The sequence below is a fragment of the Callorhinus ursinus genome, unplaced genomic scaffold, assembly GCF_003265705.2.
Source record: "Callorhinus ursinus isolate GAN/ISIS: 27379988/994484 unplaced genomic scaffold, GSC_fseal_2.0 scaffold20, whole genome shotgun sequence".
In the NCBI taxonomy this organism is placed as follows: Eukaryota; Metazoa; Chordata; class Mammalia; order Carnivora; family Otariidae; genus Callorhinus; species Callorhinus ursinus.
The window spans coordinates 2,906,985-2,972,652 of record NW_027397082.1 but is presented as its reverse complement, the minus strand read 5'-3'; the positions used below and the strand labels follow the sequence as shown (position 1 = coordinate 2,972,652).

The following is a 65,668-nucleotide window of genomic DNA, read 5'->3' as shown; positions in this document are numbered from 1 at the left end:
AAAAAAAAAAAAAAGAATCTCAACGTCATATGCTAAAGAAGACCATGTGAGGGACGCCTGGGTGGCTCAGTTGTTGAGCGTCTGCCTTCGGCTTGGGTCGTGATCCTAGGGTCCTGGGGTCGAGCCCCGCATTGGGCTCCCTGCTCTGCGGGAAGCCTGCTTCTCCCTCTCCCACTCCCCCTGCTTGTGTCCCTTCTCTCGCTGTGTCTCTCTCTGTCAAATAAATAAATAAAATCTTTAAAAAAAATAAAGAAAGAAAGAAGACCATGTGAGATGAACTGCATTCCACAGAGCCATGTCTGGAAAATAGAATCTGCCACAGTCCCCTCGAGAAAGAACTCTGCTACCCTGAAACAGCCTTCCACCAGGTTATCAGGTTTTACTTTGGAGAAGAGGAAATAACTAGACTCTTAGAGATTACTGGACACTGGCTCTGAACAGACACCCAAGTGGCCGTGGTGCTTTGATGAATGGAGAACATGCACGAGCCCAACAACACCCACCTCTACTCCTTAAGGTTCACCTGGTGGCAATGTCTCCATTCCCCAAGGGGACCAGCTAGTGATCTGGTGGCAAGCTGATGACATTGGATCAGTTCCATCATGGAAAGAGTAGCAATGTTTTCTCATTGGAACGGAGTATTTAAATACAGATTTGCCTTTCCTGCTGCCCATGCCTTTGCTAAAACCACCATCCATGGACTTACTGAATACCCAAGTCACAATCGTGGTATTTATGGGAGAGCCAGTGTAAGGAGGAGATGGTGCTGTCCACAAATGAAAATAAAATATGGACAAATTGTAGAATTAATATTTAATCTTCATCTATTTCAGACTTATCAAGGGTCCTTTCTGGTAATTTGAGACCAGCAGATGTTATGTTCCAGGGAAGAATTAGTTAAAAGAATCCTGCCCCACCACATCACAGTTGAAGTTATGATGAAAGATTAGCTGAAGGAAAATAAAACACCTTCTAATTTATTATAGGAAAACATTCTTCAACTGTCCACTGAGCTTTCTACAAGTTGCAGACCTGGAAACATGTTGATCACTTGATTCCATTTTTTTAAAAATCCATCATAACTTTTATTCTCGCAGTCACACTGAAAACAGTACCTATGTCCCAGGGTTGCATCACACGAAATAAATCTGAACTCTACCCCAGGAGCTGAATCCGTGCATGGCTAAGTTTCCTGGCAGAAAGTCCGCTTTCTGTCCATCCATTTCAAATGGACTCCTGTCTGGATCCTGGCCCCAGTACCACCAGGGGACCTGCCTCTGACCTCCTGGCCAGCTCCGGGCTGCCCTCCGATGTCAGCTCTGTCCCTGAGAGGTGCCAGTGCTATGGCTTCGGGCTCTCTTGTTCCTCCTGTTCTCTCAGCCACTGGCAGGTCAGAACTGGATCATCAAGGCACTGCCCAAGCCCAGCCTCATTCCTGAAGTAGGAATGTTGGCTGGTGGGGCTAGGTCTGTTTGTTTTCTTAAAGTCTCCTTGAGAGGTAAGTTCAGACCCAGCTTGTCCTTGAAGAGAAGTGTCAGCAGCTGCAGAAAGGGCCTCAAGATGAGTGCCATATGCACTCATCCCTTCCCTGATTCGCTCAATCGCCCTTCACTAATTTTAATGATACATGGTCTCAGAGCTGTGGGCTGAAAAAGGAGCAGGGAGGTCCTACCAAGGAGGAGGACTCTTGCCAATGGCAATAGTGCAGCACAGAAGTATGGATTCCAACTCCAAGGAGGTACATGGTAGGGGGGTCCTGCGGGTGTCAGGGAAGTTGAACTGGTCATTTGTCCTTCAGATTCAAGGAGGAGGACACCATTTCAAACCAGCTCAAACAAAAAGGAGATGTACTGGCTCACCTAATGGGGAAGTCAGGAGTATCTAGATGGTTCAGGTATAGCTGGATCCAGAGGCTGAAGCAATGATGTCATTCGGGCTCTGTCTGTGTATGGTTTTCTTCTGCACAGGAGTGCTCTTTTTATGCAGGCAAAATGGCCACCAGCAGCTGCCGACTCAGGGCATCATGGGTAAGCAGGGACAGCAAAAAGAATACTTCTCTTGCAATATTCTCCTACCAATCTCAGGGAGGAATCTGATTGGTCCTGTTTGAGTCCCATGCCCATCACTGATCCAGTCTCTGTGGCCAAGGGGGGTCGGATCCCCTGATTGATCAGCTTGTGTCATATGCGCACCCCCCACCCCACCCCCGGCAGGGGCAGTGCTGTGATTGACAGCCCTACCACACCACAAAGCATGAGGGAGTAGAAGGAGCCTGGGAAAGCGTGCTAGGCAGATGAAACTCACTTTCCCAGTCAAGTGCTGAAGGTCTCACTGAGGAGGTGGCATGTGAGCTGGCCTTGATGGCTGGGCAGGATGTCCTGGGGGAGACGGAGGCGAGCAGAGGGAAGAGGTGTGGGACAGGAGTGACCCCAGAGAGTGGCTGAGAAGGACAGGGCCAGAGACTGAGTGTTTGTATTCTCCCTAAATTCCTAACTTGAAACCGAATCCCCAGTGTGATGGTATTAGGAGGTGGGGCCTTTGGGGGTGATTAGGTCATGAGGGTGGGGCCCTCATGAATGGGATTAGTGCCCTGACAAAAGAGACCATGTGAGGACACAGAGAGAAAATGGCCATCTATAAACCAGGAAACAGGCCCCCCCACAAGACGCCAAATCTGTTAGTGCCTTCATCTTGGACTTTCAGCCTCCAGAACATGAAATACATTTCTGTTGTTTGTAAGCCCCCCGATCTATGATGTCGTGCTATCAGAGCAGCCCGAGCTAAAACAAAGAGGACAGCAGAGGAGACATCACTCAGTGCCGTTTGCCTGCCCCACTCTACCCCAGCTCATCTCTTCAGGGCCATCACGAGGCTTGAATCTGGGGCTGGGGGCCGTGGGTGCAGTGGTGAGAGGTGAAGAAACATACAGGACCCAGACTTCCACTTGCGCTGTTTTGAAAAGGGAATCAGGCACCACAAAATCCCAGCTGAAAGCACACTCATGCGCAGCATGAGGGACCCAGTGGGAAGAAGCTGCAGAATGAGCAGGTGCAGCTCCCAAGACCTTTCTGGCAGGTATGCGTGGTCCCTGCAGTGAGCTGGCCGCAGGCTCCGGGGACAGGAAGGGACAGTCACTGTTGGGCTTTAATAGCAGAGGCAGCAGTAGACGAACCCGGAGCACAGGGTTTGGAATCTAGCGTCCTGGATTTGGATTTTGTGTCTTTTCCAAAGTAAGTAAATATATAACTATACAAAAAAAAAAAATCACTCATAATTCCACCACCTGGAGATGACCACTGTATACCAATTTTATGTATCTCCTTCTATACTACATATATTTTCTTACAAATATATATATATATTTTTTTTTTTTTAAATAAGTTCTATGCCCAATATGGGGCTTCAACTCACAAACCCAAGATCAAGAGTCATATGCTCTACTGACTGAGCCAACCAGGTGCTCCTACAAATTTCTGTATTTTTCACACAACATACATAGAGATAAATACACATACCTATTGTCTCATAGGACAAAAAAGGGGTGCGGTCCTACTGTTTCATGATCTTGTTGGACAGTGCCGTGTATTAACATTTTTCCATGCCATTGCCTGTCCTTCCATGTAGCAATGAGGCGTCTGAGCTCCCGCGGAGGAAACTGGCTGTTGTCACAGAGGCGGGTCGGCAAGCCCCCGGCGCCGGCCCACTCAGGCCCTGTCCAGTCCGCGCTGCAGCTACTGCTGTGCGGCAAGCTCCCTTCTGAACGGGACAGCCCCGTTCAGCACGCCCCGGCCTCCCCCAGCGGATTCCAGGGCGCCCGCACCCTCAAGCTCGCAGTGGCCTGCGCGGCGATCACACGACCTCCTTGTCCCGACCCTGGGCCTTGCCTCCCCAGAGCCTCCAGCTCCCGCCCTCCAGCTGGACCCAGTCCCTAGGCAGACAGATGGCCCTCGACTTTACCTCTGGCCTAGAGACAAGGTGTGGTTGGTTCAACCAAATGCCATGGGTACACCCTGAGCATGTCCAGACAGTCAGGATTCATCTTTGGGCTGTCAGGGGACACGTGGTGGTTTTTTCCTGTGACTGGACAATGAATACTCTTTGGCTCCAGGAAGGGAGCTATTCATCAGCAAAATGTCACCTCGGGGGACATCAAGGGCTCTGACACGTATCCAGCCTCCTGGGAGGCAACTCCGTCACGCTGAACCTTTCCCCGAGCGAGGGCAGGTATAGAGATTAAAGAATAGCAGGGGACACACCCAACAGGACTGCAGGCCACTGGGAGGAAGACCACCCTGGCTTCAGAGCCTATCAACCTGGGATCAAAGTGCCTTCCATCCCTTGCTGGCTGTGTGACCTTGGAATGTGTTCATCCCCTCTCTGAGCCTCACCCTCCACATCTATAAAATGGGATTTTCCATAATAACTATCTCCCAGGGGTGTTGGAGGTTAAATTAAGTAACGGCATAGAGCTCTTAGCACACTGCTGGACACATGACCAACAATCACTTGTTATTTACCTGGTGGTTTTAAGAAAGGAAAGATACCACATAAGTGAGTACAGGGGCATGATAGACATACCACACATCAGTCTATGTGTTAATCATTTTCCAAACTGTACTCTACATAGCCTGCCTTCATAAACAGATAATTCAGAATTAACAGCACCAAATAATTATATCCTGCCCCCATATGGTAATATCTATAGAGGCAACTGGATGCAAGTTATTTGTTCAAATGCTAAATGGCCCAACCCAAGGTGGATCCGTTCGAACAGTGCCCATATGAGTTTTTTACGGTTTGCTGGTCTCCTCCCTCAGTGTCAGGTTCTCAGCTTTAACATCACTCCCTCCTCCGTCACCACCAGCGTATGGTCTGAGCTGAGAAACCAGATAAAAGGGCCTGTTACAAATGTATGTAAAGTACGAGTTAATAGGTTCTCAGAGAGGACCCGACTCCTCTGCACAGAAAAATACTTCCGTAGAACTCTGAGATAGTTACTTACCCGAGGCCTCTTACTCAATTCCTACTCCTCAGCCTCATCCTGGATGGCTGAGGTTTTGGGGGTCAGACCCCTGGAAAAGTGACCATTATTATGCTCATCTGACGTGACTGCTCACATGGAGAGTGCTTCAAGATGTTTTACATAATATGTATTATTATCATCGCTGAAATGATTGCCTCTTTCCTTTAGTATTTTTCTAGAACTTAGAGATTTCATCTGAGTTGGACTAAAGCCTCTGATGCGCTGGGTTTCTTGTTCCAGCCCGTAAGGACACTCTGAAGACAATGAGGAAGTTATCCCGAGGACAGCCAACCGGTGGCCTCTTCAAGATGGCCTGTGTTTCCAAGTCACGTGATCGCTCAGCTCAGTCTCCTCAAGCCACACTCACTCTGTTCCCGGGCGTGTTCCTCGGTGCCTTTATCCCGCTCTCATGGAGCTTCCCTCAGCCAGCAGACATTTGCAAAGTTCTACACCGTGCCAGGTCCTAGGATGGGGCACCAAGGTCCTTGCCTCCAGAAGCCCCCATCTGGGGAGGGGAGCAGACTGGTAGCAGAAGTCAGTAGGACTTGTGACTAAGACGTAGCAGGTACAAAGTCTCTGGGCTCTCAGAAGTGACCAACTCTTCCCCTGTAGGAAAAGGGGAAGCCTGACTGAAGAGGGGACATTTGAGCTGAGCTCTGGATGCCAAAAAGGAGGGAGGAAAGTCCAGGCAGAGCAAAGAGCTTGAGCAAAAGGCACAGCGATGTGAACATTCACAGCTCGTCTGGAGCTGAGGGAGACTGGGCAGAGGCTGAGGCCAGAGTGTAAAGGTCCCATCAGCGTCCAACAACCATCATAGACACAGTCCAAGCTGGACCAGGAAAGGACCCAGGAATTCCCTGGGGTCCCTTAGTTATTGGCTGGAGCCGATCCCAGGAAGTCCTCAGTCCTGCTTTAAGATTCAGGAACTCAAGGTTCCACATCAGTCAGGTCCACCCTGGACCCAGGCAGATCTTCCAGAGTCTGTGACCACCTGCTTGAGGCAGCACGTGCAGACAGGCTCCAGCCCTGAGTTCACGTTTCCACAGAGCAGCTGATCCTCTGGCCAAATAGGTTAAAAATAATCTCGGGTAGATTTCCAGACCAGACTCTGACGCATTCAAACCAAAAAGACTCAAAGACTTTGCACAGTTGATGAAAACTAAAATATCAACAGGCTGCTCCAGCTCCCGGAGCACTTTGCCCAATCGGTGATTCAGCAAGAGATATTTGTTCACTGAGCACCTGCCAGACACAGGAGGAGAGCAGGGAGTTTGACACCATCCCTTAAATAAACCAGGGTTCATCTGTTCAGCAGCTAAAAAGAGTGAGGTGGCTCTATATATACTGACCTGGAAAGCTCCTGAGACACATTAAATGTGAAAAAGGCAAATTGCCAAACAATACATAGGATCTCAGATATACTAAATTTAAAAGAGTGTGCGTGTGTGTCCATATAAATGCACGGACTACCTCCCAACAACCCCGTGCCGTAGTATTATTAACCCCATTCTGCAGATGAAATTATTAAGGTGCTGTGAGCTTAGGTAATTTGACCATATGGCTAGTAAACTGTGGAACTGGACTATAATAACACCACCACCAAGATTTATAAGCAAATTTTCTACAAGAACTGGAATAATACACATAAACTCATTCCTTCATTCAACATACATGAACTGATTGTCCACTGTGTGCCTGACACTATTTTAACCTCTGGAGAAAAAATGTTGAATACTGGAGCACCTGGCTGGCTCAGGCGGTATGGCATGCAACTCTTTTTTTTTTTTTTTTTTTTTTTTAAGATTTTATTTCTTTATCTGAGAGAGAGACAGAGCATGAGCGGGAGGAGGGGCAGAGGGAGAAGCAGATTCCCTGCTCCCAGGACCCCGGGATCACGACCTGAGCCTAAGGCAGACGCCTAGCTGACTAGGCCACCCAGGTGCCCCGAGCATGCAACTCTTGATCTCAGGGTCCTGAGTTCGAGCCGACCTTCGCATGGAGCCTACTTTAAAAAACAACGATGAAACATACAAATGAAGTCCCTACTCTCATGACACTTCTATTCAGGGGTTGCCTCTGGGACGAAAGTGATAGAGGGCAGGAGTTGGGGAGATGAAGGAAAGTATTAGCCTTGTCGGTACTATTTGAGTTTTTCAAAATGGGAATTAACTCTCTATTTGAATAACTAGACTGTAAGATTTTCACTGCAAAGGTCCTTTTGCCTTTGGATATATTTATTCTTTAGGTCTACTGTCCAGCTGCTAAGTGCCTATTTCTGATAAATTTTGCTTATTTATTTTTTGTAAATTTAAATTCAATTTAGTTTACATACAGTGTATTATTAGCTTCATGGGTAGAATTTAATGATTCATTAGTTGCATATAACACCCAGTGCTCATTACATCAAGTGCCTTCCTTAATGCCCATCACCTTGATAAATTTTGTTTAAATTACTACAACAGTATTGTGCATTCAGAAAAGTAAACTACAGGGACGCCTGGGTGGCTCAGTCAGCTAAACGTCTGCCTTCGGCTCAGGTCATGATCCCAGCGTCCTGCGGTCAAATCCCATATCGGGCTTCTTCCTCGGAGGGGAGCCTGCTTCTCCCTCTGCCTGCCGCTCCCCCTGAGTCTCTCTCCCTGACAAATAAATAAATAAAATCTTTTTTTTTGTTTTTTTTTAAGTAAACTACAGATCTAGGGGCACCTGACTGACTCGGTCGGTAGGACCTGCAACTCTTGATCTCGAGGTTTTAAATTTGAGCCCCACGTTGGGTGTAGAGATTAAATAAAATCTTTAAAAAGAAAAAGAAAAAAAGAGAAAAGTAAACTACAGATCTATACCACCTGGGGAGACCTTTAGGCACCTACCATTCGGCTAAATCTTTTACACACACCATCTAGTCTGACACTCACAGCTACACTAGAAGGTAAGAATAGCCATTGTATAGGGCACCTGGGTGGCTCAGTCGGTTAAGCGACTGCCTTCGGCTCAGGTCATGATCCCGGAGTCCCGGGATCGAGTCCCGCATTGGGCTCCCTGCTCAGCAGGGAGTCTGCTTCTCCCTCTGACCCTCCCCCCTCTCATGCTCTATCTCATTCTCTCTCTCAAATAAATAAATAAATAAAAATCTTAAAAAAAAGAATAGCCATTGTATAGACCATTTCTCAATGAGGAGCAATTTTGCCCACAAGGGACATATGGCAAAGTTTGGAGACATATTTGGTTGTCACATCGTGGGGAGGGGGACAGTTGCTATGGCATCTAATGGATAGAGGCCAGGGATGTTGCTAAACATCCTATCATGTGCAGGGTAGCCCTTACAATGAAGAATTATCCGTCCCAATAGGTCAATAGCACTGAGGTTAAGAAACCCCACTGGAGATGAAGAAACTGAGGGTCAAGAGAATAACTTGCTCAGGGTCACAGCTGGTATGGCATGCAGAATAATGGCCACCCGGACCTGTGACTATGTTACCCTTCATGGCAGAGGCTAATGAAAGCTGTTGTTATTAAGGTTGTCAAGGTTGTTAATGGAATCAAGGCTGTCAATCAGCTGATCTTAATCTAAAGAGATTAGCCTAGATTATCCCGGTGGGCCCAATGTAATCCCAAGAGTCCTTATGCACGAACGGTGGAGGAGGGAACATCATCAGTATCAGAGATACTTGAATTAAGAGACTCAGTTGGCCATTGCCGGCTTTGAAGGTGGAAGGTCTGTACGACTCCAAAGCCTAGCTCTTAACACGACCCCATATATATGGACACTAAAAATCGTGACCCTGTGTTTTCACGTGACAAATATATTCTGAAAAATATTTGCCATACACTTTTGTTTGGGGGAAATATTTGCCGTGAATGGTTGTTTGTTGTTGCCATTTAGCATTTGTTATTGTTACTTTTTTATGCATTTTCATGTTGTCTGGTTTGGTGCTTTTTCCTTTTCCTTTTGGGATTGCACCCATCATCTAGATGCTAAGAAAGACCCTTCCAGTTCAGAGATGGGGGAAATGTTTACATGCATTTCATTCTAAGTTGTCTGTGTGTGTCATTTCATTTCTTAAATTTAACTCTTTGATTTATAACTTCATTATGATCAAGAGCTGCTGACCATGAGGGCAAAGTTCCCTGCAACTTTTTAAAGCTGTAAACAGAGCCAAATAACTACCCAGGAGACATTAAAGTTTGGCTAAAAGCGATCCCAAATGCGGCACACCTAAATTATAAGCATTCTTGCTGTGTCCAGCAGGGTTCCTCACACAAGCAGACCCAGGTCCAAATTTCCTTGTCTTCCAGTTCTTTTTTTTTTTTTTTTCTCAGTTCAAGTTTAATAGAAACAAAAGACAAAACGTGATGCCCTGCTACTGTACATACAGTTGGCCTGCCCCATAACAGCTCAGGCCCTTCTCTCCAGAAAAGAAAGGCTGGCCTCCCCAACCCCTGCAGAAAAGGCCTGTCCTGTCCCCATATCACATCTGCACAGTCTAAAGTCTTATGTTCTAAGCGTGACAATAATACAAGAGAGATTTTGTTTTCATGGCCACCCACTGCAGCCCAGCCCTAAAACGACCTGGCGCTCACTTCTGCTTAGAGAAATATTCTTTGCTCTTCTGGACATCAGGCTTGATGGTATCACTGCCAGGCTTCCAGCCAGCTGGGCACACTTCCCCATGCTTGTCAGTAAACTGGAAGGCCTGAACCAGTCGCAGAGTCTCATCCACAGAGCGGCCTACAGGAAGGTCATTTACCGTGATCTGCCTAAGGATACCTTTATCGTCAATGATAAAGAGGCCCCTGAAGGAGATGCCTTCATCAGCCTTTAAGACTCCATAGTCCTGAGCAATGGTACGCTTGGGGTCTGATACCAAGGGAATGTTCAGGGGTCCCAGTCCTCCTTGGTTCTTGGGTGTGTTGATCCATGCCAGGTGACAGAAGTGAGAATCCATGGAAGCACCAATCACTTGACAGTTGAGTTTCTTAAATTCTTCTGCCCTGTCACTGAAAGCAATGATCTCCGTGGGGCACACAAAGGTGAAGTCAAGAGGGTAAAAGAAGAACACAATGTATTTTCCTTTGTAGTCAGATAGGCTGAGGTCTTTGAACTGGCCATCTGGCATAACAGCCGTGGCTATGAAGTTGGGGGCAGGATGCCCAATTTTGGCATTTCCCGAAGACATCTTGCTATCAGCGGCTCTGAGAGCAAAAAGGCCGAAAACAAGGCAGGAAGAAGACGCCCCTTGTCTTCCAGTTCTTATCATCAGAGTAGATGCTGGTGGTTTTCCTGGACCTCCTCATCCCTGCACACCATCTTCAACCTCACTAAGAAGCAAGGGTCCAATCCTGGGACTGCCTGTGCTCCCTTTCCCTAGCCACAATCTGCCACCACCAGAAGGAAGGATGGAAGCTCCTCGAAGCCACAGTAACTGCTGACTCGTGTCTGCCTTGGGGAAGAAGACCAATCATCAAAGAGGTGATGCGTGTATACACCACCAGATTGGCAGAATCAAATATTCTGTTAATGTTAAATGTTGACAAGAATGTGGTGGAACGGAAACTCTTGGGGCGCCTGGCTGGCTCAGTCAGTAGAGCATGCCACTCTTGATCTCGGGGTTGTAGGTTCGAGCCCCACACTGGATATAGAGATTACTTCAAAATAAAATCTTTTTTTTAAGATTTTATTTATTTATTTGACACAGAGAGACACACAGGGAGAGAGGAACACAAACAGGGGGAATGGGAGAGGGAGAAGCAGGCTTCCCGCTGAGTAGGGAGCCTGATGCGGGGCTCGATGCCAGGACCCTGGGATCATGACCTGAGCTGAAGGCAGATGCTTAACAACTGACCCACCCAGGCGCCCTCAAAATAAAACCTTTTTTTAAAAGAATGTGAACTGGAACTCTTGTACACTGCTAGAGGGGGTGAAATTGGTACTATCTATTTGGAAAATAATTTGGCAATATCTAGTAAAGTTGAAGCCATACAAAACCTATGATTGAGCAATGTACGTTTCCCACATTATAATCTCATTTATTCTCTTGTTTATTGGCCAGTTTTCCTCTGCTATCAGTAACTTTTCACCAGTTTTTCTTTTGGATTGTATGAATCATACCAACTTTTTAGGTGTTCTTTTACATATTCTGGGTGCGAAGGCCCTTCCTTATCGACCACATGTATTGCAAATAGCTCCTCTCAGTTTGTGGCTTGTCTTTTTACTTACTATATGGTGTCTTCTGAGGAACAGGAGTGCTTAATTTTAATTAACATATATTAATGGTAGTTAGTGGGGTTTGTGTGCATCTTGTTTAAGAAATCCTTTCCTTGGCGCCTGCGTGGCTTAGTCACTAAGCGTCCGCCTTCGGCTCAGGACATGGTCTCAGGGAGCTGGGGTCCAGCCCTGAGTCTGAGTCTGGCTCCCTGCCCAGTAGGGAGTCTGCTTCTCCCTCTCCCTTTGCCCCTCCCCCCTGTTCATGCTCTCACTTGCTGGTATTTTGTTTCAGATTTTTATATGTTCACAACTGAGCATGGCTTGTCATTTTCCCTTCTTTGACTTGTTGTTTTATATCAGGTTGCACTAGCCTTGTAAAATGAATTAGAAAACGATTCTTTTTTTCTAAACTCTAAAATGGCTTGTGCAGAATTGAAATTATTTACTCCTTGAAAAATAGAACTTATCTTTAAAGTCAACAGGAGAAAAAATAAAGTCAACTGGATCTGGTGTTTTGTGAGATTTTTAAACTCTGATTCAATTTACATAAATGTTGCAGAACATCAAGGTTTTTAAATTCTTCTTGGGGCACTTGGGTGGCTCAGTTAAACATCCGACTCTTGATTATGGCTCAGGTCATGGTCCTAGGGTCCTGGGATCCAGCCCCAAGGTGGGCTCCGTGCTCAGCGGGGAGTCTGGCTTCAGATTCTTTCTCTCCCTCTGCCCTTCCCCCCTCAAATACATACATACATACATACATACAGTCTTGAGAGAGTTCTTGTTTTCCAGCAATTTTTCCATTTCATATACATTTTCAGATTTATGAAGCATCAAGTCACAGAACTGCTCAATTGCATCGTGTCTTTTATTCTCTTTTTTTTAAGATTTTATTTATTTATTTGACAGAGAGAGACACAGCGAGAGAGGGAACACAAGCAGGGGGAGTGGGAGAGGGAGAAGCAGGCTTCCCACCGAGCAGGGAGCCCGATGCAGGGCTCGATCCCAGGACCCTGGGATCATGACCTGAGCCGAAGGCAGACGCTTAACGACTGAGCCACCCAGGCACCCCTTGTGTCTTTTATTCTTGATAAACCCTGCGAAATTAATTGTATTCATCTTTTATAAGAATCCACTGTTTAGCTCTGTCAGCCATCTATCATGTCTCCGTTCCCCATTTCATCAATTCCTTCACTTATCTGTATTATGTTCTCTTCTAGTTATCATCTGCTGTTGATTTCTAACGAAATGGAACTGTGGCCAGAAAATCCAATGTGACACCAATCCTATCAAATTTGTTAATACTTGGTTGATGGCACAGAATCCGGTCAACTTTTATAAATGCGCTATGAGTGCTGGAAAAGAATGTAAATTCTGCGATTTTTTTTTAAGACTTTATTTATTATTTGAAGGAGAGAGAGAGCATGAGTGGGCAGAGGGAGAAGCAGGCTCTGCAATGAGCAGGGAGCCCGGTGCGGAACTTGATCCTGGGACCTGGGATCACGACCTGAGCCGAAGACAGACACTTAACCGACTGAACTGCCCAGGCGCCCCAAATTCTGCAATTATTGAAAGCAGTGTTTACATACAATTTTATATAATGACATGTATATATGTATATAGGTACATGTAAATATATAAAGTCAAGCTTGTTAACTGTCACTCAAATCTCCTATATCCCTACTGATATTTCGTCAGGTTTTCATTCATATGTTTTGAAGCTAAATTATTACGTATATGCTAGTTTAGAATTGTGATATCTTCCTGGTAAATCGAGCCTTTTACATGACGTAGCCACCCTTCTATCCCTAGTAAAGCTTTTGCCATAAAGCCTATTTGCCTCCTGTCAGCACAGGTATGTCAGCTTCCTTTTCAGCATCTACTGGCACGTCTTCTCTCAACATTTTATCTTTAACCTTTCTGCGTCCTTACATTTTATATATGTTTCTGACAGGATATACAGCTGTTTCTTAAGTAGGTGTGGAGCCTAATGTGGGGCTTGAACTCACGACCCTGAGATCAAGACCTGAGCTGAGATCAAGAGTCAGACGCTTCACCGACCGAGCCACCCAGGGCCCTTATATATAGCTGGGTTTTAAATCCAGTCTGAAATTTTGTATTTTAACAGAACCCTTTTGTCCATTTACATTTATTATAAGGAATTTATGTTTGGATTTATTTCAACCATCTTATTGTATACTTCCAATTTGTTCTACCATTTCCATGATGATTTTCTTTCTGTCACACTTTCTTTTTTTTTTTTTTTTAAGATTTATTTATCTGACAGAGAGAGACACACAGCGAGAGAGGGAACACAAGCAGGGGGAGCGGGAGAGGGAGAAGCAGGCTTCCCGCGGAGCAGGGAGCCCGATGCGGGGCTCGATCCCAGGACCCTGGGATCACGACCTGAGCCAAAGGCAGACGCTTAACGACTGAGCCACCCAGGCGCCCCTGGATATGCTAAGGTCTTGGGACTCCATTGCTAAGGGGTCCCCCAATCCTCTGGGAGGCAGAATAATGGCCCCAAAAGATGTCCCCATCCTAATTCCCAGTCCCTGAGAATAGGTTACCTTAGACGGCCAGGGGAAATTAAGGTTCCGGGTAGAATTAAGGTTGCTAATTAGATGGCATTAACATGGGGAGATTAGCCCGGATTATCGGGGTTAGGTCCACCGTAATCACACGGCGCAAGAGGGAAGCAGAAGAAAAAATAGAAGCGGCCGGTCCAGAGGGACTTAACCTGCTGTTGCTGGCTTTGAAAAAGGAAGGGGGCCATGAGCCCAAGGAACGCAGGCAGCCTCTAGAAATGGCAAAGAAACAGACTGTCCCCGAGAGCCCGAGCCCTGAAGACACCTTGACTGTAGCCCACCGAGACCCCTGTCGGACTTCTGACCTCCAGAGCGGTAGGAAAGGAAGGATTTGCTGTTTCAAGCCGCTAGGCTGGTGGTGATAGAGCAGCAAAAGGAAGCTAATATGCCTCCCACCGAGCATCACCACCCATTCACACCATGGGGTCACAAGGATGTCTCATCCACCTGTCAGTCCCAGGCCTCAATGGTGAACACATAAACTTTAGAGCTAGAGAGGGCCAAGAAACCACTCAGGCCAGCCAATTATTGTAAGTGAGCGAAAACTGAAGTCCAGAGAAAGGAAATGACTTGCTCGAGGCTCCTCAATTTACACCATCCTAGGCCATCACCCTTCTTTCTGCTTCTGGAGCCAGAGACACCCCAGGAACAGATACCACTGCCAACTCATCATCATGACCAGGCACCGGCAGGGCACAAGAAATCTGTAAGGGACTGGGGAAAATAGAAGTGTAAGCCAGGTAGGTCCAAGAGATGTCTAAAATGACAGAGACAGTGATTCGCCCGGAGCTACAAGAGCAGACCTGGGCCAGACTCCCACCTGGGCAGCTCAGTTAGGGAGACGCTTCCACCTGAAGCTTTAAAAAGGCCCCTTGGGCACCTAGCGAATGGCACACTTGAGGCCTGCTTTCAAGAAGCTTAGCGTTTCATGCCTCTGCCTAGAGCCAAAGTTTTGGGCTTTGGGCAAATTAGGAAAAGGTACTTCATCATCCACAAGACATCTTTATCCATCTGTCAGAAAAAAATTGTCATAATATACCGATTCCTTTAGAAAAAGATACTTTACTCCACATCTGCCAGATTCACTCACACATATAACCACATCTATGAAGTAAAAAGCACCCCCTTGGATGGAAAGCCCTTGTGCAGTGCACAACCTGCAGAAGCATACACAGCAGCCCTGCTTGGCAGTCTGGTCCCATCCCCTTCACTGACCTTTCCTTCCCCCCTCCCCCGCCACCCCCACTCTAGCCCTCAGGCTCACTAGAGAACAACCTTGACCTTATAATGCACCATTTTATGCATCACTGGAGAACCATCTTGACCTTATAGTTTATCATTTTATGTATGACTCCTCCCCTTCTGCAGCCAGCAGGCGTTGAAGATGAGCAAGAAAAGGCCAATGGTCCCATTCAGGGAAACACGAGGCAGGATTTGTGAATTCTAACTGAACAAATGTCCAAGGGCCAGGAGACAGTCCAGGCCCACAGCACAGGCCACGGAGAAATCCCACCCACTAACTAGCTGGGAGAAGCTGAGTAGTACACTCTTTTAGCTTCCCCAAACCTCATTTTCCTTTCTGTGAAATGGGTATCACCTCAGGACTGCTGGGAAGATCTAAGAAAGGACAGTTCACGCTTAGTGCCTTGAAAAGGCTCCCCACCTGTGAGCTATTGTTATTACTATTATTCCAGGCATTGTTGACCCCAGGATATCTGCCCTCCAGGCTGTCAGCCTTCCTGGCAGTATGCAGCTTTAAACAAAACTGGGACAATCCGTATGTACTGCATGGAGCACTGGGTGTTACACGAAAACAATGAAGCGTGGACCACTAAATCAAAAACTAATAATGTATGGTGACTAACATAATAAAATAAAATTAAAAAAAAAAAAACTGGGACAATCCGGGTTTCTAAAAGGAGACCACGTGGCTGGGGTGAGTGTTTAAGAGAAAGTATTACTCACTGGACCAAAGAGCTCACTCCTGGATAAACAAAAATTTAACCTCTTTCAACCGGAATTGGTTTTGTTGGGGGACAATCTCTGACACACCGGTGGAATGAGCCCAGTTTTGCCTCCCGGTGGCTCCTTGTACCATCTCCTCCTGGAGGGCCTCCTCCACCCCTTCGGCCCCAGAAGTCCTGTGGCCAGAGTATGACCAGGTACTTCCAAGTAGGGACAAGTGCAGCTTTGGGATGAGAGCGACACAGGTTCTAACCTGAGCCCTGCTGGTTCTGAGCCATGCACCCCTCCATCTGCACCAGGAGGGCAATCACAGAACCTGCCTCACGGGGCAGCTGTGTAGCAGGTGGGGGGTCCATGAGGCCATGCTGGAAAGCACCTGGCCTGAAGGGGGTATCTTATTACTCTCAGCTGGGAGACTCTGGTGCAAGACAGGGCGGGTGACAGAGGAGACACTACGAAGCCCCTGCTCCCACTTCCCTTTGTTTCTTCCCACCCCTGTCCATATGCCCACAATTCTGACATGGCTGTCCCCTCCATCTGGCCAGAGTACTGAATCCTACCTTTCCGACAGAATTACCAAATGCATTTTTTTTTCATATTACTATGAGTTTCAGTTAGAATGAATGAATTCAGCTGTAAGTAAAATTCCTGCCCGGCAGTGGCTGAATCAATAAAGTTGGTTAATTGTCTTGTGTAACAAGTCACCAAGTCATCCACAAAAATGTCCCCAAGGTTTTTCTTTTTTTAATAACTTTTTCGGGGCCGCCTGGGTGGCTCAGTCGGTTAAGTGTCCGACTCTTGATCTTGGCTTAGGCCTTGATCTCACAGTCGTGAGTTCCAGCCCCACGTCGGGGCTACACGTGCAGCCTACTTAAAAAAATAAACAAAATAATTTTTCCGGTCAGCCGTCCCCAGTATGCCAGCTTCTGGTCCTCAAGACTTATCACCTCAGGGCTGGCTCAGCTCTGAAACCTGCCAGTGGCTGGAAGAGAGGGAAGCTCCTAGTCTTTGTTTCATTTTTTTATTTTTTAAAAGATTTTATTTATTTATTTGACAGAGACACAGCAAGAGAGGGAAACACAAGCAGGGGGAGTGGGAGAGGGAGAAGCGGGCCTCCCGTGGAGCAGGGAGCCCAATGTGGGGCTCGATCCCAGCACCCTGGGATCATGACCTGAGCCAAAGGTAGATGCTTAACTACTGAGCCATCCAGGCGCCCCGTTTAAACAAGGGAACAAATGCCCTCCCACAGTCCTCCTAACAGACCTCCCCTTACATTTCAGGGACCAGAACTGGGTCACCAGCCCCCTCCTAAACCAATCACGCCCAGGGGAAATGAGATCTGTCTGGCTGGATTACACCTGTCACAGCTCAACCCCAGAGGCCAAGGGAGAGACTCGTCTGGAACTGGAATAAGTCAGCAAGAAGGGTAAAGGGCCTGCCACTTGACATGATGAGCCCCTTGAGGATCAGAGGAAGGAGCTAGAGCCCAGAGTGGTTAAGTCCCTCATCCAAGGCCACATGTGACTTTGCAGAAGGGCCAGGGTGAAAACACGGCCACCGGCTCAAGGAGCATTACCCGCTTCACCACGGTGCTTCTCAACTAACTCTAGCTCACTCTAAGCCCCCAGAGGGCAGACACCCCATTCCCGGGACTCCCTGAGCTGGGCCAAAGGCATGATATGGACAGATTCAACACTGTTACAGAAGAGAGCCCCCAATGTACCCAAATGTGCCTGACGCACCTAGAAAGAGCTTGGCAGGCAAGTCAGCAGGAACGCAGAGCCTGACAAACAGCATCTCTAAAGCTGCCTGGACAGCCGCCAAGCCGCCTCACTCCCCAGGGCTGACCTCATACTTCTGAAGATCCTCAAGATGCCTGAGGTCTGTGCGTTGCCTCCCAAGCTGCAGGCTGGGAGCCATGCAGAGAGGTGGGAATGCAGAATCCAAGCAGCCCACCCCACCACCCACCCCTCCTGCCAGAGCCTCCTGCCTGTGCCGTGCAGGCCCCATTCCAGAAGAAACTGAGCAACACCCTCCATCCTCCCAGATGAGGCCTGTCCCAACCGGTCTTCCTGCCTCCACCAATCGGAGGGGATGCCTTGAAGAAATTCTCACACTCTGGCTATTCCTGTCTGTTTTTGCTCCAGACTTCTGGAAGGGGAACGAAAAGCGGGCAGACCTCATCAAGGTGCTAAGAATATCTCTGAAGTCAGTTCCACCACCTCAAAGAGAGTTGGAGAGCTCAGGGCCCGGCTGAGGCCTGCGCTTAGTGGTAACAGGAATTGTTTACTAAACCCAGAACTGGATCAGGCCTTTCCGTGGTAACTAACAGCAAGGGCTCCCAGGCCACTGAGGCCACACGTGCCGGGTGTCGGGGTGGGGGGTTAAGCCCCTTCATGCCCTCTGCCTCCACTTCCAGACATTCTTCCCAGATCAAACAACCTACTGTGCGCAAGGCCCATATCAGGTAAGGTGAGCAGCCTGGGGAAAGGGCAGGTAGCCAGCCCTCCGGGACACATGAGCTCCCTTCCGAAACCTCCTTACAACCCACCCGCTCAGCCTGCAGCTACAGAGCAAGGCATTTGTCCTTACCCACGTTCACTGAAAAGTTTTAATTCCCCTTGTAAACAAAACAAAACAAAACAAAAAAACCCCACAAGGGCTAAAAATCGTGTGATGTGGGAGAGGAAAGGTGTCACTTACTTGCCACGCTCTCTTTGGCCTGACCCAGGGGAAGCCGGCCCAGCGGCTCGCAGTTTTAAACTTTCCTTTCCTTCCACAAGTTTTTCTCAGAACAGTGGCTCCCACTCCTCAGAGCTGAAAAGTCTGCATACCTTGAAAGTATGCGAGCTGCAGGGCCATGCAAACAGACTGGAATTTTCCATTTATAGAATAATAATCTTCATACCACTCTAGGGGCCGGTGCTCTTGTGGTCAGAGCTCAGAGCTCAGTGTCAGCAAACCTGCTACGCTTCTGTGGGCTCTTTTATTTATTTTTGGTGGGAGAGGGGGAGAAAAAAAAAAAAAGGAATGACTTTTTAACTTGAGTGCCAACACAAACTTGAAAAAGGAACTGCGTTGGCAAGTGCAGAATATGACGGCCTGGTTTCACGACTTAAATCAACCGTTAGGGAGCAGGAGGTGAAGAAGAGGCTGAGAAACAGATCTTCAACCCTTCATGCAGACAGGTGGCTAGAAAAGGCATCATGTTACTGCCCCAAGTCCTTCCCTGTGCCCGCCACCTGGCTTCTGGACTGCTCCCCGAGGGTAGGTTCCAAGCAAAGGGCACAAGGCCCCATCTCATATCTCTTCTTCATGTCCCCTGTGTTCCACACTCGATTTCTGCTGATGCACACACAGACTTATAGTCTGAAATACCTTCGGGGTCCATGTGTAACGGAAAGGCCACCAAGCCATTTGTGAAGGGGCCTGAGTTCCAGTTCTGGCTGTGACATATTCACCGTGTGACCTTGAAGAAATCCTTCTCTTCTCTGCGTCTCCTTTTCTTCATCTGTAAAGTAAGGTTGGATTGAATGATCCCAAAGGTCCCTTCCACCGCTGGCAGTCTGACTCCCTCGTTCATTCTAAAGTAAACCGGTGCCAGCATGAGGTTCTGGGCAGCCCCTACTGGGCCATTCTAAATCTGCCGGACACAGCCAGACCCAGAAGCATAGCCTCCTGCCTAATGAGGGCTGTCAGCACCAGCTGCCCCCGACCCCTGTTTCCGTAGCCAGAGCACACAGCCAGAGTGGGGAAGCAAAGTCCTGACCTGCCCACCTTGCCTGCCAGCCCAGCCACTAGAGGAGGCATTTTCCCAGTCCCATAGAACCCTAAAGAATCCTTCACAGTACCTAAAACCTTTCCTACTTTCCATTTTTTTAAAAGGTGTCCCTTCTCCCAGGAAGGGCGCGACCACCTCCCACCCTCCTAATCAAAAATCTTCCATTTTCCATTGTTTTTACAAAAATATTTGACTCATTTTAAAGTACTAAATAGTAACGCTGAATGTGCTTTATTTTTTTCAAGCTGCACATACAGCCCATTTTTTATACAGTCCCCCCCGCCGGGGGAGGGGGTGAGAGCTTCACACACACACCAATCACTGTCCGAGGGTGGAAGATTTTCTGGCCCAGCCCACATCCCTACCTAAGTCACCCGCTAATGGCCACCCAGTCTCTGAACACCTGTTGGGAGTCTGCAGCGTGCTGTAGGAAAGTCCTGATGCTTCCACTACTTACTACAAGAACCATAACCTCTCTACAACCTCAGAGATTCGTGCGAAGATTTCAGCCAGCTGAAAGCTCTCCAAAGCACCGTGCAAACGGAAGTTACTCGATTGTTGGGGCAGCTCTGTCTTGACGACTGCAATCTCAGAGCGCGCCAAATCCTGCCTCCCCACAGCTTGTCCTGCTGATGCTGGTGAGCGGGGAGAGGGGGCTTCTCGGAAGGCTGACCTGGGGCATTCAAGGCTGGGAGGAGGGTGCGCGAACCTTGGGGCGTTCCCCCATCCCCACGCCTACCCGTGCTCTCCGTGAGTCTCGCCACCCGACCGAGGGAGACCCAGGCCTGGTCACCTGCTCCAAACTCAAAGCACAGCGCTCAGGCGAAGGCCGTCCCCAGCAGCAGCCCCTCCCCTCCCTTCCCCTCGTCTCCCCCTACTTCGCCCTCCCCTCCCAGCAGCGCAGGCAGGGCACGCCCCCTCCCCCAGATTTACCAATCGGCGTCCCGAGCGGCGCCCGTGGCTCAGGGGGCTCTGGTCAGCAGCCAATTAGCGCCCGGGCCCAAGGCGGTGCTTCCCCCGCCCCCTTGCAGAATGAAAGCCGCCCGCAGCTGGCGAGGCTGGCGCAGCGCGTGGGGCGCGGGAGCCGCGCGGGCCGAAGCGGAGCGCGCGCACTGCCCGCCCGCCCCCGGCGCGCCCGCCTCTGCTCCGCCTCCGTCCGAGGCGCGGGCAAGGAGGCTGGGGCGGGGTAGCGCAGGGGGCAGGGCCGCGGCGGCGAGGCCGAGCTTGGGGGGGTGGGGGGGTGGACGGGGAGGAGCGGGACCCGATAAAAGGCTGCGAGGCGGCCCCACCCCGCGGCAGGCCGGCGGGCAGGCTCGGCGCTTCCCTTCCGTCCGGCCCGCGCCGGCGGCGGGGAGGCGGCGCGCGCGGCCCGCAGCCCGCCCATGGAGGCTTTCCCCTGGGCGCCACGCTCGCCCAGCCGCGGCCGCGCTCCCCCGCCCATGGCGCTCGTGCCCAGCGCCCGCTACGTGAGCGCCCAGGGCCCGGCGCACCCTCAGCCCTTCAGCTCGTGGAACGACTACCTGGGGCTCGCCACGCTCATCACCAAGGCAGTGGACGGGGAGCCGCGCTTTGGCTGCGCCCGCGGCGGCGGCGGCACCTCCCCGCCCTCCTCTTCCTCCTCGTCCTGCTGCTCCCCCCACGCAGGGACCGGGCCCGGGGCGCTGGGGCCGGCGCTGGGGCCGGCCGACTACGACGACGACGACGACGACAGCGACGAGCCAGGGTCCCGGGGCCGCTACCTGGGCGGCGCGCTGGAGCTGCGCGCGCTGGAGCTGTGCGCGGGCCCCGCCGAGGCCGGGCTGTTGGAGGAGCGCTTCGCCGAGCTGAGCCCGTTCGCCGGTCGCGCCGCCGCCGTGCTGCTGGGCTGCGCGCCCGCCGCTGCACCCACTACCGCCGCCGAGGTGGCGCCGCGCGAGGAGCGGGCCCCGGCGTGGGCGGCCGAGCCCCGGCTGCACGCCGCCTCCGGGGCGGCCGCCGCCCGACTGCTCAAGCCCGAGCTGCAGGTGTGCGTGTTCTGCCGGAACAACAAGGAGGCGGTGGCGCTCTACACCACCCACATCCTGAAGGGACCCGACGGGCGAGTGCTGTGCCCGGTGCTGCGCCGCTACACGTGTCCCCTGTGCGGCGCCAGCGGCGACAACGCGCACACGATCAAGTACTGCCCGCTCTCCAAAGTGCCGCCGCCGCCGCCCGCCGCCCGCCCGCCGCCGCGCAGTGCCAGGGACTGCCAGGCCGGGAAGAAGCTGCGCTGAGGGCCTGGGCTTCGGTCTGCTGCCACCTGACGCCACCAGGGTCACCGCCTGCCCGCGCTCTCATTTTCGGCTTACGCACCATCTTTTCCTCGCTGTTGGAGAGGCGTGGAGGTCGGCAGTTGAAACTCAACTTGGGAAGTCGTTTTTGTTTTTTTTTCTTCCCCAAAGCAAGCCGAACGTATGGAGTACTTTTCTGTCGAAGAGCGGTTGAGACTAGACGCTAAAATCTTGATTTCTCTCTGGCCTGTAGTTTGTGCACATCCGGACGGTGAAGGCTGGGTGTGTATTCCACTACCTGAAATATGGCAACTTAATTGCGCTGTTTATTTACTGTATACGTCTATTTTAGATGCGCATCAGTATGAATTGTTTCAATCTAATCTCGGATGTTTAATTTTATGGAGGCACTTTACTAGGTCTAGAATATTTTTTTAAAAGCCTCATAACTGAAAACTGGCGATTTTATGGAATGTCGGCAAAATGACTATTTTATTGTTTGGAAACAATATTTCTTAGTTGTCCTTAATCAGTTACTCTAATTCCAGGTGAAGCACGCCCCTGGCGGCATCACCGTTTTGAAAAAGTGAAGGTTTAGTAAACTTTCCGGTATTAATTTGTGTGGGTAGTCCCTCCTTGTGGCTTGTTTGTCTTGGCTGGAGGTGTAAAAATGCACAATCTGTAGCAGGTAGAACACAGCTCCTTATCCTTTTATGTACCAGATCTTTTTATTACTAAACTAGCAACTAGCATTTCCACCCTGAAAAATTGTGCCAAGTTATAATCCTATTGTGTATACACTTGGAAATTGGTGCTGTTTAAAAACTTGTGTATTTATACAGTAACAGTATATGAATTCATTTATCTTGCCTATTTGCTACTTGGCCTTTTGTCCATGCACCCACCTCCCCGTTTCCATTTCTTTAAAAACATCTGTAACATTAAGATCAAAAGGGAGCAGTATTAATTCACCCTGCTCAATTTCAGAGTTCCCAAATAGTAGAAAGCTCATTCCAGCTGTTGTCTCCCAAACTGAATGGAAGATGCAATCCTTGAGCTCCGGAAGACTAATGTAATAGCCTGTGTTCAAGAAGATTCCACTATGGGCTGTGTCTGGCTTGAGGCCCAGGCAGGCCTCAAACCAGAATAAGCACTGAAGGAATTATGGAGTAGGGGTGGAAGACAAGGAACACAGCCTCCCCCGTGCTCCCTTTTTCCCTGGAATACCCTGGTCTGTTTCTGGAATCCCACCACTTACCCACAAAGGAGATTGACCCTATCCTTAGGCCAACTTTAGCTCCCACCCTCATTTATAGCCATGCCAGATGCCACACCATGGCTTGTAGCTACCTACCATCAGGACAGATAAGAGGAAGCAAAAATGGAAGTGAATTAGGATAAGTGTACAAAATACATCACTATCTGAAAATCGCAGCAGGAGATTTAGTCGTATCTACTTAAATCCAAGTAGAGTTCGGCTCCTTTATTAGACATTAGACTGCTTTTATATCAAACAGCTAACTTCCTCCACAGCAAAATGGCTTGAGCACTCCTTCGAGGGTATAACAGACGGTGAGGTAAATAATACTGGAAGGTTGTGAGCCTTTTTGGTCAAAGGAATGGGGGGGTCAGAACAAGGTGGGGAGGTGGAGGCAAACAGTATGTTGGCCAAGAGAAATCCATTCCCGCTAGTCCAGCCCCAGAACACAGAACTTTAGATGTGACTAGTCTTATACTCAAGGACCTTAATAAAACCATGTGATTATTCTTTTGTTGTGCTAGAAAATACACATTTAATTTTGGTCTCAGTAGATGAATAGAATTCCTGTTACCTCTCCTGCTGTTCTACCTTTTCAAAGAGCACTAGTCTTTCTCCAGCGCAGAAGGCCTAGGCAGGCAACTACTTTGTATTTTCAAAAGACACTATTTCTAGGTGTCAAGCACTTGGCTTTGACATGTTCAATATGAGAACCCCTCAGTGATGAGATGCGCCTCATACGAATTTGATATTGACACCATCAGTTTTAATGGCAAACATCATGTCCATTCATTTAAAACACTATCAGCCCCCCTCAAATTTGCCCCCTTTCCAGCTAACATTAAAACAAACACTGGGAAGTTAGAGCATGCACAGAGAATATTACTACAGTTAATCTTCTAGAGATCTCTTAGGAAAAGTATACTAACCACACTAAGGCACTTAAGAGGACCAAGCATAGAACTCTGAATCTAAAACTTTAAGTACTTGCAAAATTAAATTTAGGGTGTGGGGCACCTGGCTGGCTCAGTGATAGAGCATGGCACTCTTAATCTTGGGAGTTGTAAATCTGAGCCCCACTTTGGCAAGTAGAGTTTACTTAAGAATTTAGGGTAAAAGAAACCTAATTTTTTAAAGTTTAAAGAAATACATAAAATAATAGTGTGACAAAGTTATCTTGTTTTTATAAGAATATGCCTGTATATTTGGCTAAAAACAAAACAATGCATGGAATCCTCAAAAGCGCTTTACCAGCTCTGCAGGCAGATTGCCTTACCTTGCTGGTCATTTTCTGTAGACACATTTGCAGGGAGTGGCTTTTTATTTCTTTGGATTTTAATTTTCCTATGCGGTCCTTTTTGGAAGCTGTAGAATGAACTGTGATGACAACTTTCGGCCTAAATTTTAAGTAAGCCAAAATTATTTTAAAATTATACTACAAATATGTCTACCTCAAGGGAAAGGGCAGGGAAGTTTCAGTGTTGGTCCTCACCTTCTAGTCTGTGCTTAACCACATGAGGAACATTCCTGCATTCCTTCCGGTGTCCCAATTATCTAGGTCAATTAGACTTAGTAAAATTAGAAATGAATCTACAGTCAAAATGTCTTTGGTAAAAAAAAAAAAAAAAACAGGTAAAGCACATAAAAGCATGCCAACACACAGATTCCCACCTCTTCCTAGAAGCCAGTAAGGACGAGGGGGATGTAGAGTCTCTTCTGGGCCACTGTCTCCACCCTCAGATGCACACGTATGAGCGGCGTGGTGTTCTTGTGTAAAAATGCAGAAGCCACTGGGAGCATGAAGACATTCCACACACAGGGAGGAGGTTGGATGTCCAGCTTTCCTGACACCTGTGCGTACTGGGGGTGCAGGGGAGGCTGTGAGGCCCTGAGCAGAACGGAGTAGGACCAGGAAGCAGCAGCAGACTCCTGCCCCCACCCTGTGCTTGGGATTTCAACTCCTAGGACAAAGGACTTGGGGGCACAGTATTTATCTGGGAAAGGGTTCCGGCAGGAAGGGCGGGTTTGCAGACCAGCCCAACCATCAGACATGCATCCATAACTCATGTAAATAAATCAGCTTAAGTGAGTGGTCCCCCAGCGCCAGTCAGTGCTGTCACAGGTACAGTCCTGTTCTAATGATTGGGGTTACCGCCCCAAGTTCATTAATTTGTTAAAAAGAACACGTCCTCTCCCCAAAGACCTTTTAAAATTTCCACTTGTTTGAACTACTAGATATTAAGGAAATTAAATGTTGAAAAAAAGTCATTTCCATCACCGCTAACATCAAACAGAAAAGGCTGCATCTGATCGTTTTAAAAAAAGCATCAATACTCCCTCTTCTGGCCGCCTTATAGCTGTACCAACAGGAATTCTCACCACCCACCCAATACTGGAAATAATTTGCGTGTCTGTAGCCACTATCAATTTGCTACTAATATTCTCTGAAATTATATTTTTTCTAATTTCAGGGGAATACCCAAAATAGTAAGCCACCGACCTACCCAGACCCCATGCATACAAGCTCACAGAGAGGACAGCATTATAAGGAAACTAAGGGGGGGGGTTCCTTAATTAAGGAAGGAAACATCCTAGCCATGTTGGCTTTCTATTTGAGTTATTTTCTTTGATCCTAAACAGACATTTAATGGCAACAAAAAAAACCCTCAAAACAAACAACTAGATTTACAAACTCACCATAGTAAGTAAACCACTTTGTAACTACAAATCAACACTAAAACAAATTCTGTAAGTATTTTATTTATCATTGAAGAAAAAACACAGCAGCAAGTTCTGTGTTGGCTTCAATAAGACCAAATAGTTAATCTTTGACATTGCTACGACACTCCAAAATTGAAGTCAACACAGTCATTACTACAAATTACTTGTTGAAAGAATCTATCCTGAAGAGAAAGAAAATTAGGAAAAAGAATTTAAACAATTCCTCCAAACCACACATTTATAAATATTGTCATATTTAAAATGCTTGAAAGGCATGAATTCTCCATTAATGGAAAAGCAGTTTGCTATTGGCAACAGAAAAAACTCAGCAATAGTTTACCAAATGCTTTAAAATTTAAAAGCCGTAACTGATTTGGATTCACACTTGAGCAGTATTCTTGTCATTACAATAATGACTGCAAATTGCTTTATACTCACCTCTCAAGTAAAAGCTACAGAAAATCCCACTGTATCCAATGTTTGTAATGTTTACTGCACTTACAGTGAACCTAAAAACTTTCTAAATGTAGTTAATATAGTAAATACCTCAAAATACCTAGAGGTATGTCTCAACCGCTAATGGTGTGGAAGTCGTTTCAGCCCCTGCTTTTGAAGAGTCTTCAAATACATTTTCTCTAACAGAATCATACCTCATTCCAAATTAATATAGTATTTCAAAAACAAAAGAAAAAGATCAGTTCTATACCAAGATACAGGTGTTACTCCATACCTGACAGGTTCACATTTTCAATTTATTTTTTAGTTTTTCTTTTTTGTAAACAAACGATTGATGAAATAATGCAACACCTTAAATTCCAGAAAACGGCCTGCCTGTCCAACCTCCTGTGGACACGGTGCACAATCAATCTATTATAGAGGATTAATACAAGTTCATGCTTTTTGTTATGAGACAACATTAAAGAATCCAATTTAGACTGGTTGAAGCACAGTATAATAATCCTTGAATGTGATCAAACCTATGTGAGACATGAGTTTGAATCCATTATCTTGAGATTTAACGTCGTACCGTGGTCCATCCATCTTCATCAGTCTCGTTTTTAGTACGACGAAGAGATTCCCTATCTTTCTCAGCTCTCCATGAGGCCTTCTCTTTTTCACCTTCTCTTTCCCTGTCTCGGTCTCTTTCTCGGTCTCTTGAAAGAGCTGGGGGAGGAACACGACGAGGGGCTTCCCGCTCTTCTGCCCGCTCATCTTTCCTGTCATCAGCACGCCTCCAAGAACTTGCTAAAAAGTTTAATTAAAACAAAAAGAGAGTGAGTCTGTACCATATTGTACTGGCTCAGACTAAACAGAACTTCAGCGAAAGGAATGCCTCTAAATACTCAGAAATCCCGTACTATAAAAGTAACAATATAGGATCCCCATTAAAAAAAAAAAATCAATAAAATCTAAATATATTTTAATCAATTTCTGGCAAATCCTTCAAAACAACATACAGACAAGAGATATAACTTAAGGGGCGCCTGGGTGGCTCAGTCGTTAAGCGTCTGCCTTCGGCTCAGGTCATGATCCCAGGGTCCTGGGATCGAGCCCCGCATTGGGTTCCCTGCTCTGCGGGAAGCCTGCTTCTCCCTCTCCCGCTCCCCCTGCTTGTGTTCCCTCTCTCATTGTGTCTCTCTGTCAAATAAATAAAATCTTAAAAAAAAAAAAAAAAAGATATAATTCAAATTTGCCAAGAAGAAACCATTGGCCTGGGAAGTGTCCTGATTGTCACAATAATTTTAAGACAAGGTGACAAAAATCTCAATGAAATTTTTAAAATAAAACTTCTGGCTCTTGAAGAAATCGTAACAGCAAAATGGCCATAAGCATACTTTACAGGTTAATATAAGAAAAACCCTTGCAATCCCGTTGTACAAATGAAAAACGTTCATGAGGCAACTACTTAAGTGCAATGGCCATTTTCAGCATTACAAGTTTTTTGTGTTTTATTTTTTTAACTAAAGTTTCAACTATCACAATTTCAGAGTAAGAATATTTTACACTTTGTGCTTATCTACCAAAATCTTACTTTTAAACAACTGACAAAATGTTTCCTAGTTGCATGAACTTCTAAAGCAATATATATTACTTACCATCCAATTAGCCTACTACTATACTTTCAATTTAGGTATGAGCTACTTTAGAGTGACTACTAAGTTTATGAGAACTGTGAATTTTTTTTAAAAATTTATTATTTGAGAGGGAGAGAGCAAGCGAGCTGCAGTGGGAGAGGGAATATCAAGCAGACTCCCTGCTGAGCACGGAGCCCCATGTGAGGCTTGATCTCACAACCCCGAGATCATGACCTGAGCCAAAATCAAGTCGGATGCTTAACCGACTGAGCTACCCAAGCACCCTGAGAACTGTGAATTCTAAACTGAATATTCACTCTTATTTTTGATGTTTGTAAGAATGGATGAGGTAATAAAACCCCACATTTCCTCAAAGATTATGGTTTTCCAATAGTTCAGCAACATGCAGACCATCCATACCTTCTTCACGTTCTGATCTAAGAGGAGGTCCTCTTCGGTCTCTGTCATCTCGTCTTTCCCTTAGATCACGGCGATCATCTCTCTCCCGACGACGGTCATCTCGATCCCTATCTTCACGGCGATTTGAATCTCTCCAGCTTGAAGATTCTTCCGCTGGTCCTCTTCTCCAGCCTCCTTCATCCCTGGAACCATTCAAAATGACATGTTGAGGTTCTGTCTTTAAGATTCCAGAGAGCACATTCAAGTTGATGTTCACAGAGTTTACAAATGTAATAGGGACGACCTTTAAATTTCTGACTTGATCACAATCTGATACCTCAGGTATAGAGGTCGAATGAGAACGTCTGGACCTGTGCTGTCCAACATAGCAACCACTACTCGTATGCGGCTACTTAAATACAAATTAACTGAAACAGAATCAAGACGTTCTGTCAATAGCACTAACCACACTCCAAATGTTCAACAGCCAAATGTGCTTGCTGGCTACCACACTGGGCAATGCAGGTACAGGATGCTCTCATCCCTGCAGAAAACTGTATTAAATGGTGGGCTAGATTCATCAGCATAAAGCCACTCAGGCCAGAAGCAGCAAGTTAGAACTGTTACCGCTAATAAAAGTCAAGGGGCTTTTGATAGGGCTATAAAATTGAGTAACTGAACCACAGGAGAAAGGCAATGGGCTGGCAAAGATACCTGTATAACTAAAGAGCCCAACCACCCAGTGTCAGCCTCAACTTTATTAAGAGGGGACATTCAATTGAGGCACGAGGCACACCATTTCTCAAAGAGAATTTAAAAGAATCCTAACTGTAATTCCACCAAGAGTTCCAAAGCAAACCTAGGTCGTCTGAAGCGGTCCTCTCGATCCCCATCTCGCTCTCTGTCCCGCTCTCGCTCTCTCTCTCGGTCTCGTTCTTTCTCTGGGTCCTTGTCGTTTTCGTCACGATCTTGGTTTTCTCTCTCTCTCTCTTTTTCCCTATCCCATTCACGTTCTTCTGATGGTCTTGATTCTCGAGGTGGACCCCAACTCTCTTCTCTGGCTTTTTCTTTCTCTCTCCATCCACCTGTTTTTATTTTTATTTAAAAAAAAAAAGGCAAAAAACTTTTTATACTCAAGAAACAGAGATTAGTAACAATGAATAGAGATCTGAATGTTGACATTAATACCACCACTGTAAGTGCTAACTTAAGACACTCCAACCTCATTTAAAAGAAAACTGAAGTTATTTATCTTATTTTACAGAATCACCACCTCCTATTTATGACTGACTACCTATCATTGTTTTTCTAACATAAAGGGAGGAGAGAACATGTAAGATAACGGAAATTTATATAGTCTGGGTTGAGTGTTCCATATGCTGAGATTTCAGATGTAAAAATCTGTTCTGATGGTAAGGTAAACAGACAACTCATTTTAAGCAAAAAACTTAAAGAGTCAGGGGTAGGAGCCAGATCTCTGAGAGCAAGCCCCAGTTATAATTTCATTCATATCTTTCATTTTCAAAAACTTTATTACCAAAAACTTTCTTTTCGTATTCTTGCCCGCCACCATTTACCATCCATGCAATCATGGAACAAAGATAAGTCCTTCGACCAGTATCTCACACTTAGCCATGGGATGCCCAAATCAATAAATGTCATATATATGCACAAAGAGGCCAAAGGGAACAGATTTAAATGAAAAATCTATTACGGGGCGCCTGGGTGGCTCAGTCGCTGAGCGTCTGCCTTCGGCTCAGGTCATGATCCCACGATCCTGGGATCGAGCCCCACATCAGGCTCCCTGCTCAGCAGGAAGCCTGCTTCTCCCTCTCCCACTCCCCCTGCTTGTGTTCCCCCTCTCACTGTGTTGTCTCAGTCAAATAAATAAAATCTTAAAAAAAAAAATCTATTACAAGGTTAATTACTATTGTCGCTAATATTTGTATTATCATGTGCCACAGCCCTATTCTAAACCTTCTGTGTATATGAACTCATTTAATCCTATCCATAGCTTTGAGCTAAATAGATCCCATACCTGCTAATTTACCTACTTGCTGAAATGTACTTGTCAATTGCTAACGTGAACACTCGGCACTCTCACCCACAGACACATGTAGAGCGATCAAATACTTGGGAGTTGCCCGCAGAGCACATTCACAGTAGAGGTTGAAAAGGGCAACGCTTTTCCTTCTTGCTGCAGCTCTCATACTTTAAAACAAGTAACCCTTTTGGTGGTCTGTTGAGTGACAGGTTTTCACATTTTTGTGCTTTGTTGGTGATTTCACTGTTTAAAATGGCCCTCAGGCACTATGCTCAAGTGCTGTCTAGTGTCCCAAGCATGAGAAGGTGATGGATGTGCCTTCCAGGAAAAACACTCATGTTAGAGAAGCTTCAATCAGAAGTTACAGCGCTACTGGCCGTTAAGTTCAATGTTAATGAACCAACAACATGAATTACATAAGGTATCTGTAAAACAGAAATGCACAAGAAAGGTCGTGTTCACTGATTGACAGAAATGCTGTGACCAGAGGCCTTACGAGGACCAAACCATGACTTAGTAAGAATCTACGACACTGTTCTCCCCATTTTACACAGGAACAGGAAACACACACAGCCAGACAGTGGAATGAACTGAGACCAGAAGAGATAGAAATATGGGACAGAAACACAAAGGGCAAAGAAAAGGAGGCTACTCGCTGAAATCTTTGTGTAGAATGGATTACTCTGGTTACTGTACCAAGACCAGACCTGGGAGTGAGAGAGCCTATAGGGACCAGCAGCAGCAAGAGTTCAAGGAAGGAATGACGGTGGCTCAGAGCCAAGTACATGCAGAGAAGTGGGTGGATCTGAAGAACATTAAAAAGGTAGAACTGAACTAAACGAAGTATTTAACATAAAAGGACGAAAGACGGCAAAGGAGAACTCCCAGACCCCTGGCTTATACAATCAGACGGATGGTGGTGGCCCTGAAGAGAAGCGTGTGGGTGAGAATTCAGTTTTGACAGGATGAACACGACGTGTCACAGACACTTCTAGGTAGCAATGTGCCATGTGCAACATGCAGCTTGAAACATGGGTCTGAAGGTAAGGAAAGAAGTCACCCAGAGAAGACAGCAATAGAAATCACAAACTTATATACAACTGCTCAAGAACAGTAAAATTTGAAAACATGAGCAAGCCCAAGACTGAGAGAGTAAGAAACTGAGCTCTTCCCATATAGTATAACCCCATGGTTGACAGAGAAGTGCAAGAGAAATACTGAGTAAGTGTATTTTTTCAATATTTACGTGAAAAGGCTGGTCTAGGACAGAACCAGAAGAACACCAATACTTAAGGGATGGGCACTGAGAACAAGAGTCCTCAAAGAAACAGTCACGAGGCAGAAGGAAAACAAAGTACACATCACTAAAGCAGAAAAAGGGGTAAAGTTCTTTAACTTCTTTTGGTGCGTGGGACATGGAAGCCAAGCTCCGTATATAAAAATCACTGCACAGAAGGAAAGATAAAAGACCAGTTTACATGGAAACTAATAATAATATAGCCTGATCGCTGTCATACATAATTAAAATTTCACTTTTTCAGCTGAAAAATAACTTTTTATTTAGATATCAAAATATAATGTCATTTAAGATGTCCCCTATTTGAAATGACCTGATTATCACCCTCAGAATAGTGATTAGCTCATGTTAAGATTTCACTATTTGTAAAACACCTCAGATTCTATAAAGCATCTAAGCAGTTTTTCTGAATACCAGAATTTTACCTGGCTTGACAAATGGTCTCCAGGGGCCAGGTCTTGAGTCATCACCCCTTCTGGGAATCCGATCGTCATCCATGTTTCTCCAAGGCCCCCGGTCATCATCTGCACCGCGCCTAGAAATTCTGTCATCATCAGTACTCCTCCAAGGTCCTCGATCATCATCCAGCCCACGCCTGGGACCCCGGTCATCATCCATGCCTCGCCTGGGACCCCGATCATCGTCAGCATTACGCCAGGAAGGCCGCTCATCATCTGCACCTCCTCGCCGGGGCCCCCGGTCCTCGTCCATCCCACGTCTTGGTCCTCTGTCCTCCTCAGCTGTTCGCCAGCTTCCTCTGTCCTCATCCAGTCCCCGTCTAGGTGGTCTATCATCATCTGCATGACGCCAGCTCCCCCTATCTTCATCACCAATTCGTCTGGGAGGCCTGTCGTCATCCATGCCCCGCCTGGGACCCCGATCATCATCAGCATTACGCCAGGAAGGCCGGTCATCGTCTGCCCCACGGCGAGAGAACCGGTCTTCATCAAGACCACGTCTAGGACCTCTGTCATCATCCATGCCACGCCGGGGAATGCGATCATCATCTGGTCTAAGAGAAGACTCTCTCTCTTCCTCATCTCCCAAACGCCTTGGTCGATCTTCCTCTCTTCTATGAGGCCTTTCCTCATCCCGCCCCTCTCCACGTCTCCACTCCCTACAGAGCAACAAGCCAAACAACTTTAAGAGTCCATTTTCTGAAAAGCACATGATCTTTTGGGGAATTATTTCACTCCCTTTTAAAAACCACTTCAGCCTAAATTCATTATTCCTAATCCTGAAAGAGCATGTGCTCCTAATAAAAAATAACACAATATAAAATCTTACATCAACAAATAAAGCACCTTAAAAAGTATCTAATTGCACTTTATAAGAAGCATCCAATTTCTAAATCTATTACTATGACCTTTCAAAATTTAATTTCTGTATAGGACTTACGACCAACAACCTTGCCTATCATGAGCAGGCATTTTTAAAGGACGGTTCAATCTACTTAACAAATTTAAAGGAAAAGGAAAATATGTTCTAGAACTATTCATTCTTACTGTAATCTTAATAGTATTCAATTAGGGAACAAAAAAATCTGAAGCATGTATTTGTCAAAATATTTAGAAAGTCAGTAATTACAGCACTGAAGTTAACTATGAAAAACATTTCCGTAACAGACATGCATACAGAGTTCTTCACGATTCTCCTTTCCCCACCTCCACAAAATAAACCAAACTTAAAACCTGCTATAAGGTATTATGAAGGACCTATAACTAATCAGCACTATTGTCCTTGACTCTACTTACTTCTCTGGTGGGCCTCTTCTCCATTCGGAATCTACTTCAGGTCCTTTCCTCCATGTGCCTTCTGAATCTCTATCTCCCCAGCGAGAGTCCTACATTCACCAAAGTTAATGTGAGGCACTACAATGGCAGCACTTATTACAACTACTGATTATTACCAAATGTTTTTGCACTTACATCAATCTAAAGTCCTTAAATATAAACAAGTTTTAAAGTTGTTTCTTTTTTAGCCTTAAATCAGAGTGACAGTACAGTGAAACTAGCATTCTCATGTATTGAGTGGCTGTATAAATAAAATACCACCTGAAAGTAATCTGGCACCCCCCCCCCCCAGGAATTACTAAAATATCTACAGATCTCCTTTGACTTCAAATTTTCCTTTTGAGATTATGTGAAAAGAGCTCAGTGCCCTAAACGTACATCGCAGTGCCTACTAAACAGAGGTGGAACAAATGAAATGTCAAATGGGGAGTGGTTCAATTAACAGTTACTTCCCTCTTCAAAATACTATGTTGTCATTAAAAATTATAGAAAGGGTGTGGGGAGATAAACACCCTTCAAGTAGAAATGTAAATGTGGCACAGCCTTTGTAGAGAGCAACGCACACAATGTTAATCACCAACACCTCTGACACAGCTTGATTGCTCGACAAACATAACCTGAGGCCACAATCAGCAATTAAGAATACTCTGGAAAATATGAAACAAGACTTAGGGCAGGGGTGGAAGGAGAAAGATAAAAATCTAACAAAGTTAACAATCCCAAGTAGATGAGTAAGAGGATCTTCATTTAAACTTTAGAAGTGTTTTGGAAACAAAACCCTCCAATAATAACCACTAGCGTTAAGAAGCAGTGAAGGATAACAGCCAGATGGTTAAGTCATCTGCCATCATAACTGACTCTGGACTCTTGCGGTGGACACCGTGGGAGAGAAAGAACACAAATGTCAATGAAACTTCTGGTCACTACAATGGAGGGACCAAGTTCCTCCCACCCTTCACACTCACTCTACAAATTAAACTCTGAACAAAGAATTGAAGTTATTAGAGGTTTTCATAGAACTAGCACCTCAAAAGAGATTTTTTAGGGATGGCTATGATAGCTGTTAAACAAAAAGAATTCTAAAAAGTAACATGAGGGACACATGGGTGGCTCAGTCAGTTAAACGTCTGCTTTCAGCTCAGGTCATGATCCCAGGGTCCTGGGATGGAGCCTCACATTAGCTCTTTGCTTAGCAGAGAGCCTGCTTCTTCCCCTGCCTGCCACTCCCCCTGCTTGTGTGCTCCCCACCCCATGACAAATAAGTAAAATCTTAAAAAAAAAAAAAAGTAGTATGATTGCCAAAAATTTTTAACTCAGTTGACAGATCAAACAGAACAGGCCCTGCTAATAAACATATAAACTGAACAGGAATCTCAAGGAACCAGTTACAAAAGGACAAAGAGATGAAAAAAGTGAAACATTAAAAGAGAAAGAATAGGACTTTTAAAGGCAAATATAGACAACAGGAGAAAAAACTTCCATCAGCTAAGAAAATTTAATCTTCTCTAAGGTAAACCGATTGCATCCTCTGACTAAAAAGGCACAAGTGGCCAAAAAGGGTTAATAATAAAGACACTCAGGGGACTAGACACAGTCTCAGTAAAATCTTTACACTCCCTTTACCCCAAGGGTATTCTGCATTTCTAAGTTCCCAAGGAATAAAACAGAGTATCTACAGAAGTAACAAGACCAAGACTTGTTATCAAGATCCCCTCCCATCCCGTGTACTAGGACAGTAAGCACTGTCTCGAAACTTCCGAGGGAGGATTTTGAAGGGACCAAATCATCACACAATTTTTCAACTGTGAGAAAAAAACGAAACCTCTTTTGAGACATACACAAAGACAGCCTGGAAAAAAAAAAAACCTGCAAGGATATACAAAACCAACAAATATGTATCTGCAAAGGAGAAGAGGTGACACAGTATAAACATATTTGAAACTAAACAGTGTTTGCCAATATGGCTGTACAACTGTTAAGGGAGTCCTAAATAGAGAACATGTTTTAATGAGCTGGAAGCAAAAATGCTCCACTTATCCCAATGAAACAAGTAAAAGTAAAGGCATGCTCAGAATTTTTTGTTCAGAGAAGACAGTTCTTAAAATATACAGTCTGTGAAGTTTAGATAAATTTTAAGGAAAAATTGGATTGTAATCACTAAAAGAATACAAAAAAATGAACTGAGAAAAGTTAAGTTTGGCTTAAAGGAAAAGGTAGCAGGGACATGGAAGTAAATAAAAAGCTCTAAACTAATGTTAAGAATAAAACCAAATACAGTCATTACCATGTTAAATGTGAATAGATAAATCTAAAGATTCTCCAACTGAAAGGGAAGGGAGGAAGAGGGAGGCACAAAACAGAAACAAAAGGCTGAAAATGAACAAGAGAATGAATAGACATTTGCAAAAACTAAATTAAAAAAAAAAAAAACAGAAACCCATAATCACAGCAAGTTTGTTACCTCCCTTTCTTCAGAATATGAAGCTCCCATAAATCAACAGAATGTAATAAATTAAAATAACACAACACTTCTGATTCCATACATACACAGAGAAATTTGTGCCCAACAGAAAAAGAATACGCATAACACCATGTCTTAGGACACCAAGGGGAGAATGTATTGAATTCCAAAAAATTAGAAATTATACAGAACAGGGGCGCTTGGTGGCTCAGTCGGTTAAGCATGTACGCTTGGTTTCAGCTCAGGTCGTGATCCCAGGTTAAATCAAGCCACATGGGGCTCAGCGGAGAGTCGGCCTGTCCCTCTCCCTCCCCTTATGCCCCTTCCCCCACCAGCCAGGGTGCACACTCTCAAATAAATTTATTTTTTATTTTTTAAAACAATCATATAGGCCACATTCACTAATATTGAAGAAGTAAAAATAAAAATTAGCAACAAGAGTAACAAAACCAAAAATCTATCCATATACATCTTAAAAAGAAATCAAAGAATAGCAGGTCCTCCAGTAAAGAGAATTGACACCACTGTGGCAGAAAGGAATGGAGAAAGGCAGGCAAGAAATCCTCCAGCTACTCACCTCTTAACTTAAAAAATAAGTATCTTGCTTAAGGAACATGGGCACATCCAAGGGAAAACAAAGTACATGCAGATAATGTCACAGAAACATGGTAAGGCATCAAACTATACCTTTGGCTAGAAGTACTGAGTACCAACCAAAAGGAAGATGTGAAACACAAGAGCAGGTACAACGATCAAATATGCATTACGGGGGAGGGGGGGGGAATCAAGCAGACCACAATGTAGAGAAGTCTAAAGCTGGAGAAAGATTATAATTAGAGAAAATAGTAAGGAGACCAGTAAATAATACAGGCAAAAGGAAATTCTGAATTAAGGTAGTAATGTAGGAACAGAAAGGAGAGGAAGGGGTAGATTCAAAACTCCATGATTAAAGTGGGTTAACAGTGTCACCAATCAGAAGCAGGAGTTGAGACACAGGATAATCAGAGACACAAGATAGAGGGGGAAACACAGGTCAATTTTGGACATGTGTGCATATTAATTAAAAATAAATATTCAGAGCAGCGTTTTGAATCACTTGGGAGTATTGTTAAAATGCAGATTCTAATTCAGGTCTGACATTGGGCCTGAGATTCTGCATTTCTAACAAGCTCCCAAGAGATGGTCAATATTCACTGCTGGTCCACCAGACCCATCTTTGAGTACTAACAAGTTAGACAACTCACATCATCCTCTGAGCTCACAGTAACCCCCTTTAAGGAAAATAGAACAGTCCTTCTTCCATATACTAAAGAATGTTCTTTTGTCAAATACTAAAGTCTTAGAAGACTTCATTCTTACAGAGAATATTTCTAAAATGAAGCCTAAAATCCCAGCTCTGCTAAGTCTAATTTCCCCCCTTAGGAATCTATCTTTGGGAAGACAAAATAATATCAGGCTTTAAGAGAGATGAATGCAACCAATTTAAAACACCAAGCCCAGACACTGACATGTGCAGACGTGTATGGATCATGCAAGAGAACTGGGTGACAAACACATAGCAATAAAAACAGAGTAACTCCTATACTCACCTTTCTAGAAAGTGGATCATCACCAAGTCTTCTCTCTTCCTCTCTGCGCCGTTCCCTTTCTTCAATTTCCAGCTCTCTTTGGCGTTTTTTCCTTTCTACTTCTTCTAATTTCTTGACCCGCTCCTGATACTCTCGTAGCTCTTCCTCGCGTTTGGCCCGTTCGGCACGCTCTCTCTCTTCACGCTCTATATAATGAATTAGGGTTATATAGTACCTCTACCTGCATCTTTCCCCTCTTGCTAGGTCTACTTTGCTAGTATTAAACAGGCAGCATAAAGGAGAAGGAAAATTTTTTTTTATATTTTAAGTAGTCTATATCAGCTAAGGGGCAGAAGATACTCAAGTAAAACAAGTATTATGCCACTCAACATGAATAGTTTTGTAATGACAAGAAGATACTTGAATCCCTCCCCAACTCCTGAACATCTGGGATTTCCAGATAAAGAATCATTTGACAGACTTCATCCGGCACTGTTCCTCAGTAAGTATTACTATTACATAAAATACAATGATAAAAATTAAGAAGTGTTACTATTTTTTAAGAAACACCAAAAATGCGGAAATAAGCTGGTAGAGGAAATAACATCCTCACCTATAACAAACTTCAGGCAACTAAAAACTAGGTTCTAGTTAGTTGCAGTTAAGAAGCCAATGATCCAGAACGCCTGGGTGGCTCAGTCGGTTAAGCGTCTGCCTTCAGCTCATGTCATTACATCACTGCATCAGGCTCCCTGCTCAGCGGGGAGCCTGCTTCCCTCTCCCTCTGCTGCTCCCCCTGCTTGTGAACACGCTCTCTCTCTCTCTCACAAATGAATAAAATCTTTAAAAAAAGAAGCCAATGATCCTGGTTCCTTGTTTCTGTATTTTCTGAATATGACTGCTATATTTACTTTTTTTTTTTTAAAGATTCTATTTATCTGACAGAGAGTGAGCATGAGCAGGGGGAGGGGCAGAGGTAAAGGGAGAAGCAGACTCCCCAATGAGAAGGGAGCTGGATGTGAGACTTGATCCCAGGACCCTGCAATCATGACCTGAGCTGAAGTGAGATGCTTAACCAACTGACCCACCCAGGCGCCCTGAATATGACAGCTATAAACTGAATATCAACCTTGCCTTATACTACCTCCAATCTTGGTCTATAGATACCTTTTAGCATTTGTTCTTCCGCCCTCCTCTGTTCCTCCTCTTCTTTTTCTCTGTGGTAGGTTATTCTGCGTTCTTCTTTACGTTGCCTTTTACGTTCTTCCAAGCGATTATGCCTTTCTTCTGCTAATCGCTCCTCAAACTGTTTAAGCTTTTCCTATTAACAGAATGTATAACAAGAACAAAACAAAACAAAAAAATTAAAAATTCTGAAGAGCTATTAACTAGTTAAATTTGAAGTTTACCAAAGTGCTGCAAATTTCTTGAAACCATAGAAGCAGCTTTCAAGTACAAGAACTTCCAAATGGGGGTGCCTGGTGGCTCAGTCCGTTGGGAATTTGACTCTTGGTTTCAACTCAGGTCATGATCTCAAGGTTGAGATTAAGTTGCACGTCAGGCTCTGCGCTGGGTGTGGAGCCTGCCTGAGATTCTCTCTGCCCCCCACCTCCCTAAATAAATAAAATCTTTAAAAATTTCCAAATGACTGTGGAGTTTTTTCATATGTCAAATTTTTTAAATTTTAATTTGTTGACAGCTATTTTCTACACCTAGTGGGTTTGCTTTATATAAAACAAATCGAAGGATTAAATTAGAATTTAAGAGCAAGACACTTTGATCTACCTTTTTCCTTTCTAAATCAAAGAGTAAACAAAAGCTTGTATCAAAAGCAAATTTTATGCAGTCCACTTTCACCTTCAGAAAAATTTGTTTATAGCGTGGCTGACTGATTAATAGCCTATATTTCAAGTAATATTTGAGATATTACTTGAAGTATTAAGTAATATTTCCACTGAATATCAGTAGAAATATATCTAGTAATATATAGAAAAATATAGAAATATTACTTGAATGATCATTACAAAAGGTCAAGACAGAATGTACCACTGTGTTAAAGAACCTTAAGGCAAAACTAAAACGCTCATGAATGTTTCCCTGAAACCAGTAACTTCACCTCATAAACAGACTGTCGTGCAGCCTTGAGTCGCATTACAAATAAATCTCTGTCTTCAAGCATTCGTGACATTCGATTCTTATGTTCAAGAGCCTTTTCACGTTCTAGTTGCATGGTAGTGATCTGCAAGTACATAATACGAAGTCAAATTTCAAAGGATTCATTAACTGATTAATTTACTCTTAATTCCTGACAGATATTCTTGAAGAATGACAAGCAGCTCCTCTGCCCCTTCCATCTTGCCATAAACATGGAAGAGTTACGATCATCTATACCCACATGTCCCTAGAAAGGCATGTGGGGACAGAAGATGGATAAAGGAGTCCTGGGAGGCATCTATAAGAAACTTTTGATTTAGGCCCAAAAATACTACAAATTTTTATAGAAGAAAAACTATAATGTATACAGTAAAATAAAATACCTCAGAAGTAATAAGCACTATGGTTTAACAGTAAAATATTTTCTCCCTTAAAGAAAACTAGAGGTTAAAGTAGGGTGCACTACTGGTTTAAGGAGGCTTTTCCCTTTGCACTCCAAAGAGAAAAAGGAAGGCTTCAGGGCAAGGACTAGAGCAGATCATCTCAAGTACTTTTTGGTCTGCATTCTTGGTTCCCTAATTTTACATATTACCACACAAATTATAACTTCTGAAAAAATGGAAGGAACTGGCAAACGAAGCCCAGAGTGACAACACTCCAATGCAACCAAGAGGCTGCATTCCCCACACCAGTCCCCACAGATGTGCTATCTGTAGTTACTTTTTATTTTTAACCAAAGTAGAGCCACTAGTTTTTAATCACAAATTTGGCCACTACAAGAATTTGCAAACCTTGTTTTTGAATAATTAGGTAAATATAATATGTACTAACAAAACTACAGAAGGAACTGCCTAGTCACAAAGACCATTTATTATGTGGCTCTATTTATATAAAAGGTCTAAAAACTAGGCAAATCTACAAAGACAGAAAGGAGATTGCTAATTGTAGGAGGCCGAGGTGGTGGGGGAGGAAACGGGGAATGACTCCCAGTGGGTATGGAGCTTCTTTTGGGGTACGTCTTAAAATTAAATGGCTGTGCAATTCTGTAAACATACTAAAAACCATGAACTATACAGTTTAAATGGGAGAACTGTATGGCATGTGAATTATATCCCCATAAAGCTGGGTTTTTGGTTTTTTTTTTTTAGTGAACTTTTCAGCTGCCCTTTGTATTTTACAAGTTTCATTTTTTAATCTCTATTGTGAAAATTTCTATCTGCCCACCAATCTGTTAGTACGCAGCCATTAAAGCACCATTCCTGGCAAAGGAACACAAAATAATCACAGTTTTGAAACCATGGCCCCGTTATTGGCAGAGGATTTAATTATAATTTACAGTCTACAAACGTTACAGTTAAACGAAAACCTTACTCTTTCTTCTTCCTGTTGTTCCCACAGATCCATGTCTTTAATCCTCTGTTCTTCATAAGCACTCTTTATCAACGGGATTTCCTCCAAGCGTTTAGCTCTTTCAAAATAGTCAATCTGAATGACATGAAAACAAATGTAGTTTAAAAAAATTTTTGTTAACCTGGCTTGTTAAAAGTTTACCAACCAGTTCTTTCATCTACCTTCTTTTCTTGATTCTTCAGGCGTTCCTGAAGTTCCTTCTTTTCTTTCTCCAGTTGTTCAACCTGTTTAGCCATGATGAAATCCGGATCCAATTCTTCAAGATCCTGAAAAGTATTACAAATGCACAATCAGTAATAAGAATATAAGAGAAATGTGTGTGGAAATGTGATTTTTCTAAAATCAAAACCTAAATTACTTTCTATACAATGAGTAAATGCTCACAATTGGTAAACTTAAGGCAATGTAAAAATGCTTTACAAGAGCCGTATTTCCACTTCCATGTAGGGAAAACAACATGACCTTAACATCTATTTCTCTTTCCTCTAAACTGCATGTACCCAACTCCATTTTAATAATGGTTAAAAACTGCGGAGCCATTAAAAACAAATGTTTACTTCATAGATTACAGTTAATGAATCAGCTGTACCAAAGTGAGTGAAAATGACCAGACAATCCAAAGTAATCAATAAACGGTAAAGGACTATGCTTTTGAGATGTGGATTATAGTTGTTAAGAAGGAATGTGCTACATACTTCAATATCAATGTCTTTGAATGCTTTGGCACCCAGTTCTGTTTTCTTGATCTGCTCCAAACGCTCACGGACAGTTTTCTTTTTGATTTGTTCATGTTCCTGTAGGATGCGCTCCTTCTCCCTCTCCTTTGCCTCCTGTCGCAGCCTCTCTTCTTCAGCCTTCCGTACTTTCTGGAGCTCAGCTTCCCTCTGCTCCAATTCTTCTTTCTCACGCTGAATATTCAGACTCTCAAGGCGCTCTTTCCTTTCCTCAATTGTCTGACGGCGAGCCAGGATACGCTGATGCTCTTTTCGTGAATTTTTAAGGTATGCAGTAACAGCCAACTGATGCTGTTCTTCTTTCTCTTGCTTCAAAGACAAATGCATTTTAAAAAATTCTTTTGTGACACACCATATTAGGCATCAAGTAATTACTAAATAATCCTGATGCATTACCCATGTGTTGGCATTCAGGAACAGGAGATGATGTTATTCGAACTACTAGTTCCCAGCACCAAATACTATGACCTATACAGTCTTCTATTAATAGGAGTGACGTAGCTAAAGAACCTTTATTTGCTAGGTCAAGTTTTCTCTGCACCAAATCTACTTAAGTGTGCAAGCCAAGGGGAAATGCCAACAGAGCACACAAACAAGAAAAGAACTTAGGCAGAAAGGAAAAGCCCAAGCATAATACTCCCTAAAGGGGATTGGGGGGGGGGGCGTCATATGTGTAGTAGGTATAATACCAAAACTAGCAAATACAACTGAATAGGAAATATATAATAAGCCCACTTTATCAGACTCATCTCAAACCTTTTCGTGCAAGACATAGCATAAGGGCCCCTCAAAAACTCTGTAGGTCATTTTCCCCTAAAGATACATACCAATATATGAGCTGGCTTAATGACTTCGAGTGCCTTTGCAAGTACTGAGGACATGGCTGTCAGCTGATTTCTTATCTGTTCTGAAGGCATGCTTTGCAAATGAGGACCAATTGGAGCATCTTCTCGAGTAGCATAATTCAAATCAGATCCAAAACTAAGTGTCCGAGAAGTGTGGTCAATACGAACCTTTGAGAATTAAGTAACATCATCAATACTTACATCTATACATAAACATGAAATCATTCCAGGAATGAATGACTTTTGATTAAAAAATTTCAACTGATTATGAGGGAAAAAAATTAAGAATGTTATATACAAAAACCAGAAGATTCAGTCAGTACAACTTTAAAATGGTGCCACTAAACTAAAAGCTGAGAAACAAAGGACATAATATGTGTTTTTTAGTCCTTCAAGGCCTTCCACCTCAGTGTCCCTTCCGGCACATACCTGCAGGTCACAGTGCCTCGCTGCATCTACTATAGCCCGTTCCAGTTGGAAAGCATCAACAAAAGGAACCAGAGAAGTCAAACGAGAAAACTCAATGCTCTGATAAATTTGTGCCACCTGCATAAGAAACACAAGGTTAGTAACAACAGCTATCACTTATTCAGCATTTTTTTGTGCAGTCTTACACAAGCATGAGAAGTAGAAATTATGTCCATTTCTCAGAGAAAAGAAACTGAAGCTCAGAGTGTCAACACTACATTGCTGAAACTGGAATTCCAATTCAAGGCTATCAACCCCAAATGCTATGCTTTAAACCATCACATTATACCATTCCTCAGAAACATAAGCCTTTCAAATCCTAGTTTTATAAAACACAAAGCCCTGAATGGCCACGTATTTGTAGATAAAGACCTGCTACTTACCTAACTGATCTGAATGTTTTTTTAAATTTTTTAAAGGTTTTTTAAATTTATTTGACAGAGAGAGACACAGTGAGAGAGGGGACACAAGCAGAGGGAGAGGGAGAAGCAGGCCTCCCGCTGAGCAGGGAGCCCGACGCGGGGCTCGATCCCAGAACCCTGGGATCACGACCTGAGCCAAAGGCAGACGCCTAACGACCGAGCCACCCAGGCGCCCCTGAACGCTGTCAATGAACTTATTTGTCTGAAGGAGACTGGCAGCATTACTACTTAGTTATACTGCTAATTAACCTTCAACTATTTGTATAGCACATAAGAAATAACACTGCTCACATATACAAGAGAAGCAGGCCAATGAAATGTGCACAAATACTGCAAGTCAACGTTATCAGAAAAGCCCCCTCCCAATGAAACAAATGAAGACAAAACAGGAACACTGAAGTCATTACAAACTATAATCTTCAAACTTACAGAAGTCAAACTAAAATATGTTAAAAGACTAACAATAACTAGTGTAAGAGAAAAGGCTTTCCCAGTCACTACTGGTAGGAGGGTTCATTAACTGAATCTTGAAAAGCTATTAAAGCTTTACATGTGTAAGCCCTGTGACTAATTTCACTTCCTAGGCGACAGAAAGCCAGAAGTATGCAAAGGTACATGTATGGAAATGTTCACTGCTGCAACATTTTCTAATAGCAAAAAAACCCCTAGAAATACACTTCCATCAGGAGAGTCTGAATAAATGAATCACAGTACCCTTTAGATAATGTAATACCACAAAGGTTATTAAAAGAGTAAAATTGATTTGCACTGTTAATGAGGAATAATGTACAAAGATGGTGTTCAATAAGGGGAAAAAAAGCAATTACAAATTACATAAAATAATTGTTTTTCAAATCAAATAAATAGTGAGACTAATTTGGTAAAGACAGAGTTTGGTGAAGGGTTCACTCCCTAGTGATTCCAACATTTTTTTAGTGTTGTGATAAAAACAATCAAGGGGAGAAATACCTGCTGCAGAAGACGGAGTATGGTGTTGTTTTGCAGCTGTGGAACATACTGCTGCAACTCTGGTTCCTTTTCAGGTTGGTCCCGAACCCAATTCAGAACCTGCACCGTCCAGTATGTTAAAAAATAATTATACTTTCTAAGTAACATTCAAACGTTTGTGAAACTTTTCTTTCTTTCTTTTTTTTTTTTAATTATTTTATTTATTTATTTGACAGAGAGAGAGAGAGATAGCGAAAGCAGGAACACAAGCAGGGGGAGTGGGAGAAGGAGAAGCAGGCTTCCCGCGGAGCAAGGAGCCCGGTACGGGGCTCGATCCCAGGACCCTGGGACGATGACCTGAGCCGAAGGCAGACGCTTAACGACTGAGCCACCCAGGCGCCCCTTTGTGAAACTTTTCTAAATTTAAACATATAAAAACATCGCACAGTGCAGGGAAATACACAAATACGAAGCTATATTGAGGCTTGTCTGAAGGTGACTGACAGCAATGGCTAAATTAGTCATGCTGCTAATTTACCTCCAAAAGTTTATTTAGCACATCAGAAATATCTTTTTTCTTGATGTAAAGAAAAAAAGATAATGAAATGTGCACTGAATTCAAATGTATAAGACAATACTTCTCTCTCAATATAAATATGAGATAGCAAAAGGGCCAGCTATATGGTAGTATAACCAAAACTAAAAAACAAAGTCTTACCTTTGTGACTCTCTCACAGAGTTTTAGTGGGTTAAATTCTACTTCCAGCCAATTGTAAAGGTCTTTCACTTCAGGGACAACATACTGTAGTACGTTGAATCTAACCTACAATAAACAGAAGGTGTAATTTGCTGATGGAAATTTTCCAACTAGATTTCCAACTGAACTGAGTATAAATAAGAAAAATAGGGGATTGGAAATCTGAAAAACGTCTGAAAAATTGGCCTCAACTCTCTTTAAATTCATCAGAGGAATTCAAAGGAAAACTATGTTTGGGTCTCTAACCCCAAATTATGCATCTACCTACAGTGAAAAGTCCCCCAAGGGCTTAATAAGGATATAAAAACTCTAACTCAACATGATCAATGATATTTACAAAGACAACTCATGTATACAAGCTAATTTATTACCAGTAATAAGTAAAATACCACAGCTTACAAGTAACTATCACACAAAAATCACCACAGCAACACTACAGTACATACAAGGTTTTTTTTAAAGATTATTTATTTATTTGAGAGAGAAAGCATGAGCAGGGGGAGGGGCAGAGGGAGAAGCAGGATTCCTGCGGAGCAGGGAGCCAGATGTGGGGCTGGATCCCAGGACCCTGAGATCATGACCTGAGCCAAAGGCAGATGCTTAAAGACTGAGCCACCCAGGCGCCCCAATAAGGAGATGTTCTTATACAGAAATGATCAAAGAAAAAACAGCTACATTCAACATGTAAATAAATCTCACAAATATAATGGTAAGAAAAAGAATTTAACATATTATTGCATATATACAAAACTTAAATTTCATACAAAGTTACACAGGCAAACTAATATGCGGTGTTACAAATCAGGGCAGTGGCTCTTGGGGGGGGTAACTAGAAACTACCTTATGAGAATTTACCCAATTACATTTATGATTTATATTCTTATATGGGACTAGAACTCAGCTAAGGGTGCCACTGCGTAATGTTTCTTAAAAGGAGACAAAAAAGTGGCTTACTTTCATAAACCTCAAAACTGCCCATAACTAAATCTTAACATACCTTAGCTATAAACATTCTAGAATACATAATGCACGTGGACCTTTATCCTTCACATGTTGGGACTGCTAACCCAACAAAAGACTAACTGAAGGGACACAGCAAGACTTGCAAGCACAGGAGTGTGTTTCCATACAGACCTACTTAGTCACAAGACAGAGGCAAACAACCAAAGATCCTATCCCCACACACAAACACTCTAGTCTATCTCCAATACAAAATGGGTGCATGACTGATGTTCCACATTTCTTGAATACTTCCCCTTATAAATGCCCTTATATCTGTATTGAAATTAGCTGTGGTTTAAGCATTCAAATAAAATTCTCCCAGCTCTAATTTTATTCCTATCAAGAAATTATTCTAGATTCTCCATTTAACATCCCTTCTCCAAAGAGGAAATATGCTAAGATAGGCTCAGTCAGCTAATCTATTGACCTGACTTCAACTGGTACCCTTCTTATCAATTTCTACACGTATCTATGGGTACAATGAGGACTCAAATTAGTCCATCAGAACCACCTAGCATTAATTATAAAATCTGACCATAAAGTTTTTTATTCTGAGCTGTAAGAATGCTCAAATTTATACCAACCATATCATTAATAAGGCCAATTCGTGTTGGTGGGGCTTGAAGACCTAGCAGTGTTGCAAGGCGACGTTGTTTCTCGACTATAATGCCGTCCATATCCAGAAGTCGAGCAATATCAGTACGCTCAGGAGTAATAGGGATAGAAAGAGTGGCCAAAAGGACTCTGGTAGACATTCTGGAGAACAAAATTACAAATCTGTTAAATTCATAAATGTCACCTGATTTAAAAAAAAAAACCACTTCTGTAATTGTCTGGTAAGATACGCCAGTGACAGAATATGTGCGCCATATTAGCAGATTGTATTCATATATGTTATTCATCAAAGCATGAGATGAAGGGAAATGGACTGTGCTAAAATGAATACTTGGGAGAAGCCGAACTTCACCCACCCGCTTACTGTCAATATTTGCCAGCTACAGAAAAAGACTGTGGGTTTAAAACGTAGAATAGGTACATTTGTATACCTGATGCTTCCTTAGAAAAACAATTAAGGCAGCTTTAAAAATTAAGGAAAAAAATGACATGAATAAAGGGGGAAAGCTTACAAGGATTGTTAAGTGAACACGACCGGGGGGTGGGGGGAGCGAAGGATTCGTGGTGGGGCTAAATCTTAGCTTCCTTAGAACACAAGAGCAAAGTCAGGTTGAATTCAGAGCATTATAGGACATTAAGGATAGTGGGCTCTGGAGCACAAGGGTCAAGAGTTAGAATCTCAGCTTCACCATTTCCAGGACTAGAACCTAAGGCAAGATACTTAATTTTCTGAGTTAGGAGGCTGTTGTAAAGATTAAGCAAATTATGTACATAGAGTTAAATAGCCTAATGTTTATTATTATAATACTGTTATTACAGCATTTTCTAAAGGGATAGTACAGAAATACCTTAAAGGAACCCAAGTTTGTTTTTTTAATCTCAGACATGGATTACATAAAGGACAGTGAATGACATAATGAACATGGATGGTCCTTAAGAGTTTCAAAGAAAATATACTAGGAAAATTCATTTAGTTGGTTCCCATAATTGCTGTAAAGCTAAAAGAAAAACAATTTGGTATACATAATTCTACTAGAGGCCAAAATAACATGGTCTGCCAGTAAGAGAAAAAAGTGTGGTCTGTGAGCTCCCTGAGTCCAACTGAAACATTAAAAAAAACTGAAACATTAAAAAAAAATAAACACGACTGAAAGAAAATACACTGCATGTTTTGTTAAAAAAAAATAATAAAGTGGTTTTTAGACTGCTAGGCTATAGACCCCTTCTCTATATTCGAACACACACTCAGTTATATTTTATAATCAGAGGAAAAAGTGACTTGATGGCAGCATTTATTTAATTCTCTTCTTTGTCTTAAGACTAGATTTTAAGTACCGTATATGGATAGAAACCTCATACCATAACACTGTCTTTCCTAATATTCGATTTTCTCAATCAGGTTTTTGGCAGAGTTGGTTATCAGACAAGACAGTTACCTGAAGACCAAGAATACTACCAGAGAACAACCATGTCTGGAGACACTTCTGACAGTGAGAAGTGGAAGAATTACTACCAGCATCCAGTGGGTATACTAGAGATGCTGCAAAACATCCTAAGTGCAGTCCCCCACAACAGTAAATTATCCAGCCCCAAATGTCAATGGTGCAGAGGTTCAGAAACCCTAACCTGGAACCATGCCACTTAGTAGAAGGTATTTTTTTCATAATTTCAGTATTATTTGACTGTAACATTCTTACCTTTGCATCTCTTCTTGTGTAAGATTCTTTCTCATTTCTCTGGATAAATGGTAAAGACGATGGAGTGTAGATGCATGAAAAAGAGCATTTCCAGATTTCCAAAACACAGTTGAGACTTTATTATAGTAATTTGCCATCAACTGAGGTTTAGGTGGTTTTTTAGACAAGGTGAATAGTCCATGAATATCTTCCACAGCTTTGAATGCTTCCTAAAATTAGCAGTATAAATTAGTCACTGCATTCTAAACAAACAAAAAAATCTAATCCAAATCTCTTTATGAAACCTAAAACATTTGTTACTGAATTTAAAAAAAAAGGGAAGTAAAATTCCTTTATGTGTGATCCTTTTATTCATCCATAATATCTATTTCAGAAAACTGCCTTGATCACAAAAATACTAAATCCTTAAACTTCTTCAAATTAAGATAGAACACTTAAAAAAAAAAATTGCACTGCCCTTTCAGCCACAACGTGTGACTCCACTCAGTCCAGCTCAAGATGAGCTTCAGGGCTGGTGCTCAAAAGCAGCTTTTAAAGTAGGTAAGATGTATTTGAACATGTACCAACTAATATAAATACAACAGAGGCTTTTCTTTCTTTGTCCCTTTCACAGTAGTAGCAAGGGTGAATTTTAAGAAGGTATCAAATATCTGTAAGAGTATCTATCTGCCCCATAGAGAATTTTGTAAAATTCAATTTTATCATTTAGTCTTTCTACCAACAAGCCCCTGCCCGAAGCCTGACATAACTAGATTAGCTACAACTATCTTGACAACTTTGTCAACTGTGCTTTAATTTGCAAAGGTTATTTTTAAATCCCATTCTGACAATCCTAAAGATGTTTGAAAGTAAACTTCTAAAAATTTGGTTTTGTATGCTTACAAATTTTTCCATAACAGATCATTTTAATGATTAAATGCGATCCTTTTGACAGAAAACAAATCAATGGATTCTTAAGGATCAGGGTGGGCTTAGTTGCAAAAAGGGCATTTTGAAGAAATGTTTTACATCCTGATTATGATGGTGACCGCATTTTTCAAATTTCAGGGTGAGTTTTGCTAAATGTAAATTACACTTTAATAAACGTGACTTAAAAAAAGTTTTTTTAAGTGCATCATTATTACACTACTTGGAAGAATGTATAAGAAAAAAAATCTGGAAAGGGGCGCCTGGGTGGCTCAGTCTTTAAGCGTCTGCCTTCGGCTCAGGTTGTGATCCCAGGGTGCTGGGACCGAGCCCCACATCAGGCTCCCTGCTCTGCGGGAAGCCTGCTTCTCCCACTCCCACTCCCCCTGCTTGTGTTCCTGCTCTCGCTGTGTCTCTGTCAAATAAACAAAATCTTTAAAAAAAAAAAAAAAAAATCTGGAAGGACATAAAAGACAATATAGAGGTTATTTCTGAGTAATAAGATAACGTGTAAATAGTTTCTTCTATTTATCCACTCGTTCTATAATGAGCATGTTTGTCTTCTATAGGACCTCTTTTTCCTCATTATTTCATCAGGTAGTGTTTTAAGGGTGTCCCTACAGAAAGGAAAATACTTTGAAGAGCAGGAAATCAGGGCGCCTGGGTGGCTCAGTTGGTTAAGCGACTGCCTTCAGCTCAGGTCATGATCCTAGAGTCCCGGGATCCAGTCCTGGGCTCCCTGCTCAGCAGGGAGTCTGCTTCTCCCTCTGACCCTCCCCCTTTTCATGTGCTCTCTCTCAAATTAATAAATAAAAATCTTAAAAAAAAAAAAAGGGCAGGAAATCAGTTTCAATTGGTTAAAAAACTTCCAATCGTCTTCCTCTTTAATTTCAAGTAGATTTTTCTTTTGGTCAAAAATTTAAAAGTTTCAAGTCAGGACTACAAAATCATGTGAAAATATCTTTGAACTCTTTTTTTTTTATTTTTTAAGATTTTATTTATTTGAGAGAGAGAGAGAAGGAGCAGACTTCCCGCTGAGCAGGGAGCCCCTTGTGGGACTCGATCCCAGCACCCTGGGATCACCTGAGCCAAAGGCAGACACTTAATGCAGATGCTTAACCAACTGAGCCACTAAGGTGCCCCCTTCGTGGAATTCTTAACATAAAAAGCCTAAGTGGTTGGGGCAAGTATCCCAAGACCACCAAGATTTCCAATGTAGGCTCTTCCCCACACGTTTACTAAGACAAAGCAACACTAAGAAATCTAGGAGACAATCTAGTGCAGCGTTTCTCCCACATCACAGTAAAGGGACAAATTATTTTTTTAAATTTCCAACCTATTGCCCATATTTTTATGAAATACAACAAAACTATTACAAAAATAAATTGAAAAACAAGCTCAGTTTTCCTAAACAGAGTAAACACACATAAAATTACCATGAAATTGCTACCAAAAACAAACCAAAACCACCAAAAACAAAAAAACCCCACCCTTAATAAATGCATATTCTCTTGAATTATTTCATCCTGGATCAGCAGACAGTTCACAGACAGGCACCGAACCACAGTTTGAGCAACGAGGATGAATTGTTTTATATGGAAAGCCACCTGGTCCAAAAGAGATTACCTGATTTGGCCCAGATTTCACAGCAGGCAACTAGAACCAAAATATCCTCAGACTGCCTGTCCAGAACTCTTGCTTCTCCATTAGACAATCTTAAATTCCTCAATTATCTATCGAAATTAACCAATAAATAACAAGATGAATACACTGATTCAAGAAAAAAAAAAGTAGGCAACCTTGTCGGGACCCCTCTCACTCCTGAGAGCTTTTTCTGTATCCTTGCTTAATAAACTTCTATCACGTTACTCACCCAAAAAAATTTAAATAAATAAAAAAGTAATATGGGTTATTATGACTACAAAAGACAGCAAATAGTTCACAACATACCTGCCATAATTCCATGCTGATAGCACTGTCCAACTGAACAAGTCTGGTTTCCAAATGCATGGACTGGCTCTCTGGATTATTAAGATTGATTGCTGTACTCTGGTTATGGTGACGTTGAATTTGTGACAAGTGCATTCTCAAATTGTCACATAGCTTACGGAATTCAGCCTTACGGGTGTACTGGAGGCAGAATTTGAAAGCTATAGGCGTAATTAATTATAAGATATATTAGGTACTTTCCACCATCACTAAGTATTTGAATTGGTTTTATTTCAAATATTAAAATCAGCTATTTTAACAAGATTTACCAAACTCATAATCAGTCTTTAGAAATGATAAGTCATTGGTCACTTCATCATGTGTCCTGACCATCTTTTGGACATAGTCCTGGCCTAGAACTAGAATTTGGTGCTGAGGTTCTAGGAGAGTTTACAAATGGGAAACTACTCAAATTAAGGTGTAGGAGGGACTCACCTTTCAAACACCTACCACTTCAAATCCTAAAAGAACAAAAAATTCTAGCCTGAAATATAGAGCCTTGCTATCTAACAAACTGTGGGCTTATGGTAACCTGATTTCAACTGTTTACATAGATGTATGCTTTAACTACTTCCTCTGTCATTAAAATAATTTTCTACTGTCATATATGCAATATAGCAATGTTTCAGAATTCCTTTGCTCTTAAAAAAGAGATTTCTATTTCAAGAGGCCCAAAACAAAGGGATGGAGCTTAACTTCAAGTTAACATTTATTATCAGTAGTTATCAAAAGCCCCAAGTGTACTTCTGTTCAATGAAAATTCACATATGCTAGCCATGTAAGCAAAACTGAACACAGGTTCTAATACTCATAGTAAAATATTCTTACAGTCACTCACAATTTGATTAAACAAATGCCAATCGTCCCACATATTGAAAAGAATGGCAATACAAAGTTGTACTAAGGCCAAAGTAAGAGAAAGCCAAAAGCCACTCTCAAGTCACATATATTCCATTCATATATAGTTAAAAAGCTGCACTATCAGCAAGTGACAGTAAGGAAAAGATACAAGATTAAGAAAATGAACTTCATTTGGTTCAGGATTCAAAGTACAGTTAATCCTTAAACAAGGGTTTGAACTACATAGGTACACTAACGTATAGATTTTTTCGATACAGTACTGTCAATTTTCTCTTCCTTATGATGTTAACACTTTTTCTCTAGCTTACCTGTTTTAAAAATACAGTAATATAACACATATAACATACAAAATATGTGTTAATCAACTGTTTATGTTACCAGTAAGGCTTCTGGTTAACAAGATGCTATTAGTAGTTAAGGTTTTGGGTAGTCAAAGACATAGGTGGATTTTCAACTGTGCAGGAGTGGAAGCAAAGGGGTGTGTCCGTCAGCACCTCTAACAACTGCCCCTCCAAGTTGTTCAAGCATCAATTGTATATACAGTGTAACAACCGGATACTTTTTATGACGATCCTGAGTCATCAAAATGACTTAGTTCTATATTCAGTGATACTGTTTAAGAAAATAAAACTGTATTTTTCAAGGAATCCTAGAAGTCCAAAGCTTAAAAAGACCTCATAAACCCATGGCATGGTTGAGAATATGTAGTGGTGAAGTCAAAAGAACTCAAGTTTAGCAGAAAGCAAAAAGTTCCATTTGTTTTTAGTCACCTGGAAAATCCCAAAATGACTTTGTCTTTCAGATATTCGTGAAGTGGACTTCATATAGAATTACCCTAACAAGTAAAACAAATTTCTTATAGTCATTTATTTAATATTTAAACGAATACCAATCATCTTTCAATAAGGATAAAAACTATAAAATAAGTACTGTGGAGAAAAATAGGTTAACCTTGTCCATCTTTTGCAAAATCTTTTCCTAAAAGTCAACTTTTCAAATCCAGTTTTCATCTTACCTTGTTGGGCAATATCATGGTAGAGACGCTCTACTCTGGAATTGTTTCGAAGAAGGTCCAAACACTGTCTATATGATTCCCAAAGGAATTTAACCCATGGAGTTAAAAGTAGTCTGTCAGTACGATCCTGAGTGTCTTCACCACTTACAGCACTTAGGAGAACACTTAAAAAAAAAAAAAAAACCATTCAAAAAGTTGAAAACAATTTTAGACATGATTTCCTACTTTGCCATATGATAAAAAAAACCAAAACCAACAATGGTCAGTATAAAAAAGTGTGAATTCTTCCTATATTTATGCATGGATGCACTGGATGCACTGTAAAGCTGTCACATGTTCAAATATTTGAATCCCCAACGCATATTACAACCATTTAAATCAGTATCTGCCTCCTATCTGAAGATTTCCCACTTTTACCAATTTTGAATAGTATGGTTTTGTTACTATACATTTAAAATTCCGAAGATGACCATTCTTTCCAATGAACATCTACACCTCAAACGAGGATGATGGAGACACATGTAAAGAAAAACTGAGGAAAACATATCCGCAATTTAACCTACATACCTCTCAGGAGTTTGAATATTATCCAGATCTTCTATGTCTAGGACCATCTGCTGAGATTCTTCTTTAGCAGCTTCAGTTTTTTCCTCTGCCAATTTCAAATATGCCCTAACAACATCCTCTAGAGATTTGATGTTCACCTAACCAAAAAGAAAGAGCACCTTACAACACTTTTCCAACAAACCATAAAATATTTTAAGAGCAAATTTTAGGATATAAAGCATATTATAACTCCGGAAAGTAAACTCATCTGAAAGTTACTAAAAGCACTTTTTAAAACTATAAAACTCAGCTCTTTTCATACCTGTTGACAAATGTTCTTATACTGGTATAACCCCTCTTTAGCCAAATGGCTCTTGCGAAGATCCACGCAAAGTTCCAAGTATTTCAACATAATCGGCTCGTGTATCTTTTGCCATGTTCTGTGTTTCTTACTTTTCATAACATCATAAAGAACATCCAAAGCAGGCTGCTTTTTTCCAACCTCAAGAAATTCTGGGAAAATAATTCAGGAAAATTAAAATCCGTTATGTATAGTATACAGAAATCTAAATCTTGCTTAAATTGGTTATTTTAATTTCTGAACTCACTACCATCTCTTTTTAAGATCACATTTATTTTCGACATCTAAAGCCATGCCAAAACTATCAAGAGTTAAAACAATGAAAAACTGGTACAATCTCAAAATATGGTCTACAGATAAAACTGGATTTCATTCAATTACACTGTACCAAATGTGTCCTTCTAAGTTTCAGAAATTGAGATCATGAGGGAAAAAAAAAATCTCTCCCCAGCAAACACAGTAAAGTCAAGTCTAACTTCAGTCAGAGTGATCTGGCTGAGCAAATTTTTACTAGTTCATGCTAAGACTCCGGGCAGAAAAATCATTAGATTGGCAATTAGACAGTCAATTGGACTGACTCTGTTCCCTTTAAGATCAATTGACTATGTGGGCCTGCTTTTAGGTTCTCTATTCTGATCACTCTCTACTGCAATATATCTAGTTTTTTGCTAATACCTCACTGTCTTGATTACTATAGACTATCTTCAAACGAAGCAGTGTGCTCCCACTTTGTTCTTCAGTATTATTTGGCTTACTAAGTCTTTTACCTTTCCATATAAACTCAGAATTAGTTTAATATCTACAAATTAGGTCACTGGAATTTTCATTCAAATTTTACTGAATCTATAGATCAAATTTGGAAGAATTGACAATTTAACAATATTTAGTCTTCCAATCTATGGACTACCTCTCCACTTATTTTTCCAGTCTAAACATGAAAAAAAAAAATATTAAGACAAACTCCAAATGAGGGACGTTCCATAAAATACTTGACCAGTACTCCTCAAAACTTGTCCAGGTTATCAACAAGGAAAATCTAAGGAACTGTCATAACAAGGGGAGGTGTCTAAGGAAACAGGACACTTAAATGTAAGATGGTATCCTAGATGGGATCCTGGAGTTCAAAAAAGGACATAAGGGAAAGCTAGGGAAATCTGGAAAAAGTATGGACTTTCATTAACCATGTATCAGTACTGGGGGTGCCTGGATGGCTCAGTCTGTGAAGCTGCTGCCTTTGGCCCAGGTCGTGATCCCAGGGCCCTGATCACCTTGCTCATAATGGAGCCTGCTTCTCCTTCTCCTCCCCACTCGTGCTCTTTCTCTCTGTCTTTCTCAAATAAATAAAATCTTAAAAAAAAAAAAAAACAATATATCAGTATTGGTTCATTACTTGTGACAAATGTACCAAAATGATATATCAATAGGTTTGGTTTATATGGAAATACTCTGTACTATATGTGCAATAATTCTGTAAATCTTGACCTTCTAAAATTAAGTTTATTAAAAAAGTTTAATAAAGTTTATTTTCAAAGACAAAAAAATTTAGAATGCATAGCAAAGAAAATTATACACTTACATATTTAGTATCACCTAAACCTGAAGGCATTCTGCATGTGGCACGATTTCAAAATCCAGCTCCAATCTCAGGTTTTATGTATGCTGCTCATTTTGAAATTCAGTCAAAAGCAAAGACTCCTCTATCACATTATTTCTGACAAAGGTTAAAATTTATCCTATTTTTTCTCATCTTTTATTTTCCTTCTGCACAAAACTTAGGTTAGATAGCTCCCCTCCCCCATTTACTAAGTCATCTGGTTATGTTCAACTTAAAATTCAATAACTGCTGAATTGCACACAAAAAAGAATCTTTCCACTGAACATCTGAAAAATAATTTGGGGAACCAAAACACTACTTTACACTATTAAAAAAAAAGTCTTAAAAAACTACACTCCCATTGTTAAAAATCATTATTTTCCTCCTAAGAAAAGAATCTTTAACAAAGAATTATTTTCAAGAGTTAACACCATACAACATTATAAACCATGTAACTGTGCTAGGCAAACAACAGGCAGAAACGTCCCTTATTTGGGAGTTTTACTAAATCTACAGATTTAGTAATTCTCTATTATTTCTCCTCCCAACTATCACATCTGTCAGGAATGTTGCTTCTGAACATTCTTTCCTCCAGGAAAACTACAAACAATATTCCAACTCTGGTATATTAACAAGTTTGCAAGATAAATCACAAAATATACTGAAATAACTATCTTTACACAATACCCTATGTCATCCCACATTATATCAAATCATATTCTTCATATGCAAGTGAAAACAAACCTCTCTACAATAATTCAAGACAATGTCAACACTAATCCTGGCAATATGAGGGAAAATCCATTTTCATTTGAGCCCATTTTGTTACAAAAAAACAAAACAAAAAACCCTGTAAGAGGAAACAAAAATGTAATATAACTAGATACTTTGTTAAAATAATAAGCCTTTCCTGTTCTAAGGGGAGGACCTACCTATCTTATTCCTGAAGCATACATAAACAAAGTTATTTTCTAAAATCCAACAGTACCTTAGGTGTTTTTAACTATTTAACAGAAAAGGCCTCAATCAGCCAAAAATCTGGAAGTAAATGTTTTTAGTTAAATTTATCATTCACATTAAATAGCACACCAGGAGCACCAAAACAACCTATTACACCCAATTCCCAGTCTTAGGTTGAGGATTTAAATCTTATACTATCCTATTTAAACACTGTCAAAATGCTTGTAACATAGAACAGGCACAGAGAGTTAAAGTTGAGAACTGGCCCCAGCATGGTGACGACAAAATAATAAACTGTCTAAAAATAATTCACCTACCCAATCTCTTATTTTTAAATAGGGGAGTGTGATTTCTTTCTTTCTTTTTTTAAGATTTTATCCATTTATTTGACAGAGAGAGACACAGCGAGAGAAGGAACACAAGCAAGGGGGAGTGGGAGAGCGAGAAGCAGGTTTCCTGCAGAGCAGGGAGCCCAACGCAGGGCTCGATCCCAGGACCCTGGGATCATGACCTGAGCTGAAGGCAGATGCTTAACTAACTGAGCCACCCAGGCGTCCCTAAAATTAATTTTCAATTCCTAAACAGCCAATCAAGATTTATGATTCCAAATTCTACTTTCAAACTCTGAAACAAGAGGTTCAAACAAACCAAAGCAAATGCACCAAAAAATAATATTTTATAGGACACCTCCTTCATCACCAAGAAAAAAAGCAGACATGGGTACCAAGCAAGGATGTTTTTAAAGGAAAAAAATGGAATGGGAACAGAAACCATGATAATCCATTAGGGTGAGTTTCTGCCTTTACCCTAATTTACATACTGGGAGAATTTACTTATTACTTATCTAATAAGGAAAAAGAAAGTTTTTGAGACTAGAAAGAAATACCACACATTAAAGGCTCTGTTGCAACGTTTTAAAAAATGCTCATTTCCAAATTGATATTCTTGAAATAAAGATTAAAATCTGGAATTATGAACAAATACTAGAAGGGTAGGCATTCTGAGTTTACCTTTCAGACACAATGACAAACTATCTCTAAAAGAAAAAGTTTAGGTCTGCCCTTTAATATTATTAGTTTTTCTGTGCAACAGACCAAGTAGATAAGCTATAATATTACACAATTTGTGGGTTTAATGACAACTTTATAAATCACTGGTAGAATATAAATTAAGGGGCGCCTGGGTGGCTCAGTTGGTTAAGCGACTGCCTTCGGCTCGGGTCATGATCCTGGAGTCCCGGGATCGAGTCCCGCATGGGGCTCCTTGCTCAGCGGGGAGTCTGCTTCTCCCTCTGACCCTCTTCCCTCTCATGCTCTCTATCTCTCTTTCTCTCTCTTTCAAATAAATAAATAAAATCTTTAAAAAAAAAAAGAATATAAATTAAAAGGCTGTTACAAGATCAGGAGCAATTAATTCCATACTACTGACAACATAATCTGGAAAAGGGGCTTTTCCCAAATGATTCTGGTGTATGAATTTCTTGCCTGTAACTGCTGGGCCAAGTTTTCATCTTCCTGAGTGACTACTATAATCGTTTCCAAAAATATTGTTCTGAATTACAGGCTAAGATGACCTGAACTACTCTGAACTTATTCACATTTTATTAAGATAATAAAACGGATTAGTTCTCAATGTGTTTGAGGCTACAAATGTTATATATACATTTACATAAAATGAGATTATCTCCATCGAATGAAATGTGCTTTTGTAATACTAGTTTTGTAAGTTTTGTAAGCAGTGCCATGTGCCATCCACAGTCTGCTCACTTTAACTCTTTCAGACAGCTCTCATTCACAAGATCAAAGGTACAGAAATTACTACTTGAAAGCTAAGGCCTATACTACAGAAACACCCAACTTACATTTTAAAAGGACTACAGCAAGGAGACAGTACAGCCTTATAAAAACCTACACAAAATTAAAGTACCCCCCAGGTGCCCCTTGCTCATCTTGCCTACTTTAATTTCAGATGCTTTCCCCAACTTTCCCTTCATGAATCAAATCTATTTCAACTTAGAAAACATGTAAAAAGATTTAAGATTTGTTACACATCAGAAAACCCTTCTAATTTAAAAAAATTACTGATATACTAAGCTCAAATGAAGATTCAGAATGGAGGAGTGATGAAACAAACAAGGCCTGAGCACATCAAATGTGTAGTATTTTGGCCATCAAGATTACAGTGCTTCAGCCTATTAGCATGGAAAAAATGCCTGTCTGTAAAGCAAATTACTGTAAAACATCTACAATAGCAATTACAACAGTAACTGAATCTCAGTCATTTTGTATACCATAATATAATTCTAAGTTTCTAAACATAAGAAAAAAATTCTAACTTTGCTACAGTTCATTTTGTAGTGATAAATTTCCATTTCAATCTATTTTCTTTCCTAGCAATTAACATCCTTGGGTGCCTGGGTGGGTCAGTGGTTGGATGTCTACCTTCAGCTCAGGTCATGATGGGAGGGGGAGTGTCCATGGGGCATGGGGGAGTCTGCTCCTTCCTCTCCTTCTGATCCTACCCCACCCCACTCGTGGGCGCTCTCTTTCTCTTAAACAAATAAAATCTAAAAAAAAAAATTAACATTCTTAATTCTTGCCTGTTCTAACCATTAGGTCACTGGTTAAAATGAGTAGTCATCAGATCTAAGTTGCAGTTTTAAACCGATTTTTAAAACAATTCCAAAGAACGTGGAATGATCATATTCCACACTCTTACCAACCCCCAAATTGTTACTTTTAAAACAACAACCATGTGACAAACACACTTTTGGTCCTGACAGGTTATCAGTACTATTAATTTTATGAATTGACTGAAATTGACCTTTTCACAAGAGAAATTTTCACACCAACTAACAAAATAAGCTCCATGAACTAAAATTGTAATAGACACGGTATATCCACCTACAACATGGATAAGACCCAAAACTTGTTTGGTTAGAGAAGGGTGAAAATAAGAGCCATGGACGCCCTACACACTTAGAAATTGTTGGGGCTTAAAAAACTCTGAACGAGAAAGTTTTTAAAAACCAGAGCAATGCATAATACATTGCACCCCAATAACAGCAACGTAATAAATGCCTCTTGAATACACCAGGACACGCACAAGTTTTCCTGAAAGGGCCCGTGGCTTAAATACACCTAGAAATAAAAATCGCAGGAAGTAGCGCTGTGGCGAAAAAACGACTAGTCGGAAAGTCTAGAGACCTTGGTTCTAGTCTCCTGGCTCAACAACTAACTCCCAGAGTGACCTTGGGTAAAAACATTCTCTCTAGGCCTCAATTTCGTTATCTTTAAGCGAGAACCTGGAAGTCCCTCTCTTACAGTATTAACTTTGTTCCAACTTCATGTGATTTGGAAAAGGCCAATAATCAATGCCAGAAAAAAACAGACAACAGGTTAAATGGGTCAGAGTCTCGAAGCAGAGTTACAGTGACGGGAAAGGGGTAAGTGGACCCTGACCCCAGCAAAGCCCGGCGCTGGATTTGGGGGGCGGAGGTGTCTTCAGGAGGGCCGGAGGTGGGACTGCCCGGCTCCCGGCGCCGGCAGGAGGTGGAGTCGAGGTTCTCGCGTGCATTGTCCCCGGGAGGGAGCCATGTTTCTTCCTCCCCGGCACTCCCAGATGGCGGCTGGGGGCGCGGGGCCTGAGCAGCCGGGAGCCCGGCGGCCTGAGGCGCCGGGCGGAGGCGGACAAGGCGGGTAAGGAACTCCGGCCCCGGAAACCTGTCTCAGGGACGGCGGCCCCCAAGACGCACCAGGAGGCGGCGGGGGGGAGGAAGGGCCCCCAGAGCGACGGTTCCCGGCTCCGCACCTCCCACCCGCCCCGGTCGCTTGGAGCAAGAAGGGAAACCATACCCACCCACGGGCCCGGACGGCGGCGGGCAGGTCGCATCGACCACCGCCCCAGCCGCAGCCAGGCAGCGGAGCAGCGAGAAGCAGGCCCGGGCCCCTCGACCTCAGAGGCCTCGGGCCGACCCAGCCCGGCGCGCCCCGATCCCCTACCCTACTCACCGTTGGCGCGCTTGAGGGCATTTTCCGGCCTCTGGAAATAAGCCGGCATCTTGGCGGCAGGCTCAGCTCACCCGGCGTCAGCGAACTCCTTGGTGGCCCGGGCCGGGAGAGGAGACGAAGGGGAACCAGCGCGAGGTTCCACGCGCCTCGCCTGCAGTCGCCCGCGCCCAGCCGGCCAGAGACGGAAAGGAAGGAGGCACGTGACCCCCGCACGGCGCCGCCGCCGCCGCCCAAGCCCCGGATGTAGGGGGGCGGTCCTGCGCGCGCAGGCGCGCTGCCGTCGCGCGCGCCGGCTGACGTGGCGGCGGTAAGCGCCCGCCGTGCGCCCGGGTGTCTCCTCCGACCCCATCGGGGAAACGTATGGGAGAAGGTTCTCAGGCCCCTCTCTCCTTGAGCGAGAATCGGGGTGGGAAAGGTGATACTTGGGTCAGACAGAGTCTCTGCCTGGAGAGAAAGAAGGCGTCTGCACAGATTTTGGACCTGCCTTGTGCGGAGTCATGCGAAGTTACAGTCAGGTCCCATCCGCCTAGGGGATGATGTCTCCGCTGAATGAAAATGCCGTATATATCCGTTTTTCGGAAATGCATTGAGCAGCTATCGCTAGACCAGCGCTGCTCACCACTGGTTAATAGTAGTGACCTGTCCCTTGACGGACTAGCAGGGGGAGGTGGGACGCAATAAATAAATTAGCAAGCTTATTTCATATCGGTAAAATTAAAAAGTTGCTGACACAAAGATTGGGTAATGAGAGCCCTCAGAGAAGGTGAGTTTTGAGGACAGACTGGAGACAGTAATCTGACAAGAGGGCAGGAAGTTCTGCAGCAAAACAGACTTTGCATGATGTTCGAAGATACATGGGAGTGTTGTAGCCTTAACATTCAGCACACATCACAAAGAAACAAGAAAAATGAGTGTTGGGGGGGAATCAATTTCTCAGGCCCCTTGCTACAGTCTTTTATTATTGATCTACAATTGTAGTGTTCGATCACTAACGTACACCTAGAACTTGAAAGCCATTTAAACTGAATCTAATTACTCAAATCCTAGGAATGAAATTAAGATGAGTTTAGAAGAAAAATTCAGAAAGCAACAGTGGAATAAATTGTTGCAAATTTATTACACATTTTGTAATAATGGATGGGGTATTTGAATGAATGACAGTACTGTATCCGGGAACAAGGAAGCCACAGTACATACACTCGAAGAGCATTTTCCCCTCATTCTTTCTGCCTCAGCAAAGAGGTTTTTCTATTTAATTAAATTTATCACTATAAAGAAAGAAAACGTGGGAAACGCAGACAAGATAAAAGATACATCACAGAGTCTAGAAAAGGTTATTTAAAAATTAACTTCAGAGAGTTCTTCCTTCAAAATGCTTGGGCCACTCTAAATGTCTAAACTCACTCCCTCAAAATTAAGAGCCAGACAGAGTTGAGCAACAAGTACTAAGAAGCTATAGGAACTGTTTTATGAGGCAGGATCAAGAGACTCATTTCTGTATATAATAATTACGTCAAAATTAAAGAGCTAAACATAAGAGCAAATATAGCCTTTAAATGCTGTAGATAGAAAACTATTAGTAGGCCATAGAGAAATGTAACAGAATAAAATAAAAGGAAACGACCTAAGTATCAGAAAAAGCTTTCCAACATTCTTACCTTTTCGTTATCATATCTCGAAGAAGATGGTAAAATAATCTCATTGATTATTACTCATTATGTGGTAGACCTAAAACAAAACAAACACTAGAAAATTTGGAGCAAAAAATGAAATTCAGTATTTCTGCATCTTCATTCTTTTTTCTCAAGTTAAAGTAGATGAAGCATTTGGTAATATAATAGCCAATGATCATTTAAGTGCATTACATACAATTAGTGTCTAGTACTGTATTTGTGAATAGTCTTAACCTCCAGAATAAATTTTATTAAATTCAGCCAATAGGATGGGATGCCTAGGTGGCTCAGTTGGTTAAGCGTCTGCCTTCGGCTCAGGTCATGATCCCAGGGTCCTGGGACGGAGTCGCTGCTCAGTGGGGAGGCTGCTTCTCCCTCTGCCTGCCACTCCCCCTGCTTGTGCTCTCTCTCTCTCTCGCTCTCTCTGACAAATAAATAAATAAAATCTTTTAAAAAATAAATTTTAAAAAATTCAGCCAATAGGTATTAAGTACCAGCTAATAGCCATAATGCTGGGGGTAAAAATGCAAGTTGCCTGTTTTCAAGGAGTTGGTGTTTCTCTGGTGAAGGTCGATGAGTACACAATGAGGAGCAAGATAGGATCTATTCTGAACCAGGAGAAAAGCATAATTACTTGCTGTTGATTAATGCTCACTTCGTAGAAAACAAGCAACCTGAATATGCTAGAAGCCACTTTAGGAAGTGTTAAAAGGAAGTGATCAGGCTGGTGAAGGTTTTTTCCCTAATCAAGCTACTTTTATACTATATATAACTGGATAATTTCTCTAATACAATGTTTGGAGGTTTTGAATAGAGCTAATAAGATTCTCAAAAAAAAAAAAAGCAGGTCTTAGGGGCACAAAAGAAGTACTACATTATACATATTTGCAACATAATATAGCTTTAAATCAAGTATCATGTTTTATAGCTTTCACATTCATCATTTCGTTTACAAGAATGCTGGAATGAAGGTATTTACACTGAAACTAACAGTTTCAGAGAGTTAGACTACAGTTCACAATTACACATTCCTTCAACAAACCATTGTTGAGTACCTACCACGTGCCAGGTATGAGAAGTAAGCGCCTGAAAGGTAGGTGCAAGGCAGTGAACAGGACAGACTTGGTTCCTGCCTTCTTGGACTTGGCAGCCTAGAGAGAAAAAAGACTTCAAACACTTGCCAGAAGCTTCTTGAAGATGGAGACACCACTCCGGTCCAGGCCCCCATCATCTTTCCGGGTCCATCTCTCACCACACTATATATCTTTCAGTGCCTTAAACAGCCCTTTCTCCCACCTCCAACCCAATAAGTGCCATCACCTCCCTTGGGACATTTACCACCACCACCCATTCCTTGTTCTAACAACAACCTATTTCTCCACATTAATTGTCACTTCCTCCAGGATTCTTCCCTAGCCCCCAGACTAGTTTAGATGTCAAGGCATGGAGCACCAATATCATCCCGTCTTAGCACTGATCATACGTCAATGTAATTACTTGCAGACTATAAGCTCAGAGAATGGAAGCTTTTGTGTTATTCACACTACATCCCCAATGCCTGGCAGATGAGATACTCTCAAAAAATGCTGGAGAGATGAATGAATGAATCTCCACATAAAGATTTATATAGAGAGAACAGTTTTTACTATACCTGTGGGGAAGTAACAAGTGTGAAAGTTCAATGTGTCTTCTTTCATTTATAGAGCATCTACCTATCTACATGGGGCTCTCAATCTACTTAAGCCCCAGCATGCAAATACTGAAGAAGAAATAATACTCTTCATTCAAAGCTCCTAATTGCACTGATTTTGAATGTCCAGCTGTATCGAAGTTCATTTGTGACTTTCTGAGGTCAGTGTTCAAATAAATCATGTTTTCCTAAACCTGTATATCCCTTCTTTTCTTCCTATCCCACCCATTATTACCTGACCAACCCCTACTAAGACTTTAAGCCTCAGCTCGAAGGCTTCCTCTGCAGAGCCTTTCAGCCAGTGGGGGACTGACTGACCTGTCCCTTCTCCTGTGCTCTTTGCTCAGGCCACCATTAACTCGGGCACCCAGGCCATCTCTGGGCACTCTGCTGCCCCTGCAGCTGTGTCATGGGGTGGCTGTAGTCCTCCTTCAAACCACTGGTGCCTGAAGGTGAATCAGTGACAGACTAGCTCTTCCCCCTAGCTACTTCTAGAGCATTCTCTCTCCTCCCTTGAACTGTAAGTATTGAACTTCATGCTATCAGACTAGACCACATGTGATTCCTCTAGGTGACCGTCCTTTATAGGTATCTGCAGAACCCAGGTCACAACCCCTCATTCCTTGACTCTTACTTCTAACTCTCTGTCACTCTCCAACACTACTGTCAGAATTATTAGTGGTTTCTATACCCGTGTGGATGATCCTGCCAATATCCTGGCCACCTGGCCTTCACAATTGTGCCCTCTACCTTACCTCACTCGCTCACACGCATGGTGATACACTAGAGTCTAGACTAAGAGTCAGCAAACTTCTTCTGTAAAGGACTCGATGGTAAATATTATAGGCTTTGCAGGCCAGGAGGCCATATCTTCAACTCTTGGAGCAACTGTTCTTGCTGAAAGAGTAATTGTCCTTGTAAGTGTGTGTGTATATTACATTGAAAAATGTAAAAACTAGGGCACCTGGGTGACTCAGTCAGTTAAATGTCTGCCTTCGGTTCAGGTCACGATCTCAGGGTCCTGAGATCAAGCCCTGCATCGGGCTCCTTGCTCGGCAGAGAGTCTGCTGCTCCCTCTCCCTCTGCCTGCCCCCCACCCCACCCCACCCCACTTGTGGTCTCTCTCTCAAATGAATAAATGAAATCTTTTTTAAAAATGTAGAAACTATCTTGATGAGCACTGAGCAATATACTGAATTGGTGAATCACTCTATGGTACACCTGAAACTAATGTAATACTATATGTTAACGACACTGGAATTAAAAATAATTTTTTAAATATAAAGACTAAAAAATAGTAAAGATTGTTCTTAGCTCAAGACTGTAAACACAGGCAGTGGGCCAACTTTGGCCCCTCGGCCCTGTTTGCTGACCCCTATACCGCACCTTGTCATAGAGCTCTCTCAGTTTCCAGATCTCGATTTCAAGTATCACATTCTCGTTCCTTGCTGTGCACCACAACCCCCAACAATCCTGCTGCCTGACGAACCTGCAACCCGGTCATCCATCCCACGTCCTCACACCGCTCCCCAGCCCTCATGTCCTCTGTTTCCACGGCACCCAGCTTAGATTCCATCATTTAGTTCT

At 42.8% G+C, this 65,668-nt stretch overlaps 2 protein-coding genes, 2 non-coding genes and 1 pseudogene across 4 annotated transcripts; 1 reads left to right on the top strand and 4 right to left on the bottom strand.

Annotated features, from left to right (window-relative positions):
* Positions 1-9,331: 9,331 nt before the first annotated feature.
* On the bottom strand, positions 9,332-10,251 carry LOC112830929 (peroxiredoxin-1 pseudogene; annotated as a pseudogene).
* Positions 10,252-20,837: 10,586 nt separating this feature from the next.
* On the top strand, positions 20,838-23,575 carry NANOS1 (nanos C2HC-type zinc finger 1). Its single transcript, XM_025881108.2, has one exon. It carries the CDS (start codon positions 20,942-20,944, stop codon positions 21,809-21,811), a length of 870 nt encoding a protein of 289 aa, XP_025736893.1. The 5' UTR covers positions 20,838-20,941; the 3' UTR covers positions 21,812-23,575.
* Positions 23,576-25,810: 2,235 nt separating this feature from the next.
* Positions 25,811-60,911, bottom strand: EIF3A (eukaryotic translation initiation factor 3 subunit A). Its single transcript, XM_025880488.2, has 22 exons — positions 60,719-60,911; positions 54,116-54,306; positions 53,815-53,951; positions 53,248-53,411; positions 51,333-51,532; positions 48,477-48,685; positions 46,749-46,920; positions 45,124-45,228; positions 44,427-44,525; positions 42,997-43,113; positions 42,550-42,735; positions 41,684-42,031; positions 41,150-41,254; positions 40,950-41,063; positions 39,541-39,663; positions 38,592-38,745; positions 37,446-37,630; positions 33,357-33,445; positions 32,028-32,719; positions 29,121-29,346; positions 28,283-28,464; positions 25,811-27,032 (listed from the first exon to the last, which is right to left on the bottom strand). Exons 1-22 carry the CDS (start codon positions 60,765-60,767, stop codon positions 26,803-26,805), a joined length of 4,077 nt encoding a protein of 1,358 aa, XP_025736273.1. The 5' UTR covers positions 60,768-60,911; the 3' UTR covers positions 25,811-26,802.
* On the bottom strand, positions 43,654-43,782 carry LOC112831008 (small nucleolar RNA SNORA19). The gene has a single exon (XR_003210055.1). It is a non-coding gene; the product is annotated as a small nucleolar RNA SNORA19 (small nucleolar RNA).
* Positions 44,889-45,018, bottom strand: LOC112831009 (small nucleolar RNA SNORA19). The gene has a single exon (XR_003210056.1). It is a non-coding gene; the product is annotated as a small nucleolar RNA SNORA19 (small nucleolar RNA).
* Positions 60,912-65,668: the final 4,757 nt, after the last annotated feature.

Excerpts from the sequence above, each read along its gene's own strand:
- NANOS1 (XM_025881108.2), top strand. The coding sequence starts at position 20,942 with ATGGAGGCTTTCCCCTGGGCGCCACGCTCGCCCAGCCGCGGCCGCGCT.
- EIF3A (XM_025880488.2), bottom strand. The coding sequence starts at position 60,767 with ATGCCGGCTTATTTCCAGAGGCCGGAAAATGCCCTCAAGCGCGCCAAC. Across the intron at positions 51,533-53,247 it reads CCATGATATTGCCCAACAAG|CTTTCAAATTCTGCCTCCAG; the intron begins GTAAGATGAAAA and ends TTACGCCTATAG. Across the intron at positions 42,032-42,549 it reads TTAAGCCAGCTCATATATTG|CAAGAGAAAGAAGAACAGCA; the intron begins GTATGTATCTTT and ends TTGTCTTTGAAG.